Raw genomic sequence first — 64,314 nt, forward strand, 5'->3', positions numbered from 1 at the left:
TAAGGCTGGCCCTTTAAGCTGGCCCCTTAAGGCTGGCCCTTTAAGCTGGCCCTTTAAGGCTGGCCCTTTAAGGCTGGCCCTTTAATGCTGGCCCTTTAAGGCTGGCACTTTAAGGCTGGCCCTTTAAGCTGGCCCCTTAAGGCTGGCCCTCTAAGGCTGGCCCTTTAAGCTGGCCCTTTAAGGCTGGCCCTTTAAGCTGGCCCTTTAAGGCTGGCCCTTTAAGGCTGGCCATTCAAGCTGGCCCTTTAAGGCTGGCCCTTTAAGGCTGGCCCTTTAAGCTGGCCCCTTAAGGCTGGCCCTTTAAGCTGGCCCTCTAAGGCTGGCCCTTTAAGCTGGCCCTCTAAGGCTGGCCCTTAAAGGCTGGCCCTTTAAGGCTGGCCCTTTAAGGCTGGCCCTTTAAGCTGGCCCCTTAAGGCTGGCCCTTTAAGCTGGCCCTCTAAGGCTGGCCCTTTAAGCTGGCCCTCTAAGGCTGGCCCTTTAAGCTGGCCCTTTAAAGCTGGCCCTCTAAGGCTGGCCCTTTAAGACTGGCCCTTTAAGGCTGGCCCTTTAAGGCTGGCCCTTTAAGGCTGGCCCTTTAAGCTGGCCCCTTAAGGCTGGCCATCTAAGGCTGGCCCTTTAAGCTGGCCCTTTAAGCTGGCCCCTTAAGGCTGGCCCTCTAAGGCTGGCCCTTTAAGCTGGCCCTTTAAGGCTGGCCCTTTAAGCTGGCCCTCTAAGGCTGGCCCTTTAAGCTGGCCCTTTAAGGCTGGCCCTTTAAGATGGCCCTCTAAGGCTGGCCCTTTAAGGCTGGCCCTCTAAGGCTGGCCCTTTAAGGCTGGCCCTTTAAGGCTGGCCCTTTAAGGCTGGCCCTTTAAGGCTGGCCCTCTAAGGCTGGCCTTTTAAGCTGGCCCTTTAAGCTGGCCCTTTAAGGCTGGCCATCTAAGGTTGGCCCTTTAAGCTGGCCCTTTAAGGCTGGCCATCTAAGTCTGGCCCTTTAAACTGGCCCTTTAAGGCTGGGCCTCTAAGGCTGGACCTCAAAGGCTGGCCCTTTAAGCTGGCCCTTTAAGGCTGGCCCTCTAAGGCTGGCCCTTTAAGGCTGGCCCTTTAAGGCTGGCCCTTTAAGGCTGGACCTTTAAGGCTGGCCCTTTAAGGCTGGCCCTTTAAGGCTGGCCCTTTAAGCTGGCCCCTTAAGGCTGGCCATCTAAGGCTGGCCCTTTAAGCTGGCCCTTTAAGGCTGGCCCTTTAAGCTGGCCCTTTAAGGCTGGCCCTTTAAGCTGGCCCCTTAAGGCTGGCCCTTTAAGCTGGCCCTTTAAGGCTGGCCCTTTAAGGCTGGCCCTTTAATGCTGGCCCTTTAAGGCTGGCACTTTAAGGCTGGCCCTTTAAGCTGGCCCCTTAAGGCTGGCCCTCTAAGGCTGGCCCTTTAAGCTGGCCCTTTAAGGCTGGCCCTTTAAGCTGGCCCTTTAAGGCTGGCCCTTTAAGGCTGGCCATTCAAGCTGGCCCTTTAAGGCTGGCCCTTTAAGGCTGGCCCTTTAAGCTGGCCCCTTAAGGCTGGCCCTTTAAGCTGGCCCTCTAAGGCTGGCCCTTTAAGCTGGCCCTCTAAGGCTGGCCCTTAAAGGCTGGCCCTTTAAGGCTGGCCCTTTAAGGCTGGCCCTTTAAGCTGGCCCCTTAAGGCTGGCCCTTTAAGCTGGCCCTCTAAGGCTGGCCCTTTAAGCTGGCCCTCTAAGGCTGGCCCTTTAAGCTGGCCCTTTAAAGCTGGCCCTCTAAGGCTGGCCCTTTAAGACTGGCCCTTTAAGGCTGGCCCTTTAAGGCTGGCCCTTTAAGGCTGGCCCTTTAAGCTGGCCCCTTAAGGCTGGCCATCTAAGGCTGGCCCTTTAAGCTGGCCCTTTAAGCTGGCCCCTTAAGGCTGGCCCTCTAAGGCTGGCCCTTTAAGCTGGCCCTTTAAGGCTGGCCCTTTAAGCTGGCCCTCTAAGGCTGGCCCTTTAAGCTGGCCCTTTAAGGCTGGCCCTTTAAGATGGCCCTCTAAGGCTGGCCCTTTAAGGCTGGCCCTCTAAGGCTGGCCCTTTAAGGCTGGCCCTTTAAGGCTGGCCCTTTAAGGCTGGCCCTTTAAGGCTGGCCCTCTAAGGCTGGCCTTTTAAGCTGGCCCTTTAAGCTGGCCCTTTAAGGCTGGCCATCTAAGGTTGGCCCTTTAAGCTGGCCCTTTAAGGCTGGCCATCTAAGTCTGGCCCTTTAAACTGGCCCTTTAAGGCTGGGCCTCTAAGGCTGGACCTCAAAGGCTGGCCCTTTAAGCTGGCCCTTTAAGGCTGGCCCTCTAAGGCTGGCCCTTTAAGGCTGGCCCTTTAAGGCTGGCCCTTTAAGGCTGGACCTTTAAGGCTGGCCCTTTAAGGCTGGCCCTTTAAGGCTGGCCCTTTAAGCTGGCCCCTTAAGGCTGGCCATCTAAGGCTGGCCCTTTAAGCTGGCCCTTTAAGGCTGGCCCTTTAAGCTGGCCCTTTAAGGCTGGCCCTTTAAGCTGGCCCCTTAAGGCTGGCCCTTTAAGCTGGCCCTTTAAGGCTGGCCCTTTAAGGCTGGCCCTTTAATGCTGGCCCTTTAAGGCTGGCACTTTAAGGCTGGCCCTTTAAGCTGGCCCCTTAAGGCTGGCCATCTAAGGCTGGCCCTTTAAGCTTGCCCTTTAAGGCTGGCCCTTTAAGCTGGCCCTTTAAGGCTGGCCCTTTAATCTGGCCCTTTAAGGCTGGTCCTCTAAGGCTGGCCCTTTAAGACTGGCCCTTTAAGGCTGGCCCTTTAAGCTGGCCCTCTAAGGCTGGCCCTTTAAGGCTGGCCCTTTAAGGCTGGCCCTTTAAGCTGGCCCCTTAAGGCTGGCCCTCTAAGGCTGGCCCTTTAAGCTGGCCCTTTAAGGCTTGCCCTTTAAGCTGGCCCTTTAAGGCTGGCCCTTTAAGGCTGGCCATTCAAGCTGGCCCTTTAAGGCTGGCCCTTTAAGGCTGGCCCTTTAAGCTGGCCCTTTAAGACTGGCCCTTTAAGCTGGCCCTTTAAGGCTGGCCCTTTAAGGCTGGCCCTTTAAGGCTGGCCCTTTAAGCTGGCCCCTTAAGGCTGGCCATCTAAGGCTGGCCCTTTAAGCTGGCCCTTTAAGGCTGGCCCTTTAAGCTGGCCCTTTAAGGCTGGCCCTTTAAGGCCGGCCCTTTAAGCTGGCCCCTTAAGGCTGGCCCTTTAAGCTGGCCCTCTAAGGCTGGCCCTTTAAGCTGGCCCTCTAAGGCTGGCCCTTTAAGGCTGGCCCTTTAAGGCTTGCCATCTAAGGCTGGCCCTTTAAGCTGGCCTTTTAAGGCTGGCCCTTTAAGCTGGCCCTTTAAGGCTGGCCCTTTAAGGCCGGCCCTTTAAGCTGGCCCCTGTAGGCTGGCCCTTTAAGCTGGCCCTCTAAGGCTGGCCCTTTAAGCTGGCCCTCTAAGGCTGGCCCTTTAAGGCTGGCCCTTTAAGGCTTGCCCTTTAAGGCTGGCCCTTTAAGCTGGCCCCTTAAGGCTGGCCCTTTAAGCTGGTCCTCTAAGGCTGGCCCTTTAAGCTGGCCCTTTAAGGCTGGCCCTTTAAGGCTGGCCCTTTAAGCTGGCCCCTTAAGGCTGGCCCTTTATGCTGGTCCTCTAAGGCTGGCCCTTTAAGCTGGCCCTTTAAGCCTGGCCCTTTAAGATGGCCCTTTAAGTCTGGCCGTCTAAGTCTGGCCCTTTAAGGCTGGCCCTTTAAGCTGGCCCTTTAAGGCTGGCCCTTTAAGGCTGGCCCTTTAAGCTGGCCCTTTAAAGCTGGCCCTTTAAGCTGGCCCTTTAAGGCTGGCCCTCTGAGGCTGGCCCTTTAAGGCTGGCCCTTTAAGGCTGGCCCTTTAAGCTGGCCCCTTAAGGCTGGCCCTTTAAGCTGGCCCTCTAAGGCTGGCCCTTTAAGCTGTGCCTTTAAGGCTGGCCCTTTAAGCTGGCCCTGTAAAGCTGGCCCTTTAAGACTGGCCCTTTAAGCTGGCCCTCTAAGGCTGGCCCTTTAAGGCTGGCCCTTTAAGGCTGGCCCTTTAAGCTGGCCCCTTAAGGCTGGCCCTCTAAGGCTGGCCCTTTAAGCTGGCCCTTTAAGGCTGGCCCTTTAAGCTGGCCCTCTAAGGCTGGCCCTTTAAGGCTGGCCCTTTAAGGCTGGCCCTTTAAGCTGGCCCCTTAAGGCTGGCCCTCTAAGGCTGGCCCTTTAAGCTGGCCCTTTAAGGCTGGCCATTCAAGCTGGCCCTTTAAGGCTGGCCCTTTAAGGCTGGCCCTTTAAGCTGGCCCCTTAAGGCTGGCCCTTTAAGCTGGCCCTCTAAGGCTGGCCCTTTAAGCTGGCCCTCTAAGGCTGGCCCTTAAAGGCTGGCCCTTTAAGGCTGGCCCTTTAAGGCTGGCCCTTTAAGCTGGCCCCTTAAGGCTGGCCCTTTAAGCTGGCCCTCTAAGGCTGGCCCTTTAAGCTGGCCCTTTAAAGCTGGCCCTCTAAGGCTGGCCCTTTAAGACTGGCCCTTTAAGGCTGGCCCTTTAAGGCTGGCCCTTTAAGGCTGGCCCTTTAAGGCTGGCCCTTTAAGGCTGGCCCTTTAAGCTGGCCCCTTAAGGCTGGCCATCTAAGGCTGGCCCTTTAAGCTGGCCCTTTAAGCTGGCCCCTTAAGGCTGGCCCTCTAAGGCTGGCCCTTTAAGCTGGCCCTTTAAGGCTGGCCCTTTAAGCTGGCCCTCTAAGGCTGGCCCTTTAAGCTGGCCCTTTAAGGCTGGCCCTTTAAGCTGGCCCTCTAAGGCTGGCCCTTTAAGGCTGGCCCTCTAAGGCTGGCTCTTTAAGGCTGGCCCTTTAAGGCTGGCCCTTTAAGGCTGGCCCTCTAAGGCTGGCCTTTTAAGCTGGCCCTTAAAGCTGGCCCTTTAAGCTGGCCCTTTAAGGCTGGCCATCTAAGGTTGGCCCTTTAAGCTGGCCCTTTAAGGCTGGCCAGCTAAGTCTGGCCCTTTAAACTGGCCCTTTAAGGCTGGGCCTCTAAGGCTGGACCTCAAAGGCTGGCCCTTTAAGCTGGCCCTTTAAGGCTGGCCCTCTAAGGCTGGCCCTTTAAGGCTGGCCCTTTAAGGCTGGCCCTTTAAGGCTGGCCCTCTAAGGCTGGCCCTTTAAGGCTGGCCCTTTAAGGCTGGCCCTTTAAGCTGGCCCCTTAAGGCTGGCCATCTAAGGCTGGCCCTTTAAGCTGGCCCTTTAAGGCTGGCCCTTTAAGCTGGCCCTTTAAGGCTGGCCCTTTAAGCTGGTCCTCTAAGGCTGGCCCTTTAAGCTGGCCCTTTAAGGCTGGGCCTCTAAGGCTGGACCTCAAAGGCTGGCCCTTTAAGCTGGTCCTCTAAGGCTGGCCCTTTAAGCTGGCCCTTTAAGGCTGGGCCTCTAAGGCTGGACCTCAAAGGCTGGCCCTTTAAGCTGGCCCTTTAAGGCTGGCCCGCTAAGGCTGGCCCTTTAAGGCTGGCCCTTTAAGGCTGGCCCTTTAAGCTGGCCCTTTAAGGCTGGCCCTTTAAGCTGGCCCTTTAAGGCTGGCCCTTTAAGGCTGGCCCTTTGAGGCTGGCCCTTTAAGCTGGCCCCTTAAGGCTGGCCCTTTAAGCTGGCCCTCTAAGGCTGGCCCTTTAAGCTGGCCCTCTAAGGCTGGCCCTCTAAGGCTGGCCCTTTAAGGCTTGCCCTTTAAGGCTGGCCCTTTAAGCTGGCCCCTTAAGGCTGGCCCTTTAAGCTGGCCCTCTAAGGCTGGCCCTTTAAGCTGGCCCTTTAAGGCTGGCCCTTTAAGCTGGCCCTGTAAAGCTGGCCCTCTAAGGCTGGCCCTTTAAGCTGGCCCTTTAAGGCTGGCCCTTTAAGGCTGGCCCTTTAAGCTGGCCCCTTAAGGCTGGCCATCTAAGGCTGGCCCTTTAAGCTGGCCCTTTAAGCTGGCCCCTTAAGGCTGGCCCTCTAAGGCTGGCCCTTTAAGCTGGCCCTTTAAGGCTGGCCCTTTAAGCTGGCCCTTTAAGCTGGCCCCTTAAGGCTGGCCCTCTAAGGCTGGCCCTTTAAGCTGGCCCTTTAAGGCTGGCCCTTTAAGCTGGCCCTCTAAGGCTGGCCCTTTAAGCTGGCCCTTTAAGGCTGGCCCTTTAAGCTGGCCCTCTAAGGCTGGCCCTTTAAGGCTGGCCCTCTAAGGCTGGCCCTTTAAGGCTGGCCCTTTAAGGCTGGCCCTTTAAGGCTGGCCCTCTAAGGCTGGCCTTTTAAGCTGGCCCTTAAAGCTGGCCCTTTAAGCTGGCCCTTTAAGGCTGGCCATCTAAGGTTGGCCCTTTAAGCTGGCCCTTTAAGGCTGGCCATCTAAGTCTGGCCCTTTAAACTGGCCCTTTAAGGCTGGGCCTCTAAGGCTGGACCTCAAAGGCTGGCCCTTTAAGCTGGCCCTTTAAGGCTGGCCCTCTAAGGCTGGCCCTTTAAGGCTGGCCCTTTAAGGCTGGCCCTTTAAGGCTGGCCCTTTAAGGCTGGCCCTTTAAGGCTGGCCCTTTAAGGCTGGCCCTTTAAGCTGGCCCCTTAAGGCTGGCCATCTAAGGCTGGCCCTTTAAGCTGGCCCTTTAAGGCTGGCCCGTTAAGCTGGCCCTTTAAGGCTGGCCCTTTAAGCTGGCCCCTTAAGGCTGGCCCTTTAAGCTGGCCCTTTAAGGCTGGCCCTTTAAGGCTGGCCCTTTAAGGCTGGCCCTTTAAGGCTGGCCCTTTAAGCTGTCCCCTTAAGGCTGGCCATCTAAGGCTGGCCCTTTAAGCTGGCCCTTTAAGGCTGGCCCTTTAAGCTGGCCCTTTAAGGCTGGCCCTTTAAGCTGGCCCTTTAAGGCTGGTCCTCTAAGGCTGGCCCTTTAAGACTGGCCCTTTAAGGCTGGCCCTTTAAGCTGGCCCTCTAAGGCTGGCCCTTTAAGGCTGGCCCTTTAAGGCTGGCCCTTTAAGCTGGCCCCTTAAGGCTGGCCCTCTAAGGCTGGCCCTTTAAGCTGGCCCTTTAAGGCTTGCCCTTTAAGCTGGCCCTTTAAGGCTGGCCCTTTAAGGCTGGCCATTCAAGCTGGCCCTTTAAGGCTGGCCCTTTAAGCTGGCCCTCTAAGGCTGGCCCTTTAAGCTGGCCCTCTAAGGCTGGCCCTTTAAGGCTGGCCCTTTAAGGCTTGCCATCTAAGGCTGGCCCTTTAAGCTGGCCTTTTAAGGCTGGCCCTTTAAGCTGGCCCTTTAAGGCTGGCCCTTTAAGGCTGGCCCTTTAAGGCCGGCCCTTTAAGCTGGCCCCTTTAGGCTGGCCCTTTAAGCTGGCCCTCTAAGGCTGGCCCTTTAAGCTGGCCCTCTAAGGCTGGCCCTTTAAGGCTGGCCCTTTAAGGCTTGCCCTTTAAGACTGGCCCTTTAAGCTGGCCCCTTAAGGCTGGCCCTTTAAGCTGGCCCCTTAAGGCTGGCCCTTTAAGCTGGCCCTTTAAGGCTGGCCCTTTAAGGCTGGCCCTTTAAGGCTGGCCCTTTAAGGCTGGCCCTTTAAGCTGGCCCCTTAAGGCTGGCCATCTAAGGCTGGCCCTTTAAGCTGGCCCTTTAAGGCTGGCCCTTTAAGCTGGCCCTATAAGGCTGGCTCTTTAAGCTGTCCCTTTAAGGCTGGCCCTCTAAGGCTGGCCCTTTAAGACTGGCCCTTTAAGGCTGGCCCTTTAAGGCTGGCCCTTTAAGCTGGCCCCTTAAGGCTGGCCCTTTAAGCTGGCCCTCTAAGGCTGGCCCTTTAAGCTGGCCCTCTAAGGCTGGCCCTTTAAGGCTGGCCCTTTAAGGCTTGCCCTTTAAGGCTGGCCCTTTAAGCTGGCCCTTTAAGGCTGGCCCTTTAAGCTGGCCCTTTAAGGCTGGCCCTTTAAGGCTGGCCCTTTAAGCTGGCCCTTTAAGGCTGGCCCTTTAAGCTGGCCCTTTAAGGCTGGCCCTTTAAGGCTGGCCCTTTGAGGCTGGCCCTTTAAGCTGGCCCCTTAAGGCTGGCCCTTTAAGCTGGCCCTCTAAGGCTGGCCCTTTAAGCTGGCCCTCTAAGGCTGGCCCTCTAAGGCTGGCCCTTTAAGGCTTGCCCTTTAAGGCTGGCCCTTTAAGCTGGCCCCTTAAGGCTGGCCCTTTAAGCTTGCCCTCTAAGGCTGGCCCTTTAAGCTGGCCCTTTAAGGCTGGCCCTTTAAGCTGGCCCTGTAAAGCTGGCCCTCTAAGGCTGGCCCTTTAAGCTGGCCCTTTAAGGCTGGCCCTTTAAGCTGGCCCTCTAAGGCTGGCCCTTTAAGGCTGGCCCTTTAAGCTGGCCCCTGAAGGCTGGCCCTCTAAGGCTGGCCCTTTAAGCTGGCCCTTTAAGGCTGGCCCTTTAAGCTGGCCCTTTAAGGCTGGCCCTTTAAGGCCGGCCCTTTAAGCTGGCCCTTTCAGGCTGGCCCTTTTAGCTGGCCCTTTAAGGCTGGCCCTTTAAGCTGGCCCTTTAAGGCTGGCCCTTTAAGGCTGGCCCTTTAAGGCTGGCTCTTTAAGCTGGCCCCTTAAGGCTGGCCCTTTAAGCAGGCCCTCTAAGGCTGGCCCTTTAAGCTGGCCCTCTAAGGCTGGCCCTTTAAGGCTTGCCCTTTAAGGCTGGCCCTTTAAGCTGGCCCCTTAAGGCTGGCCCTTTAAGCTGGCCCTTTAAGGCTGGCCCTTTAAGCTGGCCCTTTAAAGCTGGCCCTTTAAGGCTGGCCCTTTAAGCTGGCCCCTTAAGGCTGGCCCTTTAAGCTGGCCCTCTAAGGCTGGCCCTTTAAGCTGGCCCTCTAAGGCTGGCCCTTTAAGGCTTGCCCTTTAAGGCTGGCCCTTTAAGCTGGCCCTTTAAGGCTGGCCCTTTAAGCTGGCCCTTTAAGGCTGGCCCTTTAAGGCTGGCCCTTTAAGCTGGCCCTTTAAGGCTGGCCCTTTAAGCTGGCCCTTTAAGGCTGGCCCTTTGAGGCTGGCCCTTTAAGCTGGCCCCTTAAGGCTGGCCCTTTAAGCTGGCCCTCTAAGGCTGGCCCTTTAAGCTGGCCCTCTAAGGCTGGCCCTTTAAGGCTTGCCCTTTAAGGCTGGCCCTTTAAGCTGGCCCCTTAAGGCTGGCCCTTTAAGCAGGTCCTCTACGGCTGGCCCTTTAAGCTGGCCCTCTAAGGCTGGCCCTTTAAGGCTTGCCCTTTAAGGCTGGCCCTTTAAGGCTGGCCCTTTAAGCTGGCCCTTTAAGGCTGGCCCTTTAAGCTGGCCCTTTAAGGCTGGCCCTCTAAGGCTGGCCCTTTAAGACTGGCCCTTTAAGGCTGGCCCTTTAAGGCTGGCCCTTTAAGCTGGCCCCTTAAGGCTGGCCCTTTAAGCTGGCCCTCTAAGGCTGGCCCTTTAAGCTGGCCCTCTAAGGCTGGCCCTTTAAGGCTGGCCCTTTAAGCTGGCCCTTTAAGGCTGGCCCTTTAAGCTGGCCCTTTAAGGCTGGCCCTTTAAGGCTGGCCCTTTAAGGCTTGCCCTTTAAGGCTGGCCCTTTAAGCTGGCCCTTTAAGGCTGGCCCTTTAAGCTGGCCCTTTAAGGCTGGCCCTTTAAGGCTGGCCCTTTAAGCTGGCCCTTTAAGGCTGGCCCTTTAAGCTGGCCCTTTAAGGCTGGCCCTTTAAGGCTGGCCCTTTGAGGCTGGCCCTTTAAGGCTGGCCTTTTAAGCTGGCCCTTTAAGGCTGGCCCTTTAAGCTGGCCCTTTAAGGCTGGCCCTTTAAGCTGGCCCTTTAAGCTGGCCCTTTAAGCTGGCCCTTTAAAGCTGGCCCTCTAAGGCTGGCCTTTTAAGCTGGCCCTTTAAGGTTGGCCCTTTAAGCTGGCCCTCTAAGGCTGGCCCTTTAAGGCTGGCCCTTTAAGGCTGGCCCTTTAAGCTGGCCCCTTAGGGCTGGCCCTCTAAGACTGGCCCTTTAAGCTGGCCCTTTAAGGCTGGCCCTGTAAGCTGGCCCTTTAAGGCTGGCCCTTTAAGGCTGGCCCTTTAAGCTGGCCCTTTAAGGCTGGCCCTTTAAGGCTGGCCCTTTAAGGCTGGCCCTTTAAGCTGGCCCTTTAAGGCTGGCCCTTTAAGCTGGCCCTTTAAAGCTGGCCCTTTAAGGCTGGCCCTTTAAGGCTGGCCCTTTAAGCTGGCCCCTTAAGGCTGGCCATCTAAGGCTGGCCCTTTAAGCTGGCCCTTTAAGGCTGGCCCTTTAAGCTGGCCCTTTAAGGCTGGCCCTCTAAGGCTGGCCCTTTAAGACTGGCCCTTTAAGGCTGGCCCTTTAAGCTGGCCCCTTAAGGCTGGCCCTTTAAGCTGGCCCTCTAAGGCTGGCCCTTTAAGCTGGCCCTCTAAGGCTGGCCCTTTAAGCTGGCCATCTAAGGCTGGCCCTTTAAGGCTGGCCCTTTAAGGCTGGCCCTTTAAGGCTGGCCCTTTAAGCTGGCCCCTTAAGGCTGGCCCTCTAAGGCTGGCCCTTTAAGGCTGGCCCTTTAAGGCTGGCCCTTTAAGCTGGCCCCTTAAGGCTGGCCCTTTAAGCTGGCCTTCTAAGGCTGGCCCTTTAAGCTGGCCCTCTAAGGCTGGCCCTTTAAGGCTTGCCCTTTAAGGCTGGCCCTTTAAGCTGGCCCCTTAAGGCTGGCCCTTTAAGCTGGCCCTTTAAGGCTGGCCCTTTAAGGCTGGCCCTTTAAGGCTGGCCCTTTAAGGCTGGCCCTTTAAGGCTGGCCCTTTAAGCTGGCCCCTTAAGGCTGGCCCTTTAAGCTGGCCCCTTAAGGCTGGCCATCTAAGGCTGGCCCTTTAAGCTGGCCCTTTAAGGCTGGCCCTTTAAGCTGGCCCTTTAAGGCTGGCCCTTTAAGCTGGCCCTTTAAGGCTGGCCCTCTAAGGCTGGCCCTTTAAGCTGGCCCTTTAAGGCTGGCCCTTTAAGCTGGCCCTTTAAGGCTGGCCCTTTAAGGCTGGCCCTTTGAGGCTGGCCCTTTAAGCTGGCCCATTAAGGCTGGCCCTTTAAGCTGGCCCTCTAAGGCTGGCCCTTTAAGCTGGCCCTCTAAGGCTGGCCCTCTAAGGCTGGCCCTTTAAGGCTTGCCCTTTAAGGCTGGCCCTTTAAGCTGGCCCCTTAAGGCTGGCCCTTTAAGCTGGCCCTTTAAGCTGGCCCTTTAAGGCTGGCCCTTTAAGGCTGGCCCTTTAAGGCTGGCCCTATAAGCTGGCCCTTTAAGGCTGGCCCTTTAAGGCCGGCCCTTTAAGCTGGCCCTTTAAGGCTGGCCCTTTAAGCTGGCCCTTTAAGGCTGGCCCTTTAAGGCTGGCCCTTTAAGCTGGCCCCTTAAGGCTGGCCCTTTAAGCAGGCCCTCTAAGGCTGGCCCTTTAAGCTGGCCCTCTAAGGCTGGCCCTTTAAGGCTGGCCCTTTAAGGCTGGCCCTTTAAGCTGGCCCCTTAAGGCTGGCCCTTTAAGCTGGCCCTTTAAGGCTGGCCCTTTAAGGCTGGCCCTTTAAGCTGGCCCTTTAAAGCTGGCCCTTTAAGGCTGGCCCTTTAATGCTGGCCCTTTAAGCTGGCCCCTTAAGGCTGGCCCTTTAAGCTGGCCCTCTAAGGCTGGCCCTTTAAGCTGGCCCTCTAAGGCTGGCCCTTTAAGGCTTGCCCTTTAAGGCTGGCCCTTTAAGCTGGCCCCTTAAGGCTGGCCCTTTAAGCTGGCCCTTTAAGGCTGGCCCTTTAAGGCTGGCCCTTTAAGGCTGGCCCTTTAAGGCTGGCCCTTTAAGGCTGGCCCTTTAAGCTGGCCCCTTAAGGCTGGCCATCTAAGGCTGGCCCTTTAAGCTGGCCCCTTAAGGCTGGCCCTTTAAGCTGGCCCTCTAAGGCTGGCCCTTTAAGCTGGCCCTCTAAGGCTGGCCCTTTAAGGCTTGCCCTTTAAGGCTGGCCCTTTAAGCTGGCCCTTTAAGGCTGGCCCTTTAAGCTGGCCCTTTAAGGCTGGCCCTTTAAGGCTGGCCCTTTAAGCTGGCCCTTTAAGGCTGGCCCTTTAAGCTGGCCCTTTAAGGCTGGCCCTTTGAGGCTGGCCCTTTAAGCTGGCCCCTTAAGGCTGGCCCTTTAAGCTGGCCCTCTAAGGCTGGCCCTTTAAGCTGGCCCTCTAAGGCTGGCCCTTTAAGGCTTGCCCTTTAAGGCTGGCCCTTTAAGCTGGCCCCTTAAGGCTGGCCCTTTAAGCAGGTCCTCTACGGCTGGCCCTTTAAGCTGGCCCTCTAAGGCTGGCCCTTTAAGGCTTGCCCTTTAAGGCTGGCCCTTTAAGGCTGGCCCTTTAAGCTGGCCCTTTAAGGCTGGCCCTTTAAGCTGGCCCTTTAAGGCTGGCCCTCTAAGGCTGGCCCTTTAAGACTGGCCCTTTAAGGCTGGCCCTTTAAGGCTGGCCCTTTAAGCTGGCCCCTTAAGGCTGGCCCTTTAAGCTGGCCCTCTAAGGCTGGCCCTTTAAGCTGGCCCTCTAAGGCTGGCCCTTTAAGGCTGGCCCTTTAAGCTGGCCCTTTAAGGCTGGCCCTTTAAGCTGGCCCTTTAAGGCTGGCCCTTTAAGGCTGGCCCTTTAAGGCTTGCCCTTTAAGGCTGGCCCTTTAAGCTGGCCCTTTGAGGCTGGCCCTTTAAGCTGGCCCTTTAAGGCTGGCCCTTTAAGGCTGGCCCTTTAAGCTGGCCCTTTAAGGCTGGCCCTTTAAGCTGGCCCTTTAAGGCTGGCCCTTTAAGGCTGGCCCTTTGAGGCTGGCCCTTTAAGGCTGGCCCTTTAAGCTGGCCCCTTAAGGCTGGCCCTTTAAGCTGGCCCTCTAAGGCTGGCCCTTTAAGCTGGCCCTCTAAGGCTGGCCCTTTAAGCTGGCCCTTTAAGCTGGCCCTTTAAGGCTGGCCCTTTAAGGCTGGCCCTTTAAGGCTGGCCCTTTAAGGCTGGCCCTTTAAGCTGGCCCCTTAAGGCTGGCCATCTAAGGCTGGCCCTTTAAGCTGGCCCTTTAAGGCTGGCCTTTTAAGCTGGCCCTTTAAGGCTGGCCCTTTAAGCTGGCCCTTTAAGGCTGGCCCTTTAAGCTGGCCCTTTAAGGCTGGCCCTTTAAGGCTGGCCCTTTGAGGCTGGCCCTTTAAGCTGGCCCCTTAAGGCTGGCCCTTTAAGCTGGCCCTCTAAGGCTGGCCCTTTAAGCTGGCCCTCTAAGGCTGGCCCTCTAAGGCTGGCCCTTTAAGGCTTGCCCTTTAAGGCTGGACCTTTAAGCTGTCCCCTTAAGGCTGGCCCTTTAAGCTGGCCCTCTAAGGCTGGCCCTTTAAGCTGGCCCTTTAAGGCTGGCCCTTTAAGCTGGCCCTGTAAAGCTGGCCCTCTAAGGCTGGCCCTTTAAGCTGGCCCTTTAAGGCTGGCCCTTTAAGCTGGCCCTCTAAGGCTGGCCCTTTAAGGCTGGCCCTTTAAGCTGGCCCCTTAAGGCTTGCCCTCTAAGGCTGGCCCTTTAAGATGGCCCTTTAAGGCTGGCCCTTTAAGCTGGCCCTTTAAGGCTGGCCCTTTAAGGCCGGCCCTTTAAGCTGGCCCTTTAAGGCTGGCCCTTTAAGCTGGCCCTTTAAGGCTGGCCCTTTAAGCTGGCCCTTTAAGGCTGGCCCTTTAAGGCTGGCCCTTTAAGCTGGCCCCTTAAGGCTGGCCCTTTAAGCAGGTCCTCTACGGCTGGCCCTTTAAGCTGGCCCTCTAAGGCTGGCCCTTTAAGGCTTGCCCTTTAAGGCTGGCCCTTTAAGCTGGCCCCTTAAGGCTGGCCCTTTAAGCTGGCCCTTTAAGGCTGGCCCTTTAAGCTGGCCCTTTAAAGCTGGCCCTCTAAGGCTGGCCCTTTAAGACTGGCCCTTTAAGGCTGGCCCTTTAAGGCTGGCCCTTTAAGCTGGCCCCTTAAGGCTTGCCCTTTAAGCTGGCCCTCTAAGGCTGGCCCTTTAAGCTGGCCATCTAAGGCTGGCCCTTTAAGGCTGGCCCTTTAAGCTGGCCCCTTAAGGCTGGCCCTCTAAGGCTGGCCCTTTAAGCTGGCCCTCTAAGGCTGGCCCTTTAAGGCTGGCCCTTTAAGCTGGCCCCTTAAGGCTGGCCCTCTAAGGCTGGCCCTTTAAGCTGGCCCTTTAAGGCTGGCCCTTTAAGCTGGCCCTTTAAGGCTGGCCCTTTAAGGCCGGCCCTTTAAGCTGGCCCTTTAAGGCTGGCCCTTTAAGCTGGCCCTTTAAGGCTGGCCCTCTAAGGCTGGCCCTTTAAAGCTGGCCCTTTAAGGCTGGCCCTCTAAGGCTGGCCCTTTAAGGCTGGCCCTTTAAGGCTGGCCCTTTAAGGCTGGCCCTCTAAGGCTGGCCCTTTAAGACTGGCCCTTTAAGGCTGGCCCTTTAAGGCTGGCCCTTTAAGCTGGCCCCTTAAGGCTGGCCCTTTAAGCTGGCCCTCTAAGGCTGGCCCTTTAAGCTGGCCCTCTAATGCTGGCCCTTTAAGGCTGGCCCTTTAAGGCTTGCCCTTTAAGGCTGGCCCTTTAAGCTGGCCCTTTAAGGCTGGCCCTTTAAGCTGGCCCTTTAAGGCTGGCCCTTTAAGGCTGGCCCTTTAAGCTGGCCCTTTAAGGCTGGCCCTTTAAGGCTGGCCCTTTAAGCTGGCCCTTTAAGGCTGGCCCTTTAAGCTGGCCCTTTAAGGCTGGCCCTTTAAGGCTGGCCCTTTGAGGCTGGCCCTTTAAGCTGGCCCTCTAAGGCTGGCCCTTTAAGCTGGCCCTCTAAGGCTGGCCCTTTAAGCTGGCCCTCTAAGGCTGGCCCTCTAAGGCTGGCCCTTTAAGGCTTGCCCTTTAAGGCTGGCCCTTTAAGCTGGCCCTTTAAGGCTGGCCCTCTAAGGCTGGCCCTTTAAGGCTGGCCCTTTAAGCTGGCCCTTTAAGGCTGGCCCTTTAAGCTGGCCCTTTAAGGCTGGCCCTTTAAGGCTGGCCCTTTAAGCTGGCCCTTTAAGGCTGGCCCTTTAAGCTGGCCCTTTAAGGCTGGCCCTTTAAGGCTGGCCCTTTGAGGCTGGCCCTTTAAGCTGGCCCCTTAAGGCTGGCCCTTTAAGCTGGCCCTCTAAGGCTGGCCCTTTAAGCTGGCCCTCTAAGGCTGGCATTCTAAGGCTGGCCCTTTAAGGCTTGCCCTTTAAGGCTGGACCTTTAAGCTGGCCCCTTAAGGCTGGCCCTTTAAGCTGGCCCTTTAAGGCTGGCCCTTTAAGCTGGCCCTTTAAGGCTGGCCCTCTAAGGCTGGCCCTTTAAGACTGGCCCTTTAAGGCTGGCCCTTTAAGCTGGTCCCTTAAGGCTGGCCCTTTAAGCTGGCCCTCTAAGGCTGGCCCTTTAAGCTGGCCCTCTAAGGCTGGCCCTTTAAGGCTGGCCCTTTAAGCTGGCCCTTTAAGGCTGGCCCTTTAAGCTGGCCCTTTAAGGCTGGCCCTATAAGGCTGGCCCTTTAAGCTGGCCCCTTAAGGCTTGCCCTCTAAGGCTGGCCCTTTAACCTGGCCCTTTAAGGCTGGCCCTTTAAGGCTGGCCCTTTAAGCTGGCCCCTTAAGGCTGGCCCTCTAAGGCTGGCCCTTTAAGCTGGCCCTTTAAGGCTGGCCCTTTAAGCTGGCCCTTTAAGGCTGGCCCTTTAAGGCCGGCCCTTTAAGCTGGCCCTTTAAGGCTGGCCCTTTAAGCTGGCCCTTTAAGGCTGGCCCTTTAAGGCTGGCCCTTTAAGACTGGCCCTTTAAAGCTGGCCATCTAAGGCTGGCCCTTTAAGGCTGGCCCTTTAAGCTGGCCCCTTAAGGCTGGCCCTCTAAGGCTGGCCCTTTAAGCTGGCCCTCTAAGGCTGGCCCTTTAAGGCTGGCCCTTTAAGCTGGCCCCTTAAGGCTGGCCCTCTAAGGCTGGCCCTTTAAGCTGGCCCTTTAAGGCTGGCCCTTTAAGCTGGCCCTTTAAGGCTGGCCCTTTAAGGCCGGCCCTTTAAGCTGGCCCTTTAAGGCTGGCCCTTTAAGCTGGCCCTTTAAGGCTGGCCCTCTAAGGCTGGCCCTTTAAGACTGGCCCTTTAAAGCTGGCCCTTTAAGGCTGGCCCTCTAAGGCTGGCCCTTTAAGGCTGGCCCTTTAAGGCTGGCCCTTTAAGGCTGGCCCTCTAAGGCTGGCCCTTTAAGACTGGCCCTTTAAGGCTGGCCCTTTAAGGCTGGCCCTTTAAGCTGCCCCCTTAAGGCTGGCCCTTTAAGCTGGCCCTCTAAGGCTGGCCCTTTAAGCTGGCCCTCTAAGGCTGGCCCTTTAAGGCTGGCCCTTTAAGGCTTGCCCTTTAAGGCTGGCCCTTTAAGCTGGCCCTTTAAAGCTGGCCCTTTAAGCTGGCCCTTTAAGGCTGGCCCTTCAAGGCTGGCCCTTTAAGCTGGCCCTTTAAGGCTGGCCCTTTAAGCTGGCCCTTTAAGGCTGGCCCTTTGAGGCTGGCCCTTTAAGCTGGCCCCTTAAGGCTGGCCCTTTAAGCTGGCCCTCTAAGGCTGGCCCTTTAAGCTGGCCCTCTAAGGCTGGCCCTTTAAGGCTTGCCCTTTAAGGCTGGCCCTTTAAGCTGGCCCCTTAAGGCTGGCCCTTTAAGCTGGCCCTCTAAGGCTGGCCCTTTAAGCTGGCCCTTTAAGCTGGCCCCTTAAGGCTGGCCCTTTAAGGCCGGCCCTTTAAGCTGGCCCTTTAAGGCTGGCCCTTTAAGCTGGCCCTTTAAGGCTGGCCCTTTAAGCTGGCCCTTTAAGGCTGGCCCTTTAAGGCTGGCCCTTTAAGCTGGCCCCTTAAGGCTGGCCCTTTAAGCAGGCCCTCTAAGGCTGGCCCTTTAAGCTGGCCCTCTAAGGCTGGCCCTTTAAGGCTTGCCCTTTAAGGCTGGCCCTTTAAGCTGGCCCCTTAAGGCTGGCCCTTTAAGCTGGCCCTTTAAGGCTGGCCCTTTAAGGCTGGCCCTTTAAGCTGGCCCTTTAAAGCTGGCCCTTTAAGGCAGGCCCTTTAAGGCTGGCCCTTTAAGCCCTCCCCCTTAAGGCTGGCCCTTTAAGCTGGCCCTTTAAGCTGGCCCTTTAAGGCTGGTCCTCTAAGGCTGGCCCTTTAAGACTGGCCCTTTAAGGCTGGCCCTTTAAGGCTGGCCCTTTAAGCTGGCCCCTTAAGGCTGGCTGTTTAAGCTGGCCCTCTAAGGCTGGCCCTTTAAGCTGGCCCTCTAAGGCTGGCCCTTTAAGGCTGTCCCTTTAAGGCTTGCCATTTAAGGCTGGCCCTTTAAGCTGGCCCTTTAAGGCTGGCCCTTTAAGCTGGCCCTTTAAGGCTGGCCCTTTAAGGCTGGCCCTTTAAGCTGGCCCTTTAAGGCTGGCCCTTTAAGCTGGCCCCTTAAGGCTGGCCCTTTAAGCTGGCCCTCTAAGGCTGGCCCTTTAAGCTGGCCCTTTAAGGCTGGCCCTCTAAGGCTGGCCCTTTAAGACTGGCCCTTTAAGGCTGGCCCTTTAAGGCTGGCCCTTTAAGCTGGCCCCTTAAGGCTGGCCCTTTAAGCTGGCCCTCTAAGGCTGGCCCTTTAAGCTGGCCCTTTAAGGCTGGCCCTTTAAGCTGGCCCTTTAAGGCTGGCCCTTTAAGGCTGGCCCTTTAAGCTGGCCCTTTAAGGCTGGCCCTTTAAGGCTGGCCCTTTAAGGCTTGCCCTTTAAGGCTGGCCCTTTAAGATGGCCCTTTAAGGCTGGCCCTTTAAGGCTGGCCCTTTAAGCTGGCCCTTTAAGGCTGGCCCTTTAAGCTGGCCCTTTAAGGCTGGCCCTTTGAGGCTGGCCCTTTAAGCTGGCCCCTTAAGGCTGGCCCTTTAAGCTGGCCCTCTAAGGCTGGCCCTTTAAGCTGGCCCTCTAAGGCTGGCCCTCTAAGGCTGGCCCTTTAAGGCTTGCCCTTTAAGGCTGGCCCTTTAAGCTGGCCCCTTAAGGCTGGCCCTTTAAGCTGGCCCTCTAAGGCTGGCCCTTTAAGCTGGCCCTTTAAGCTGGCCCTTTAAGGCTGGCCCTTTAAGGCTGGCCCTTTAAGGCTGGCCCTTTAAGGCTGGCCCTTTAAGGCTGGCCCTTTAAGCTGGCCCTTTAAGTTGGCCCCTTAAGGCTGGCCATCTAAGGCTGGCCCTTTAAGCTGGCCCTTTAAGGCTGGCCTTTTAAGCTGGCCCTTTAAGGCTGGCCCTTTAAGCTGGCCCTTTAAGGCTGGCCCTTTAAGACTGGCCCTTTAAGGCTGGCCCTTTAAGCTGGTCCCTTAAGGCTGGCCCTTTAAGGCTGGCCCTTTAAGGCTGGCCCCTTAAGGCTGGCCCTTTAAGCTGGCCCTCTAAGGCTGGCCCTTTAAGCTGGCCCTCTAAGGCTGGCCCTTTAAGGCTTGCCCTTTAAGGCTGGCCCTTTAAGCTGGCCCTTTAAGCTGGCCCTCTAAGGCTGGCCCTTTAAGCTGGCCCTTTAAGCTGGCCCCTTAAGGCTGGCCCTTTAAGCTGGCCCTCTAAGGCTGGCCCTTTAAGGCTGGCCCTTTAAGGCTGGCCCTTTAAGGCTGGCCCTTTAAGCTGGCCCTTTAAAGCTGGCCCTTTAAGCTGGCCCTTTAAGGCTGGCCCTTTAAGGCTGGCCCTTTAAGCTGGCCCTTTAAGGCTGGCCCTTTAAGCTGGCCCTTTAAGGCTGGCCCTTTGAGGCTGGCCCTTTAAGCTGGCCCTTTAAGGCTGGCCCTTTGAGGCTGGCCCTTTAAGCTGGCCCCTTAAGGCTGGCCCTTTAAGCTGGCCCTCTAAGGCTGGCCCTTTAAGCTGGCCCTCTAAGGCTGGCCCTTTAAGGCTTGCCCTTTAAGGCTGGCCCTTTAAGCTGGCCCCTTAAGGCTGGCCCTTTAAGCTGGCCCTCTAAGGCTGGCCCTTTAAGCTGGCCCTTTAAGCTGGCCCCTTAAGGCTGGCCCTTTAAGGCCGGCCCTTTAAGCTGGCCCTTTAAGGCTGGCCCTTTAAGCTGGCCCTTTAAGGCTGGCCCTTTAAGCTGGCCCTTTAAGGCTGGCCCTTTAAGGCTGGCCCTTTAAGCTGGCCCCTTAAGGCTGGCCCTTTAAGGCTGGCCCTTTAAGCTGGCCCCTTAAGGCTGGCCCTTTAAGCTGGCCCTCTAAGGCTGGCCCTTTAAGCTGGCCCTCTAAGGCTGGCCCTTTAAGGCTGGCCCTTTAAGCTGGCCCTTTAAGGCTGGCCCTCTAAGGCTGGCCCTTTAAGACTGGCCCTTTAAGGCTGGCCCTTTAAGGCTGGCCCTTTAAGCTGGCCCCTTAAGGCTGGCCCTTTAAGCTGGCCCTCTAAGGCTGGCCCTTTAAGCTGGCCCTTTAAGGCTGGCCCTTTAAGCTGGCCCTTTAAGGCTGACCCTTTAAGCTGGCCCTTTAAGGCTGGCCCTTTAAGGCTGGCCCTTTAAGGCTTGCCCTTTAAGGCTGGCCCTTTAAGCTGGCCCTTTAAGGCTGGCCCTTTAAGCTGGCCCTTTAAGGCTGGCCCTTTAAGGCTGGCCCTTTAAGCTGGCCCTTTAAGGCTGGCCCTTTAAGCTGGCCCTTTAAGGCTGGCCCTTTAAGGCTGGCCCTTTGAGGCTGGCCCTTTAAGCTGGCCCTCTAAGGCTGGCCCTTTAAGCTGGCCCTCTAAGGCTGGCCCTTTAAGCTGGCCCTCTAAGGCTGGCCCTCTAAGGCTGGCCCTTTAAGGCTTGCCCTTTAAGGCTGGCCCTTTAAGCTGGCCCTTTAAGGCTGGCCCTTTAAGCTGGCCCTCTAAGGCTGGCCCTTTAAGCTGGCCCTTTAAGCTGGCCCTTTAAGGCTGGCCCTTTAAGGCTGGCCCTTTAAGCTGGTCCCTTAAGGCTGGCCCTTTAAGCTGGCCCTCTAAGGCTGGCCCTTTAAGCTGGCCCTTTAAGCTGGCCCTCTAAGGCTGGCCCTTTAAGGCTTGCCCTTTAAGGCTGGCCCTTTAAGCTGGCCCCTTAAGGCTGGCCCTTTAAGCTGGCCCTTTAAGGCTGGCCCTTTAAGGCTGGCCCTTTAAGCTGGCCCTTTAAAGCTGGCCCTTTAAGGCAGGCCCTTTAAGGCTGGCCCTTTAAGCCCTCCCCCTTAAGGCTGGCCCTTTAAGCTGGCCCTTTAAGCTGGCCCTTTAAGGCTGGTCCTCTAAGGCTGGCCCTTTAAGACTGGCCCTTTAAGGCTGGCCCTTTAAGGCTGGCCCTTTAAGCTGGCCCCTTAAGGCTGGCTGTTTAAGCTGGCCCTCTAAGGCTGGCCCTTTAAGCTGGCCCTCTAAGGCTGGCCCTTTAAGGCTGGCCCTTTAAGGCTTGCCCTTTAAGGCTGGCCCTTTAAGCTGGCCCTTTAAGGCTGGCCCTTTAAGCTGGCCCTTTAAGGCTGGCCCTTTAAGGCTGGCCCTTTAAGCTGGCCCTTTAAGGCTGGCCCTTTAAGCTGGCCCCTTAAGGCTGGCCCTTTAAGCTGGCCCTCTAAGGCTGGCCCTTTAAGCTGGCCCTTTAAGGCTGGCCCTCTAAGGCTGGCCCTTTAAGACTGGCCCTTTAAGGCTGGCCCTTTAAGGCTGGCCCTTTAAGCTGGCCCCTTAAGGCTGGCCCTTTAAGCTGGCCCTCTAAGGCTGGCCCTTTAAGCTGGCCCTTTAAGGCTGGCCCTTTAAGCTGGCCCTTTAAGGCTGGCCCTTTAAGGCTGGCCCTTTAAGCTGGCCCTTTAAGGCTGGCCCTTTAAGGCTGGCCCTTTAAGGCTTGCCCTTTAAGGCTGGCCCTTTAAGCTGGCCCTTTAAGGCTGGCCCTTTAAGGCTGGCCCTTTAAGCTGGCCCTTTAAGGCTGGCCCTTTAAGCTGGCCCTTTAAGGCTGGCCCTTTGAGGCTGGCCCTTTAAGCTGGCCCCTTAAGGCTGGCCCTTTAAGCTGGCCCTCTAAGGCTGGCCCTTTAAGCTGGCCCTCTAAGGCTGGCCCTCTAAGGCTGGCCCTTTAAGGCTTGCCCTTTAAGGCTGGCCCTTTAAGCTGGCCCCTTAAGGCTGGCCCTTTAAGCTGGCCCTCTAAGGCTGGCCCTTTAAGCTGGCCCTTTAAGCTGGCCCTTTAAGGCTGGCCCTTTAAGGCTGGCCCTTTAAGGCTGGCCCTTTAAGGCTGGCCCTTTAAGGCTGGCCCTTTAAGGCTGGCCCTTTAAGGCTGGCCGTTTAAGTTGGCCCCTTAAGGCTGGCCATCTAAGGCTGGCCCTTTAAGCTGGCCCTTTAAGGCTGGCCTTTTAAGCTGGCCCTTTAAGGCTGGCCCTTTAAGCTGGCCCTTTAAGGCTGGCCCTCTAAGGCTGGCCCTTTAAGACTGGCCCTTTAAGGCTGGCCCTTTAAGCTGGTCCCTTAAGGCTGGCCCTTTAAGGCTGGCCCTTTAAGGCTGGCCCCTTAAGGCTGGCCCTTTAAGCTGGCCCTCTAAGGCTGGCCCTTTAAGGCTTGCCCTTTAAGGCTGGCCCTTTAAGCTGGCCCCTTTAGGCTGGCCCTTTAAGCTGGCCCTCTAAGGCTGGCCTTTTAAGCTGGCCCTTTAAGCTGGCCCCTTAAGGCTGGCCCTTTAAGCTGGCCCTCTAAGGCTGGCCCTTTAAGGCTGGCCCTTTAAGGCTGGCCCTTTAAGGCTGGCCCTTTAAGCTGGCCCTTTAAAGCTGGCCCTTTAAGCTGGCCCTTTAAGGCTGGCCCTTTAAGGCTGGCCCTTTAAGCTGGCCCTTTAAGGCTGGCCCTTTAAGCTGGCCCTTTAAGGCTGGCCCTTTGAGGCTGGCCCTTTAAGCTGGCCCTTTAAGGCTGGCCCTTTGAGGCTGGCCCTTTAAGCTGGCCCCTTAAGGCTGGCCCTTTAAGCTGGCCCTCTAAGGCTGGCCCTTTAAGCTGGCCCTCTAAGGCTGGCCCTTTAAGGCTTGCCCTTTAAGGCTGGCCCTTTAAGCTGGCCCCTTAAGGCTGGCCCTTTAAGCTGGCCCTCTAAGGCTGGCCCTTTAAGCTGGCCCTTTAAGCTGGCCCCTTAAGGCTGGCCCTTTAAGGCCGGCCCTTTAAGCTGGCCCTTTAAGGCTGGCCCTTTAAGCTGGCCCTTTAAGGCTGGCCCTTTAAGCTGGCCCTTTAAGGCTGGCCCTTTAAGGCTGGCCCTTTAAGCCTGCCCCTTAAGGCTGGCCCTTTAAGCAGGCCCTCTAAGGCTGGCCCTTTAAGCTGGCCCTCTAAGGCTGGCCCTTTAAGGCTTGCCCTTTAAGGCTGGCCCTTTAAGCTGGCCCCTTAAGGCTGGCCCTTTAAGCTGGCCCTTTAAGGCTGGCCCTTTAAGGCTGGCCCTTTAAGCTGGCCCTTTAAAGCTGGCCCTTTAAGGCAGGCCCTTTAAGGCTGGCCCTTTAAGCCCTCCCCCTTAAGGCTGGCCCTTTAAGCTGGCCCTTTAAGCTGGCCCTTTAAGGCTGGTCCTCTAAGGCTGGCCCTTTAAGACTGGCCCTTTAAGGCTGGCCCTTTAAGGCTGGCCCTTTAAGCTGGCCCCTTAAGGCTGGCTGTTTAAGCTGGCCCTCTAAGGCTGGCCCTTTAAGCTGGCCCTCTAAGGCTGGCCCTTTAAGGCTGGCCCTTTAAGGCTTGCCCTTTAAGGCTGGCCCTTTAAGCTGGCCCTTTAAGGCTGGCCCTTTAAGCTGGCCCTTTAAGGCTGGCCCTTTAAGCTGGCCCTTTAACGCTGGCCCTTTAAGCTGGCCCCTTAAGGCTGGCCCTTTAAGCTGGCCCTCTAAGGCTGGCCCTTTAAGCTGGCCCTTTAAGGCTGGCCCTCTAAGGCTGGCCCTTTAAGACTGGCCTTTAAGGCTGGCCCTTTAAGGCTGGCCCTTTAAGCTGGCCCCTTAAGGCTGGCCCTTTAAGCTGGCCCTCTAAGGCTGGCCCTTTAGGCTGGCCCTTTAAGCTGGCCCTTTAAGGCTGGCCCTTTAAGGCTGGCCCTTTAAGCTGGCCCTTTAAGGCTGGCCCTTTAAGGCTGGCCCTTTAAGCTGGCCCTTTAAGGCTGGCCCTTTAAGCTGGCCCTTTAAGGCTGGCCCTTTAAGCTGGCCCCTTAAGGCTGGCCCTTTAAGCTGGCCCTGTAAAGCTGGCCCTCTAAGGCTGGCCCTTTAAGCTGGCCCCTTAAGGCTGGCCCTTTAAGCTGGCCCTCTAAGGCTGGCCCTTTAAGCTGGCCCTCTAAGGCTGGCCCTTTAAGGCTGGCCCTTTAAGGCTGGCCCTTTAAGGCTGGCCCTTTAAGCTGGCCCTTTATGGCTGGCCCTTTAAAGCTGGCCCTTTAAGGCTGGCCCTTTAAGGCTGGCCCTTTAAGCTGGCCCTCTAAGGCTGGCCCTCTAAGGCTGGCCCTTTAAGGCTGGCCCTTTAAGCTGGCGCTCTAAGGCTGGCCCTTTAAGGCTGGCCCTCTAAGGCTGGCCCTTTAAGGCTGGCCCTTTAAGGCTGGCCCTTTAAGGCTGGCCCTTTAAGCTGGCCCCTTAAGGCTGGCCCTTTAAGCTGGCCCTCTAAGGCTGGCCCTTTAAGCTGGCCATCTAAGGCTGGCCCTTTAAGCTGGCCCTTTAAGCTGGCCCCTTAAGGCTGGCCCTCTAAGGCTGGCCCTTTAAGCTGGCCCTTTAAGGCTGGCCCTTTAAGGCTGGCCCTTTAAGCTGGCCCCTTAAGGCTGGCCCTTTAAGCTGGCCCTCTAAGGCTGGCCCTTTAAGCTGGCCATCTAAGGCTGGCCCTTTAAGCTGGCCCTTTAAGCTGGCCCCTTAAGGCTGGCCCTCTAAGGCTGGCCCTTTAAGCTGGCCCTTTAAGGCTGGCCCTTTAAGCTGGCCCTCTAAGGCTGGCCCTTTAAGCTGGCCCTTTAAGGCTGGCCCTTTAAGCTGGCCCTCTAAGGCTGGCCCTTTAAGCTGGCCCTTTAAGGCTGGCCCTTTAAGCTGGCCCTCTAAGGCTGGCCCTTTAAGGCTGGCCCTTTAAGCTGGCCCTTTAAGGCTGGCCCTTTAAGCTGGCCCTTTAAGGCTGGCCCTTTAAGGCTGGCCCTTTAAGGCTGGCCCTTTAAGCTGGCCCTTTAAGACTGGCCCTCTAAGGCTGGCCCTTTAGGACTGGCCCTTTAAGGCTGGCCCTTTAAGGCGGCCCCTTAAGGCTGGCCCTTTAAGCTGGCCCTCTAAGGCTGGCCCTTTAAGCTGGCCCTCTAAGGCTGGCCCTTTAAGGCTGGCCCTTTAAGGCTTGCCCTTTAAGGCTGGCCCTTTAAGCTGGCCCTTTAAGGCTGGCCCTTTAAGCTGGCCCTTTAAGGCTGGCCCTTTAAGGCTTGCCCTTTAAGGCTGGCCCTTTAAGGCTGGCCCTTTAAGGCTGGCCCTTTAAGCTGGCCCTTTAAGGCTGGCCCTTTAAGGCTGGCCCTTTAAGCTGGCCCTTTAAGGCTGGCCCTTTAAGCTGGCCCTTTAAGGCTGGCCCTTTAAGGCTGGCCCTTTAAGCTGGCCCCTTAAGGCTGGCCCTTTAAGCTGGCCCTCTAAGGCTGGCCCTTTAAGCTGGCCCTCTAAGGCTGGCCCTCTAAGGCTGGCCCTTTAAGGCTTGCCCTTTAAGGCTGGCCCTCTAAGGCTGGCCCTTTAAGCTGGCCCTATAAGGCTGGCCCTTTAAGCTGGCCCTTTAAAGCTGACCCTCTAAGGCTGGCCCTTTAAGCTGGGCCTTTAAGGCTGGCCCTTTAAGGCTGGCCCTTTAAGGCTGGCCCTCTAAGGCTGGCCCTTTCAGGCCAGAAACATGTAGCAACATGTCAGTCCACTTTACAAAATTTACCGGTAAATAATCCAACACTTATACATCCAATTCAAGATGGCCATCCTTCATAGTTGCAGTAAAAGTTCACTATTGGCATTCATCCCACTCTACTGTCTAGCAATGTGTTTAGCAGTTGAAATATGCATGTGCTGGAAATGGTGTGTTCCTAACGTCCGAGTGTACTCGGAAGATGAAAACTTGAGCTTCGTTGTCCTTCACATTGTCCCGGAACACATTGGGAGCGTTGTCTCCGTCAAAGGCAATATTAGCGACATCTGGTGGAAGAAGGAAGGCAAAGCAATCTCGCTACAACGAGTGAAAGACAGATCGCCATTACAAACAAAAATGCTTTAATTAGTTCATGTCATTAACAGTTCAATTGCTTGGTGGTCATTATATGCACAAGTTAGCGCCAAAATAACCAGTCCGTTTCAATGCGCGCTGTGACATAAGATGCTCATGACGTCAGCGGTCACGTGATGAAATGGTCACCATTTGGAAGCAGTGTGACTCAGGAAGACTTGACACACTTCGAGGCTTCGGGCTCATTTCACCATCTCTACTAAAAACAAATAGTTGATGGAAAAGCAGAAATCATGAAAATAATGCGTGTAACATCTATTCGCCTTCTTACAGTGTGCATGTTCATCGTTTCGTCGCATGCTTGAGCTTCATGGCCAATTTTTACACGGATTTACGCACCACATTTCCCAAAACGGTGGAAACTTTGGGTCTTGGGAGTTAACTCGGAGTTATGAGGGTGTTAGCGGAGCAATGCTGTCACCTAGTGGCGTTATGGCAGTACTGCAGTGATTTCAAATTGTCACTTTGTTCCAACGATTGAGGGAAGGTTGTCATGTAGCTATGATACCTATTAAGTATCCTCCCTGCTGCGTTAGGAACCTTGGGGGCTGGTCTACAATTGGGTGTGGAGGGGGTGAGGGGTTTCCTTGGGGCTACTCCTTTGCCCTCGGCATGGTTCTGGCTCGGTCACCCTTCTATTTTAACCGCACTAGATACAGGCACGGGACCCACCATAGCCCAGCTGTCCTCCACCTTGAACTACTTGACCAACCCATATATTCATACCGTATATAAACCACATAGAGGCCAGCCCTTTGGAGTGGGTCTCTTTAGTTGACTTATTTTTTATTGCATAATATACACAATGCCATTTCATCACACACATGGGTGAGGCGGGCTTGGCTGGGGTTCCAAGCAGCAATTGAAGACAAGGACAATCCTCCATGTCCAAAGCAGGGATGTCAGAGAGCGGGCGGCAGCAAAGATACGTCCAACAGTTGAGAGTCAGTGAAAGGGCTGCTGGAGTACACGACATCCTCGTCTGAGTTTGCAGCAGAGTCGTACAGCATGGGGTCCACGTCGAGATCCAAATGAGTCTCTAGGATGTCATCGCTCAGTCCTGAACCAACCACAAGAAAGACAGAGGAAGCAAAGTGCACAGTACGGGTCAAAGGTCACAACAACTAACCTTACATGAGACGTCAACACACGTTTGTCTCCATGAAGGTACAGTGCATCCGGAAAGTATTCACAGCGCTTCACTTTTTCTACATTTTGTCATGTTACATTCATGTTTTGAATATATTAAAAATAGAAAACCAAAAAAATCACATTTACATAAGTATTCACAGATCTTTCTACAGCTCAATTGGAGTCCACCTGCAGTAAATTCAGTTGATTGGACATGATTTGGAAATACAATAACTGTCTATATAAGGTCCCACAGTTGACTGTGCATGTCAGAGCACAAACGCCAAGCATGAAGTCAAAAGAACTGTCTGTAGACCTGCGAGACAGGATTGTCTTGAGGCACAAATCTGGGGAAGGATACAGAAACATTTCTGCTGCTTTGAAGGTCCCAATGAGCACAGTGGCCCCCATTATTCGACTAGTCAGGATAGAAGGAAAAATGAATGCAGCAATATATAGAGATATCCTGGATGAAAATATTGTGGGACCTTATATAGACAGTTATTATATTTTCCAAATCATGTCCAATCAACTGAATTTACTGCAGGTGGACTCCAATTACGCTGTAGAAAGATCTCAAGGATGATCAGTGGAAAAAAGATGCACCTGAGCTCAATTTTGAGCTTCATGGCAAAGGCTGTGACTACTTATGTAAATGTGATTTTTTGTTTTCTATTTTTAATAAATTCAAAAAAGTAAAAAAAATACTTTTTCACATTGTCATAATGGAGTATTTTGAGGTAAGAGATTAAATTAATACAATTGGGAATGAGGCTGTAACATGACAAAATGTGGAAAAAGTGAAGCGCTGTGAATACTTTCCGGATGTACTGTATGTGCCCTGGGATTGGCTGGCCACCGGTCCAGGGTGTACCCCGCCTCTCGCCCCAAATCAGGCTCCAGCATACCCCCACCCTAGTGAGGATAAGAGACATAGAAAATGAATGAATAACTAAACCATGTTGGTGTCATTCAACAGCTGTACTGTAATCTTACCTTGTCTAAGCTGTTGGGACCAAATTCTTGAGCGTCAACATCCTTCAGTATTCTGTTAAATGGATGGTCAAATTTATATCTGGCCCTAACGAGCCCTAGCCAGCCCTAAAGAGCCCTGGCCCCAACTCGCCCTAGCCAGCCCTGGCCCCAACTCGCCCTAGCCAGCCCTGGCCCCAACTCGCCCTAGCCAGCCCTGGCCCCAACTCGCCCTAGCCCCAACTCGCCCTAGCCCCAACTCGCCCTAGCCAGCCCTGGCCCCAACTCGCCCTAACTCGCCCTAGCCAGCCCTAAAGAGCCCTGGCCCCAACTCGCCCTAGCCAGCCCTGGCCCCAACTCTCCCTAGCCAGCCCTGGCCCCAACTCGCCCTAACTCGCCCTAGCCAGCCCTAAAGAGCCCTGGCCCCAACTCGCCCTAGCCAGCCCTAACTCGGCCCTAAAACCCTCCTCCAACCATCGCCCTAAAACCCTAACCCAAACATTCAAACGAGATCTATGTTGACTACTTACCCAACGGCGCAGCGCAGACTACTCATGTTTCCTTCGGTTAGCTGGTCCGTTGATACCACCATTCTCTGCCAGTCTGTCTTCTTCCTCTTTTGTTTCAACGCTCCAAGGCGTATTACTGCCCTCCACAGGTTGGGCACAAGTGTAAGAAGGCTGGGGGGGCTGGGGCGAGGGAGTGGGGGGCTGGGGTGTGGGACGGGGGAGGCTGGGCCTAAATGTAGAAGGCTGGGGGGCTCGGGGACTGGGGTGTGGAAGGCTGGGCCCAAATGAGGAAGGCAGGGGGAGGCTGCTATTTCTACTTGCTATGTACTGCCAACTAGGGGTCACTTTAAAGTAATGCTATTCTACTCGGTAAATACCACCATCTCGTGGTCACTTTAATGGACTGCTGCTTCCAACAATGCAATCTCAATGGGCGACGTTTTTCGCCAGTAACTCCCCAACGAAAGGTCGTATAAACATAGAACCGACTTCTGCCTACACAAATTCAGCTGCAAGCTTTCCGTTGAGACCCCCAAGCCAAACAAACTTGGGTGCCCTCATTCCATCCCAAGACCTGCAAAACATCCTTACCGCCAAAGGACAAAACCCCTGAGACTCCAGCGCTACCCCCTGGGTCAGCACCCAGCGCAAACGCACGAGGAAAGAGAAAAACCTTGACCAAGGTCAGCCACCGGGAGAGGAATCCGGCGATTACGGTGACCAGCTGTCCCTGCTCTTGGATCTGATGGCGCGAGGGGAATCGGTTCCCCCCACTCCCCCACCAACCCGGGCCACAGAGGCCCTTCGGCGTTGGGAGTCAGAATTCGCTTTCTGTTGAGAACCCTAAGAAATTGAAAAATAGAATCCAGGAATCTGAACCTGTAAAACCTGTAAAACCTCATCCCAAGACCTGCAAAACATGCTTACCGCCGAAGGACAAAACCCCTGAGACTCCAGCGCTACCGCACGAGTAAAGAGAAAAACCTCGACCAAGGTCAGCCACCGGGAGAGGAATCCGACCATTACGGTGACCAGCTGTCCCTGCTCTTGGATCTGATGGCGCGAGGGGAATTGGTTCCCCCCACTCCCCCACCAACCCGGGCCACAGAGGCCCTTCGGCGTTGGGAGTCAGAATTCGCTTTCCGTTGAGAACCCTAAGAAAGTGAAACCAGTGAAACCAGTGAAACCAGTGAAACCAGTGAAACCAGTGAAACCAGTAAAACCAGTAAAACCAGTAAAACCAGTAAAACCAGTAAAACCAGTAAAACCAGTAAAACCAGTAAAACCAGTAAAACCAGTAAAACCAGTAAAACCAGTAAAACCAGTAAAACCAGTAAAACCAGTAAAACCAGTAAAACCAGTAAAACCAGTAAAACCAGTAAAACCAGTAAAACCAGTAAAACCAGTAAAACCAGTAAAACCAGTAAAACCAGTAAAACCAGTAAAACCAGTAAAACCAGTAAAACCAGTAAAACCAGTAAAACCAGTAAAACCAGTAAAACCAGTAAAACCTGTAAAACCTGTAAAACCTGTAAAACCTGTAAAACCTGTAAAACCTGTAAAACCTGTAAAACCTGTAAAACCTGTAAAACCTGTAAAACCTGTAAAACCTGTAAAACCTGTAAAACCTGTAAAACCTGTAAAACCTTATCCCAAGACCTGCAAAACATCCTTACCGCCGAAGGACAAAACCCCTGAGACTCCAGCGCTACCGCACGAGTAAAGAGAAAAACCTCGACCAAGGTCAGCCACCGGGAGAGGAATCCGACGATTACGGTGACCAGCTGTCCCTGCTCTTGGATCTGATGGCGCGAGGGGAATCGGTTCCCCCCACTCCCCCACCAACCCAGGCCACAGAGGCCCTTCGGCGTTGGGAGTCAGAATTCGCTTTCCGTTGAGAACCCTAAGAAATTGAAAAATAGAATCCAGGAATATGAACCCTGTGAACCCTGTGAACCCTGTGAACCCTGTAAAACCTGTAAAACCTGTAAATCCTCATCCCAAGACCTGCAAAACATCCTTACCGCCGAAGGACAAAACCCCTGAGACTCCAGCGCTACCGCACGAGGAAAGAAAAACCTCGACCAAGGTCAGCCACCGGGAGAGGAATCCGACGATTACGGTGACCAGCTGTCCCTGCTCTTGGATCTGATGGCGCGAGGGGAATCGGTTCCCCCCACTCCCCCACCAACCCAGGCCACAGAGGCCCTTCGGCATTGGGAGTCAGAATTCGCTTTCCGTTGAGAACCCTAGAGAAATTGAAAAATAGAATCCAGGAATATGAACCTGAATATGAACCGACATTGCTTCAAACAATATTATGTGTGTTAGCCTGTTAAACTATTCAATCTGCAACATTTTACACACACACTGAATGTTGAACCTGAATTTGCCAACAAATAGTTTAACGTCTGTCACCCCCTTGTGACAGCTCTTAGTTTTCCTCAGTTCCTCGTTCATGCCCTTGTTTTGTATTTCCTTCCTGTGTTGCTCTGCTGTGTTTTCAGTTGATGTCCATTATCTCCCGCACCTGTTTCTCATTATTTGTGATGCCTATTTGGTTCAGGTGCGCGCTCCTTTCTTTGTTGGGTCATTGATGTTGTTTTCTCTGTTGAACATGCTAGTGCGTTGGTCTGCTGCATAGTATCAACAATAAATGCCTTTTTACCTGCTATTGGGTCCTCATCTCTGCATCCTGGGGCCGTGCCGTAAAGCTCCCAAGCCGGAACGTGACAACCTCTCTGTGCTAACCACAAAAAAGAAAAATAATTATCTAACCAGATCATTTAACTTTGAGACAGACAACATGTGGTGCTAAAGTTAGCTTTCTGCTTGTTTAAAGCATCGGCAGCTTACCGGAGCAAAGGTAGCTTAACACACAGCCAGTGCAATCCTAGCCTCAAGAGGCTGACACTGCACTTCCTGCAAGCCCTCCAAAATGCACGCCAGGTCCTCAACAACCAACCCCGCTGCAAATTAAAACAACCATGGCTGCGGTCACATGATGCACCGTCACCGGTACACGCCCAGTAATTTTATGCCTACCTTTCACATACGCTGCTGATGGCACGACAGACCAGAGCCCGCCACCGGAGCGCGCCAACACAGCCTCGACAGGTGAACAGCAAGGAACAATGAGCGCCCCGGTGACGCCAAGACCCATCAATAACCCTGGCACCGCCTCGCAATCGAGCCCCAACAGCTGATGCCAATTCAGGTGGAAGCGCAACAACGCTCAACCTACCAAAAATGCTGCACATGTAATTCATGTGGCAGCAAGAATATCTGTATTCATTAGTGCAGTTCATTAGTGGAGTGGAGTATTTTGAGGTAAGAGATTAAATTAATACAATTTGGAATGAGGCTGTAACTTGACAAAATGTGGAAAAAGTGAAGCGCTGTGAATACTTTCCGGATGCACTGTATGTGCCCTGGGATTGGCTGGCCACCGGTCCAGGGTGTACCCCGCCTCTCGCCCCAAATCAGGCTCCAGCATACCCCAACCCTAGTGAGGATAAGACATAGAAAAGAGTTTCTACCGGAGTGTCCACCAAACTTGACCTAAGAACCCAATGTAGCATGAAAACCAAATAAGACCTGAGACTAGTGTGCTTGGATATACGCAGCGCTCACTTTTGCATCACATCTGCCTCCCGTTTCTGCTGCTCAGTCGAGCGGTCGGAGTCTTTGGAAGTGAATTTAGCCTCATGATCACCACGAGGACATTTGCTCGGAATCAGCATCTGCAACAATTGCATGTGAAGTCTGGTGCGAGTTAAGACTAGAATGAGAGATCGCCTACCTTGAGTTCAGCTCGAAGAAGAATCTGACTCTCTGGGGAGGCGCCATCCAGATGGAACCACTGATCCAGGACCAGTTCTGGTTCCGAGAGCAGCTCTCTGATTGGGACGACTAAGGAACCCATGGGCAACGTCCAGCTGTGAGAGAGCTGGAGAAACAAAGTGTAAAGGTAGTAATACAAGTCAAGTTTGTTGATATCACATGGTGGAAATACTAAAAATAATATTGTTAACTTACCTTGACAACAACATTCTCTTCTCTAGGGTCATAAACCAGGAAGCAGAACGCCTCATTCCACTGAGGTGATGTCGTGCGATCACACACCTACAGCAAAGATGGACGTGTTAGTCCCGGATGCCAATACCCTGGTTATTATTTGGCTAGTTGCCACGCTTAGTAGTCTCACAGTAGTTTTGTGGGATGTTTTTCCAAGAAGCATATCCGCTCCCACTTTTGGCTCTTTTCCACTCTTTTCCACCTGTTGACACGCCACATGGGTCATAATAAAACACAGATCATGCCTCCTCAGTACCTCCTCGACTCACTTACTGGTAAACCATCTGCTTGTTCGATGAAGACAAACAAAAGTCCCACAGATGGAACGGCTTTGTTCTGGTAGGACTGCCTGGAGTAGAACTTGAGAATCTGAAGAGAATGGTTCGATATTAGTATTTTTTATAGTTGAATGAAGCATTAGTACGCTTTTTCTTCTTCTGGAAGCACCCCCCTTATCCAGTTGGTCTGCCTCCGAGGCTGTTGGAAGCCATTCCAGGATCAGGTGAACGCGACCTGACTTGACATCACTGAGCGTGTACTGATACACTGATACATAAAACACACACAATCCTTTGAATGCTTGAACAATTCAATGACAATAATATAAGCCGTTTCCATACCTGATCCGTGTACTGAGAATCAATTATGTCCTTCAGTTTGACCTTCAGCCTGCATGTTGAGAAACATGACAATTATTTCAACCACTTGATAATGGAATGGATTTCTTTTCTCTAATTCATGTTTATTTTTATTTATTTACACTGCAATATTTGATATTTATACATATATATTTAATATCATTTGCGTTCTACATGAATGTTCTAAATGATTCCAACCATATCAAATTCTACAACCTGTCTTTAATATACTGTAAGTGTGTGACATAATTTTTCTTGTGAATCGGACAATAAAGTGTAGATAAAGGAGGATGGCGGTGCTCTTCTCAATACTGGCATCGCTGCGCTGGAGGTAGTAAGCAGTATTATCAAGCAGTTGCAGTATGTGACAGTATCGATAATAACAACACTACTAATGTGTACTGGAAGCAGTACCTTCCCATAAAGTCATCCTTCATGTCCATGTCTTTATCAAACACCTCCAGATGTAACCTGATGGAGCAACAAAACTCATCATTTATCATCTGGTACATGTATTCATAATGTGACGAGTTGCTACTTTACTGTGGCCAGCAAGCTTTCTACAAATGGATTAAGGATTAAATATTCTAAAACAAAAGATGCAGATTGGGCATTGATACTTTTATGTTGAAAGAACTCAATTGTACATCAATAACTCCTGTAACCACAAATCTCACTCTCTCAATTTCTGCGGCAGTTTTTCCTTGTGTATGGAAGGCATCAGCTGTCATTCAATATATAAGAACGTAGATCCTTGTCCGTTTCCAATTTCAAACCAATCTTCGACTTGAAAAAAGGTTTTGACACTGTAAAGCATAGAATAACCTAAACCATGTTGGTGTCATTCAACAGCTGTACTGTAATCTTACCTTGTCTAAGCTGTTGGGACCAAATTCTTGAGCGTCAACATCCTTCAGTATTCTGTTAAATGGATGGAGAATGCTGCACATGTAATTCATGTGGCAGCCAGAATATCTGTATTCATTAGTGCAGTCCAAAAAAGGAAAAGCAAGGCGATGGGGGCAGAAGGCATACCATGGAGCAGTCCAGAGACAAAAGAACTCCCAAAATCAGCTGGAGGAGGTCGCGGTCCACTGGGCAGTACACTGAAAAAAAATTTGGAGTGCCATTTACTTGAGCAAAGCTAGGTAACAATTTGCACGCACAATTCCCAAGCAACTTTTCCTTGGGAAATACTCTGGTCAAATTTACTTTTTTTGAATGAAAAAGGTACTCTTTGCTAGTAAATTTGACCCCAAACTACCTTTGAATCTACTTCAAAATCCATATAAATGTACTCGCTTTTCAGGATTGTTTAACTAGTTTTCCCTGACTTTATTTGGAGCAAATTATAAGTAATATTTACATGATTTAAGCTACCACCTACACCACTTTTCTAATATGATTGTGTAGTATTTTTTTTAAGATGGCCTTCTTTGAATGAAATGATCTTAACACATCTTCTACAAAACATTATTTCAAACCAGAACAGCTTCACTGCATTTGTACTAAAGCTGTATTTACTTCCAGATGGCGGTGCACAAAAACACAACACAGCCACAGGTTGAGGCACCTGTGAAATTAATTCAACATTTCATAACTAAACCAAAGACCTGGGATTTATTCCCTTAATTGGGAATCGTATTATTAGAATGATTATTTTTGACTTCCACTTTCCTCATGCAGGTATGGACTTCCCACACTAGTGTGCCAGTCGCCTCCTTCTGGACGTTTGGTGTCTACTATACACTCAGTTGGAGTCCACCTGCAGTAAATTCAGTTGATTGGACATGATTTGGAAATATAATAACTGTCTATATAAGGTCCCACAGTTGACTGTGCATGTCAGAGCACAAACGCCAAGCATGAAGTCAAAAGAACTGTCTGTAGACCAGCGAGACAGGATTGTCTTGAGGCACAAATCTGGGGAAGGATACAGAAACACTTCAGCTGCTTTGAAGGTCCCAATGAGCACAGTGGCCTCCATCCCTACAGTGAAGCATGGTGGTGGCAGCATCATGCAGCAGCAGCAGGAACTGGCAGACTAGTCAGGATAGAAGGAAAAATGAATGCAACAATATATAGAGATATCCTGGATGAAAATATTGCTGCATTCATTTTTCCTTCTATCCTGGCTAGTCGAATAATGGGGGCCACTGTGCTCATTGGGACCTTCAAAGCAGCAGAAATGTTTCTGTATCCTTCCCCAGATTTGTGCCTCAAGACAATCCTGTCTCGCAGGTCTACAGACAGTTCTTTTGACTTCATGCTTGGCGTTTGTGCTCTGACATGCACAGTCAACTGTGGGACCTTATATAGACAGTTATTATCTCAAGGATGATCAGTGGAAAAAAGATGCACCTGAGCTCAATTTTGAGCTTCATGGCAAAGGCTGTGAATACTTATGTAAATGTGATTTTTTTGTTTTCTATTTTTAATAAATTCAAAAAAGTAAAAAAAAAAAACTTTTTCACATTGTCATAATGGAGTATTTTGTGTAGAATTTTGAGGTAAGAGATTAAATTAATACAATTGGGAATGAGGCTGTAACTTGACAAAATGTGGAAAAAGTGAAGCGCTGTGAATACTTTCCGGATGTACTGTATGTGCCCTGGGATTGGCTGGCCACCGGTCCAGGGTGTACCCCGCCTCTCGCCCCAAATCAGGCTCCAGCATACCCCCACCCTAGTGAGGATAAGAGACATAGAAAATGAATGAATAACTAAACCATGTTGGTGTCATTCAACAGCTGTACTGTAATCTTACCTTGTCTAAGCTGTTGGGACCAAATTCTTGAGCGTCAACATCCTTCAGTATTCTGTTAAATGGATGGAGAATGCTGCACATGTAATTCATGTGGCAGCCAGAATATCTGTATTCATTAGTGCAGTCCAAAAAAGGAAAAGCAAGGCGATAGGGGCAGAAGGCATACCATGGAGCAGTCCAGAGACAAAGGAACTCCCAAAAACAGCTGGAGGAGGTCGCGGTCCACTGGGCAGTACACTGAAAAAAAATTTGGAGTGCCATTTACTTGAGAAAAGCTAGGTAACAATTTGCACGCACAATTCCCAAGCAACTTTTCCTTGGGAAATACTCTGGTCAAATTTACTTTTTTTGAATGAAAGAGGTACTCTTTGCTAGTAAATTTGACCCCAAACTACCTTTGAATCTACTTCAAAATCCATATAAATGTACTCGCTTTTCAGGATTGTTTAACTAGTTTTCCCTGACTTTATTTGGAGCAAATTATAAGTAATATTTACATGATTTAAGCTACCACCTACACCACTTTTCTAATATGATTGTGTAGTATTTTTTTAAGATGGCCTTCTTTGAATGAAATGATCTTAACACATCTTCTACAAAACATTATTTCAAACCAGAACAGCTTCACTGCATTTGTAGTAAAGCTGTATTTACTTCCAGATGACTGTGCACAAAAACACAACACAGCCACAGGTTGAGGCACCTGTGAAATGAATTCAACATTTCATAACTAAACCAAAGACCTGGGATTTATTCCCTTAATTGGGAATCGTATTATTAGAATGATTATTTTTTGACTTCCACTTTCCTCATGCAGGTATGGACTTCCCACACTAGTGTGCCAGTCGCCTCCTTCTGGACGTTTGGTGTCTACTATACACTCAATTGGAGTCCACCTGCAGTAAATTCAGTTGACTGGACATGATTTGGAAATACAATAACTGTCTATATAAGGTCCCACAGTTGACTGTGCATGTCAGAGCACAAACGCCAAGCATGAAGTCAAAAGAACTGTCTGTAGACCTGCGAGACAGGATTGTCTTGAGGCACAAATCTGGGGAAGGATACAGAAACATTTCTGCTGCTTTGAAGGTCCCAATGAGCACAGTGGCCCCCATTATTCGACCAGCCAGGATAGAAGGAAAAATGAATGCAGCAATATTTTCATCCAGGATATCTCTATATATTGTTGCATTCATTTTTCCTTCTATCCTGACTAGTCTGCCAGTTCCTGCTGCTGAAAAACATCCCCACAGCATGATGCTGCCACCACCATGCTTCACTGTAGGGATGGAGGCCACTGTGCTCATTGGGACCTTCAAAGCAGCAGAAATGTTTCTGTATCCTTCCCCAGATTTGTGCCTCAAGACAATCCTGTCTCGCAGGTCTACAGACAGTTCTTTTGACTTCATGCTTGGCGTTTGTGCTCTGACATGCACAGTCAACTGTGGGACCTTATATAGACAGTTATTATCTCAAGGATGATCAGTGGAAAAAAGATGCACCTGAGCTCAATTTTGAGCTTCATGGCAAAGGCTGTGAATACTTATGTAAATGTGATTTTTTTGTTTTCTATTTTTAATAAATTCAAAAAAGTAAAAAAAAAACTTTTTCACATTGTCATAATGGAGTATTTTGTGTAGAATTTTGAGGTAAGAGATTAAATTAATACAATTGGGAATGAGGCTGTAACTTGACAAAATGTGGAAAAAGTGAAGCGCTGTGAATACTTTCCGGATGCACTGTATGTGCCCTGGGATTGGCTGGCCACCGGTCCAGGGTGTACCCCGCCTCTCGCCCCAAATCAGGCTCCAGCATACCCCAACCCTAGTGAGGATAAGACATAGAAAAGAGTTTCTACCGGAGTGTCCACCAAACTTGACCTAAGAACCCAATGTAGCATGAAAACCAAATAAGACCTGAGACTAGTGTGCTTGGATATACGCAGCGCTCACTTTTGCATCACATCTGCCTCCCGTTTCTGCTGCTCAGTCGAGCGGTCGGAGTCTTTGGAAGTGAATTTAGCCTCATGATCACCACGAGGACATTTGCTCGGAATCAGCATCTGCAACAATTGCATGTGAAGTCTGGTGCGAGTTAAGACTAGAATGAGAGATCGCCTACCTTGAGTTCAGCTCGAAGAAGAATCTGACTCTCTGGGGAGGCGCCATCCAGATGGAACCACTGATCCAGGACCAGTTCTGGTTCCGAGAGCAGCTCTCTGATTGGGACGACTAAGGAACCCATGGGCAACGTCCAGCTGTGAGAGAGCTGGAGAAACAAAGTGTAAAGGTAGTAATACAAGTCAAGTTTGTTGATATCACATGGTGGAAATACTAAAAATAATATTGTTAACTTACCTTGACAACAACATTCTCTTCTCTAGGGTCATAAACCAGGAAGCAGAACGCCTCATTCCACTGAGGTGATGTCGTGCGATCACACACCTACAGCAAAGATGGACGTGTTAGTCCCGGATGCCAATACCCTGGTTATTATTTGGCTAGTTGCCACGCTTAGTAGTCTCACAGTAGTTTTGTGGGATGTTTTTCCAAGAAGCATATCCGCTCCCACTTTTGGCTCTTTTCCACTCTTTTCCACCTGTTGACACGCCACATGGGTCATAATAAAACACAGATCATGCCTCCTCAGTACCTCCTCGACTCACTTACTGGTAAACCATCTGCTTGTTCGATGAAGACAAACAAAAGTCCCACAGATGGAACGGCTTTGTTCTGGTAGGACTGCCTGGAGTAGAACTTGAGAATCTGAAGAGAATGGTTCGATATTAGTATTTTTTATAGTTGAATGAAGCATTAGTACGCTTTTTCTTCTTCTGGAAGCACCCCCCTTATCCAGTTGGTCTGCCTCCGAGGCTGTTGGAAGCCATTCCAGGATCAGGTGAACGCGACCTGACTTGACATCACTGAGCGTGTACTGATACACTGATACATAAAACACACACAATCCTTTGAATGCTTGAACAATTCAATGACAATAATATAAGCCGTTTCCATACCTGATCCGTGTACTGAGAATCAATTATGTCCTTCAGTTTGACCTTCAGCCTGCATGTTGAGAAACATGACAATTATTTCAACCACTTGATAATGGAATGGATTTCTTTTCTCTAATTCATGTTTATTTTTATTTATTTACACTGCAATATTTGATATTTATACATATATATTTAATATCATTTGCGTTCTACATGAATGTTCTAAATGATTCCAACCATATCAAATTCTACAACCTGTCTTTAATATACTGTAAGTGTGTGACATAATTTTTCTTGTGAATCGGACAATAAAGTGTAGATAAAGGAGGATGGCGGTGCTCTTCTCAATACTGGCATCGCTGCGCTGGAGGTAGTAAGCAGTATTATCAAGCAGTTGCAGTATGTGACAGTATCGATAATAACAACACTACTAATGTGTACTGGAAGCAGTACCTTCCCATAAAGTCATCCTTCATGTCCATGTCTTTATCAAACACCTCCAGATGTAACCTGATGGAGCAACAAAACTCATCATTTATCATCTGGTACATGTATTCATAATGTGACGAGTTGCTACTTTACTGTGGCCAGCAAGCTTTCTACAAATGGATTAAGGATTAAATATTCTAAAACAAAAGATGCAGATTGGGCATTGATACTTTTATGTTGAAAGAACTCAATTGTACATCAATAACTCCTGTAACCACAAATCTCACTCTCTCAATTTCTGCGGCAGTTTTTCCTTGTGTATGGAAGGCATCAGCTGTCATTCAATATATAAGAACGTAGATCCTTGTCCGTTTCCAATTTCAAACCAATCTTCGACTTGAAAAAAGGTTTTGACACTGTAAAGCATAGAATAACCTAAACCATGTTGGTGTCATTCAACAGCTGTACTGTAATCTTACATTGTCTAAGCTGTTGGGACCAAATTCTTGAGCGTCAACATCCTTCAGTATTCTGTTAAATGGATGGAGAATGCTGCACATGTAATTCATGTGGCAGCCAGAATATCTGTATTCATTAGTGCAGTCCAAAAAAGGAAAAGCAAGGCGATGGGGGCAGAAGGCATACCATGGAGCAGTCCAGAGACAAAAGAACTCCCAAAAACAGCTGGAGGAGGTCGCGGTCCACTGGGCAGTACACTGAAAAAAAATTTGGAGTGCCATTTACTTGAGAAAAGCTAGGTAACAATTTGCACGCACAATTCCCAAGCAACTTTTCCTTGGGAAATACTCTGGTCAAATTTACTTTTTTTGAATGAAAGAGGTACTCTTTGCTAGTAAATTTGACCCCAAACTACCTTTGAATCTACTTCAAAATCCATATAAATGTACTCGCTTTTCAGGATTGTTTAACTAGTTTTCCCTGACTTTATTTGGAGCAATTTATAAGTAATATTTACATGATTTAAGCGACCACCTACACCACTTTTCTAATATGATTGTGTAGTATTTTTTTTAAGATGGCCTTCTTTGAATGAAATGATCTTAACACATCTTCTACAAAACATTATTTCAAACCAGAACAGCTTCACTGCATTTGTACTAAAGCTGTATTTACTTCCAGATGGCGGTGCACAAAAACACAACACAGCCACAGGTTGAGGCACCTGTGAAATTAATTCAACATTTCATAACTAAACCAAAGACCTGGGATTTATTCCCTTAATTGGGAATCGTATTATTAGAATGATTATTTTTGACTTCCACTTTCCTCATGCAGGTATGGACTTCCCACACTAGTGTGCCAGTCGCCTCCTTCTGGACGTTTGGTGTCTACTATACACTCAGTTGGAGTCCACCTGCAGTAAATTCAGTTGATTGGACATGATTTGGAAATATAATAACTGTCTATATAAGGTCCCACAGTTGACTGTGCATGTCAGAGCACAAACGCCAAGCATGAAGTCAAAAGAACTGTCTGTAGACCAGCGAGACAGGATTGTCTTGAGGCACAAATCTGGGGAAGGATACAGAAACACTTCAGCTGCTTTGAAGGTCCCAATGAGCACAGTGGCCTCCATCCCTACAGTGAAGCATGGTGGTGGCAGCATCATGCAGCAGCAGCAGGAACTGGCAGACTAGTCAGGATAGAAGGAAAAATGAATGCAACAATATATAGAGATATCCTGGATGAAAATATTGCTGCATTCATTTTTCCTTCTATCCTGGCTAGTCGAATAATGGGGGCCACTGTGCTCATTGGGACCTTCAAAGCAGCAGAAATGTTTCTGTATCCTTCCCCAGATTTGTGCCTCAAGACAATCCTGTCTCGCAGGTCTACAGACAGTTCTTTTGACTTCATGCTTGGCGTTTGTGCTCTGACATGCACAGTCAACTGTGGGACCTTATATAGACAGTTATTATCTCAAGGATGATCAGTGGAAAAAAGATGCACCTGAGCTCAATTTTGAGCTTCATGGCAAAGGCTGTGAATACTTATGTAAATGTGATTTTTTTGTTTTCTATTTTTAATAAATTCAAAAAAGTAAAAAAAAAAAACTTTTTCACATTGTCATAATGGAGTATTTTGTGTAGAATTTTGAGGTAAGAGATTAAATTAATACAATTGGGAATGAGGCTGTAACTTGACAAAATGTGGAAAAAGTGAAGCGCTGTGAATACTTTCCGGATGTACTGTATGTGCCCTGGGATTGGCTGGCCACCGGTCCAGGGTGTACCCCGCCTCTCGCCCCAAATCAGGCTCCAGCATACCCCCACCCTAGTGAGGATAAGAGACATAGAAAATGAATGAATAACTAAACCATGTTGGTGTCATTCAACAGCTGTACTGTAATCTTACCTTGTCTAAGCTGTTGGGACCAAATTCTTGAGCGTCAACATCCTTCAGTATTCTGTTAAATGGATGGAGAATGCTGCACATGTAATTCATGTGGCAGCCAGAATATCTGTATTCATTAGTGCAGTCCAAAAAAGGAAAAGCAAGGCGATAGGGGCAGAAGGCATACCATGGAGCAGTCCAGAGACAAAGGAACTCCCAAAAACAGCTGGAGGAGGTCGCGGTCCACTGGGCAGTACACTGAAAAAAAATTTGGAGTGCCATTTACTTGAGAAAAGCTAGGTAACAATTTGCACGCACAATTCCCAAGCAACTTTTCCTTGGGAAATACTCTGGTCAAATTTACTTTTTTTGAATGAAAGAGGTACTCTTTGCTAGTAAATTTGACCCCAAACTACCTTTGAATCTACTTCAAAATCCATATAAATGTACTCGCTTTTCAGGATTGTTTAACTAGTTTTCCCTGACTTTATTTGGAGCAAATTATAAGTAATATTTACATGATTTAAGCTACCACCTACACCACTTTTCTAATATGATTGTGTAGTATTTTTTTAAGATGGCCTTCTTTGAATGAAATGATCTTAACACATCTTCTACAAAACATTATTTCAAACCAGAACAGCTTCACTGCATTTGTAGTAAAGCTGTATTTACTTCCAGATGACTGTGCACAAAAACACAACACAGCCACAGGTTGAGGCACCTGTGAAATGAATTCAACATTTCATAACTAAACCAAAGACCTGGGATTTATTCCCTTAATTGGGAATCGTATTATTAGAATGATTATTTTTTGACTTCCACTTTCCTCATGCAGGTATGGACTTCCCACACTAGTGTGCCAGTCGCCTCCTTCTGGACGTTTGGTGTCTACTATACACTCAATTGGAGTCCACCTGCAGTAAATTCAGTTGACTGGACATGATTTGGAAATACAATAACTGTCTATATAAGGTCCCACAGTTGACTGTGCATGTCAGAGCACAAACGCCAAGCATGAAGTCAAAAGAACTGTCTGTAGACCTGCGAGACAGGATTGTCTTGAGGCACAAATCTGGGGAAGGATACAGAAACATTTCTGCTGCTTTGAAGGTCCCAATGAGCACAGTGGCCCCCATTATTCGACCAGCCAGGATAGAAGGAAAAATGAATGCAGCAATATTTTCATCCAGGATATCTCTATATATTGTTGCATTCATTTTTCCTTCTATCCTGACTAGTCTGCCAGTTCCTGCTGCTGAAAAACATCCCCACAGCATGATGCTGCCACCACCATGCTTCACTGTAGGGATGGAGGCCACTGTGCTCATTGGGACCTTCAAAGCAGCAGAAATGTTTCTGTATCCTTCCCCAGATTTGTGCCTCAAGACAATCCTGTCTCGCAGGTCTACAGACAGTTCTTTTGACTTCATGCTTGGCGTTTGTGCTCTGACATGCACAGTCAACTGTGGGACCTTATATAGACAGTTATTATCTCAAGGATGATCAGTGGAAAAAAGATGCACCTGAGCTCAATTTTGAGCTTCATGGCAAAGGCTGTGAATACTTATGTAAATGTGATTTTTTTGTTTTCTATTTTTAATAAATTCAAAAAAGTAAAAAAAAAACTTTTTCACATTGTCATAATGGAGTATTTTGTGTAGAATTTTGAGGTAAGAGATTAAATTAATACAATTGGGAATGAGGCTGTAACTTGACAAAATGTGGAAAAAGTGAAGCGCTGTGAATACTTTCCGGATGCACTGTATGTGCCCTGGGATTGGCTGGCCACCGGTCCAGGGTGTACCCCGCCTCTCGCCCCAAATCAGGCTCCAGCATACCCCAACCCTAGTGAGGATAAGACATAGAAAAGAGTTTCTACCGGAGTGTCCACCAAACTTGACCTAAGAACCCAATGTAGCATGAAAACCAAATAAGACCTGAGACTAGTGTGCTTGGATATACGCAGCGCTCACTTTTGCATCACATCTGCCTCCCGTTTCTGCTGCTCAGTCGAGCGGTCGGAGTCTTTGGAAGTGAATTTAGCCTCATGATCACCACGAGGACATTTGCTCGGAATCAGCATCTGCAACAATTGCATGTGAAGTCTGGTGCGAGTTAAGACTAGAATGAGAGATCGCCTACCTTGAGTTCAGCTCGAAGAAGAATCTGACTCTCTGGGGAGGCGCCATCCAGATGGAACCACTGATCCAGGACCAGTTCTGGTTCCGAGAGCAGCTCTCTGATTGGGACGACTAAGGAACCCATGGGCAACGTCCAGCTGTGAGAGAGCTGGAGAAACAAAGTGTAAAGGTAGTAATACAAGTCAAGTTTGTTGATATCACATGGTGGAAATACTAAAAATAATATTGTTAACTTACCTTGACAACAACATTCTCTTCTCTAGGGTCATAAACCAGGAAGCAGAACGCCTCATTCCACTGAGGTGATGTCGTGCGATCACACACCTACAGCAAAGATGGACGTGTTAGTCCCGGATGCCAATACCCTGGTTATTATTTGGCTAGTTGCCACGCTTAGTAGTCTCACAGTAGTTTTGTGGGATGTTTTTCCAAGAAGCATATCCGCTCCCACTTTTGGCTCTTTTCCACTCTTTTCCACCTGTTGACACGCCACATGGGTCATAATAAAACACAGATCATGCCTCCTCAGTACCTCCTCGACTCACTTACTGGTAAACCATCTGCTTGTTCGATGAAGACAAACAAAAGTCCCACAGATGGAACGGCTTTGTTCTGGTAGGACTGCCTGGAGTAGAACTTGAGAATCTGAAGAGAATGGTTCGATATTAGTATTTTTTATAGTTGAATGAAGCATTAGTACGCTTTTTCTTCTTCTGGAAGCACCCCCCTTATCCAGTTGGTCTGCCTCCGAGGCTGTTGGAAGCCATTCCAGGATCAGGTGAACGCGACCTGACTTGACATCACTGAGCGTGTACTGATACACTGATACATAAAACACACACAATCCTTTGAATGCTTGAACAATTCAATGACAATAATATAAGCCGTTTCCATACCTGATCCGTGTACTGAGAATCAATTATGTCCTTCAGTTTGACCTTCAGCCTGCATGTTGAGAAACATGACAATTATTTCAACCACTTGATAATGGAATGGATTTCTTTTCTCTAATTCATGTTTATTTTTATTTATTTACACTGCAATATTTGATATTTATACATATATATTTAATATCATTTGCGTTCTACATGAATGTTCTAAATGATTCCAACCATATCAAATTCTACAACCTGTCTTTAATATACTGTAAGTGTGTGACATAATTTTTCTTGTGAATCGGACAATAAAGTGTAGATAAAGGAGGATGGCGGTGCTCTTCTCAATACTGGCATCGCTGCGCTGGAGGTAGTAAGCAGTATTATCAAGCAGTTGCAGTATGTGACAGTATCGATAATAACAACACTACTAATGTGTACTGGAAGCAGTACCTTCCCATAAAGTCATCCTTCATGTCCATGTCTTTATCAAACACCTCCAGATGTAACCTGATGGAGCAACAAAACTCATCATTTATCATCTGGTACATGTATTCATAATGTGACGAGTTGCTACTTTACTGTGGCCAGCAAGCTTTCTACAAATGGATTAAGGATTAAATATTCTAAAACAAAAGATGCAGATTGGGCATTGATACTTTTATGTTGAAAGAACTCAATTGTACATCAATAACTCCTGTAACCACAAATCTCACTCTCTCAATTTCTGCGGCAGTTTTTCCTTGTGTATGGAAGGCATCAGCTGTCATTCAATATATAAGAACGTAGATCCTTGTCCGTTTCCAATTTCAAACCAATCTTCGACTTGAAAAAAGGTTTTGACACTGTAAAGCATAGAATAACCTAAACCATGTTGGTGTCATTCAACAGCTGTACTGTAATCTTACCTTGTCTAAGCTGTTGGGACCAAATTCTTGAGCGTCAACATCCTTCAGTATTCTGTTAAATGGATGGAGAATGCTGCACATGTAATTCATGTGGCAGCCAGAATATCTGTATTCATTAGTGCAGTCCAAAAAAGGAAAAGCAAGGCGATGGGGGCAGAAGGCATACCATGGAGCAGTCCAGAGACAAAAGAACTCCCAAAATCAGCTGGAGGAGGTCGCGGTCCACTGGGCAGTACACTGAAAAAAAATTTGGAGTGCCATTTACTTGAGCAAAGCTAGGTAACAATTTGCACGCACAATTCCCAAGCAACTTTTCCTTGGGAAATACTCTGGTCAAATTTACTTTTTTTGAATGAAAAAGGTACTCTTTGCTAGTAAATTTGACCCCAAACTACCTTTGAATCTACTTCAAAATCCATATAAATGTACTCGCTTTTCAGGATTGTTTAACTAGTTTTCCCTGACTTTATTTGGAGCAAATTATAAGTAATATTTACATGATTTAAGCTACCACCTACACCACTTTTCTAATATGATTGTGTAGTATTTTTTTTAAGATGGCCTTCTTTGAATGAAATGATCTTAACACATCTTCTACAAAACATTATTTCAAACCAGAACAGCTTCACTGCATTTGTACTAAAGCTGTATTTACTTCCAGATGGCGGTGCACAAAAACACAACACAGCCACAGGTTGAGGCACCTGTGAAATTAATTCAACATTTCATAACTAAACCAAAGACCTGGGATTTATTCCCTTAATTGGGAATCGTATTATTAGAATGATTATTTTTGACTTCCACTTTCCTCATGCAGGTATGGACTTCCCACACTAGTGTGCCAGTCGCCTCCTTCTGGACGTTTGGTGTCTACTATACACTCAGTTGGAGTCCACCTGCAGTAAATTCAGTTGATTGGACATGATTTGGAAATATAATAACTGTCTATATAAGGTCCCACAGTTGACTGTGCATGTCAGAGCACAAACGCCAAGCATGAAGTCAAAAGAACTGTCTGTAGACCAGCGAGACAGGATTGTCTTGAGGCACAAATCTGGGGAAGGATACAGAAACACTTCAGCTGCTTTGAAGGTCCCAATGAGCACAGTGGCCTCCATCCCTACAGTGAAGCATGGTGGTGGCAGCATCATGCAGCAGCAGCAGGAACTGGCAGACTAGTCAGGATAGAAGGAAAAATGAATGCAACAATATATAGAGATATCCTGGATGAAAATATTGCTGCATTCATTTTTCCTTCTATCCTGGCTAGTCGAATAATGGGGGCCACTGTGCTCATTGGGACCTTCAAAGCAGCAGAAATGTTTCTGTATCCTTCCCCAGATTTGTGCCTCAAGACAATCCTGTCTCGCAGGTCTACAGACAGTTCTTTTGACTTCATGCTTGGCGTTTGTGCTCTGACATGCACAGTCAACTGTGGGACCTTATATAGACAGTTATTATCTCAAGGATGATCAGTGGAAAAAAGATGCACCTGAGCTCAATTTTGAGCTTCATGGCAAAGGCTGTGAATACTTATGTAAATGTGATTTTTTTGTTTTCTATTTTTAATAAATTCAAAAAAGTAAAAAAAAAAAACTTTTTCACATTGTCATAATGGAGTATTTTGTGTAGAATTTTGAGGTAAGAGATTAAATTAATACAATTGGGAATGAGGCTGTAACTTGACAAAATGTGGAAAAAGTGAAGCGCTGTGAATACTTTCCGGATGTACTGTATGTGCCCTGGGATTGGCTGGCCACCGGTCCAGGGTGTACCCCGCCTCTCGCCCCAAATCAGGCTCCAGCATACCCCCACCCTAGTGAGGATAAGAGACATAGAAAATGAATGAATAACTAAACCATGTTGGTGTCATTCAACAGCTGTACTGTAATCTTACCTTGTCTAAGCTGTTGGGACCAAATTCTTGAGCGTCAACATCCTTCAGTATTCTGTTAAATGGATGGAGAATGCTGCACATGTAATTCATGTGGCAGCCAGAATATCTGTATTCATTAGTGCAGTCCAAAAAAGGAAAAGCAAGGCGATAGGGGCAGAAGGCATACCATGGAGCAGTCCAGAGACAAAGGAACTCCCAAAAACAGCTGGAGGAGGTCGCGGTCCACTGGGCAGTACACTGAAAAAAAATTTGGAGTGCCATTTACTTGAGAAAAGCTAGGTAACAATTTGCACGCACAATTCCCAAGCAACTTTTCCTTGGGAAATACTCTGGTCAAATTTACTTTTTTTGAATGAAAGAGGTACTCTTTGCTAGTAAATTTGACCCCAAACTACCTTTGAATCTACTTCAAAATCCATATAAATGTACTCGCTTTTCAGGATTGTTTCACTAGTTTTCCCTGACTTTATTTGGAGCAAATTATAAGTAATATTTACATGATTTAAGCTACCACCTACACCACTTTTCTAATATGATTGTGTAGTATTTTTTTAAGATGGCCTTCTTTGAATGAAATGATCTTAACACATCTTCTACAAAACATTATTTCAAACCAGAACAGCTTCACTGCATTTGTAGTAAAGCTGTATTTACTTCCAGATGACTGTGCACAAAAACACAACACAGCCACAGGTTGAGGCACCTGTGAAATGAATTCAACATTTCATAACTAAACCAAAGACCTGGGATTTATTCCCTTAATTGGGAATCGTATTATTAGAATGATTATTTTTTGACTTCCACTTTCCTCATGCAGGTATGGACTTCCCACACTAGTGTGCCAGTCGCCTCCTTCTGGACGTTTGGTGTCTACTATACACTCAATTGGAGTCCACCTGCAGTAAATTCAGTTGACTGGACATGATTTGGAAATACAATAACTGTCTATATAAGGTCCCACAGTTGACTGTGCATGTCAGAGCACAAACGCCAAGCATGAAGTCAAAAGAACTGTCTGTAGACCTGCGAGACAGGATTGTCTTGAGGCACAAATCTGGGGAAGGATACAGAAACATTTCTGCTGCTTTGAAGGTCCCAATGAGCACAGTGGCCCCCATTATTCGACCAGCCAGGATAGAAGGAAAAATGAATGCAGCAATATTTTCATCCAGGATATCTCTATATATTGTTGCATTCATTTTTCCTTCTATCCTGACTAGTCTGCCAGTTCCTGCTGCTGAAAAACATCCCCACAGCATGATGCTGCCACCACCATGCTTCACTGTAGGGATGGAGGCCACTGTGCTCATTGGGACCTTCAAAGCAGCAGAAATGTTTCTGTATCCTTCCCCAGATTTGTGCCTCAAGACAATCCTGTCTCGCAGGTCTACAGACAGTTCTTTTGACTTCATGCTTGGCGTTTGTGCTCTGACATGCACAGTCAACTGTGGGACCTTATATAGACAGTTATTATCTCAAGGATGATCAGTGGAAAAAAGATGCACCTGAGCTCAATTTTGAGCTTCATGGCAAAGGCTGTGAATACTTATGTAAATGTGATTTTTTTGTTTTCTATTTTTAATAAATTCAAAAAAGTAAAAAAAAAACTTTTTCACATTGTCATAATGGAGTATTTTGTGTAGAATTTTGAGGTAAGAGATTAAATTAATACAATTGGGAATGAGGCTGTAACTTGACAAAATGTGGAAAAAGTGAAGCGCTGTGAATACTTTCCGGATGCACTGTATGTGCCCTGGGATTGGCTGGCCACCGGTCCAGGGTGTACCCCGCCTCTCGCCCCAAATCAGGCTCCAGCATACCCCAACCCTAGTGAGGATAAGACATAGAAAAGAGTTTCTACCGGAGTGTCCACCAAAAATGACCTAAGAACCCAATGTAGCATGAAAACCAAATAAGACCTGAGACTAGTGTGCTTGGATATACGCAGCGCTCACTTTTGCATCACATCTGCCTCCCGTTTCTGCTGCTCAGTCGAGCGGTCGGAGTCTTTGGAAGTGAATTTAGCCTCATGATCACCACGAGGACATTTGCTCGGAATCAGCATCTGCAACAATTGCATGTGAAGTCTGGTGCGAGTTAAGACTAGAATGAGAGATCGCCTACCTTGAGTTCAGCTCGAAGAAGAATCTGACTCTCTGGGGAGGCGCCATCCAGATGGAACCACTGATCCAGGACCAGTTCTGGTTCCGAGAGCAGCTCTCTGATTGGGACGACTAAGGAACCCATGGGCAACGTCCAGCTGTGAGAGAGCTGGAGAAACAAAGTGTAAAGGTAGTAATACAAGTCAAGTTTGTTGATATCACATGGTGGAAATACTAAAAATAATATTGTTAACTTACCTTGACAACAACATTCTCTTCTCTAGGGTCATAAACCAGGAAGCAGAACGCCTCATTCCACTGAGGTGATGTCGTGCGATCACACACCTACAGCAAAGATGGACGTGTTAGTCCCGGATGCCAATACCCTGGTTATTATTTGGCTAGTTGCCACGCTTAGTAGTCTCACAGTAGTTTTGTGGGATGTTTTTCCAAGAAGCATATCCGCTCCCACTTTTGGCTCTTTTCCACTCTTTTCCACCTGTTGACACGCCACATGGGTCATAATAAAACACAGATCATGCCTCCTCAGTACCTCCTCGACTCACTTACTGGTAAACCATCTGCTTGTTCGATGAAGACAAACAAAAGTCCCACAGATGGAACGGCTTTGTTCTGGTAGGACTGCCTGGAGTAGAACTTGAGAATCTGAAGAGAATGGTTCGATATTAGTATTTTTTATAGTTGAATGAAGCATTAGTACGCTTTTTCTTCTTCTGGAAGCACCCCCCTTATCCAGTTGGTCTGCCTCCGAGGCTGTTGGAAGCCATTCCAGGATCAGGTGAACGCGACCTGACTTGACATCACTGAGCGTGTACTGATACACTGATACATAAAACACACACAATCCTTTGAATGCTTGAACAATTCAATGACAATAATATAAGCCGTTTCCATACCTGATCCGTGTACTGAGAATCAATTATGTCCTTCAGTTTGACCTTCAGCCTGCATGTTGAGAAACATGACAATTATTTCAACCACTTGATAATGGAATGGATTTCTTTTCTCTAATTCATGTTTATTTTTATTTATTTACACTGCAATATTTGATATTTATACATATATATTTAATATCATTTGCGTTCTACATGAATGTTCTAAATGATTCCAACCATATCAAATTCTACAACCTGTCTTTAATATACTGTAAGTGTGTGACATAATTTTTCTTGTGAATCGGACAATAAAGTGTAGATAAAGGAGGATGGCGGTGCTCTTCTCAATACTGGCATCGCTGCGCTGGAGGTAGTAAGCAGTATTATCAAGCAGTTGCAGTATGTGACAGTATCGATAATAACAACACTACTAATGTGTACTGGAAGCAGTACCTTCCCATAAAGTCATCCTTCATGTCCATGTCTTTATCAAACACCTCCAGATGTAACCTGATGGAGCAACAAAACTCATCATTTATCATCTGGTACATGTATTCATAATGTGACGAGTTGCTACTTTACTGTGGCCAGCAAGCTTTCTACAAATGGATTAAGGATTAAATATTCTAAAACAAAAGATGCAGATTGGGCATTGATACTTTTATGTTGAAAGAACTCAATTGTACATCAATAACTCCTGTAACCACAAATCTCACTCTCTCAATTTCTGCGGCAGTTTTTCCTTGTGTATGGAAGGCATCAGCTGTCATTCAATATATAAGAACGTAGATCCTTGTCCGTTTCCAATTTCAAACCAATCTTCGACTTGAAAAAAGGTTTTGACACTGTAAAGCATAGAATAACCTAAACCATGTTGGTGTCATTCAACAGCTGTACTGTAATCTTACCTTGTCTAAGCTGTTGGGACCAAATTCTTGAGCGTCAACATCCTTCAGTATTCTGTTAAATGGATGGAGAATGCTGCACATGTAATTCATGTGGCAGCCAGAATATCTGTATTCATTAGTGCAGTCCAAAAAAGGAAAAGCAAGGCGATGGGGGCAGAAGGCATACCATGGAGCAGTCCAGAGACAAAAGAACTCCCAAAATCAGCTGGAGGAGGTCGCGGTCCACTGGGCAGTACACTGAAAAAAAATTTGGAGTGCCATTTACTTGAGCAAAGCTAGGTAACAATTTGCACGCACAATTCCCAAGCAACTTTTCCTTGGGAAATACTCTGGTCAAATTTACTTTTTTTGAATGAAAAAGGTACTCTTTGCTAGTAAATTTGACCCCAAACTACCTTTGAATCTACTTCAAAATCCATATAAATGTACTCGCTTTTCAGGATTGTTTAACTAGTTTTCCCTGACTTTATTTGGAGCAAATTATAAGTAATATTTACATGATTTAAGCTACCACCTACACCACTTTTCTAATATGATTGTGTAGTATTTTTTTTAAGATGGCCTTCTTTGAATGAAATGATCTTAACACATCTTCTACAAAACATTATTTCAAACCAGAACAGCTTCACTGCATTTGTACTAAAGCTGTATTTACTTCCAGATGGCGGTGCACAAAAACACAACACAGCCACAGGTTGAGGCACCTGTGAAATTAATTCAACATTTCATAACTAAACCAAAGACCTGGGATTTATTCCCTTAATTGGGAATCGTATTATTAGAATGATTATTTTTGACTTCCACTTTCCTCATGCAGGTATGGACTTCCCACACTAGTGTGCCAGTCGCCTCCTTCTGGACGTTTGGTGTCTACTATACACTCAGTTGGAGTCCACCTGCAGTAAATTCAGTTGATTGGACATGATTTGGAAATATAATAACTGTCTATATAAGGTCCCACAGTTGACTGTGCATGTCAGAGCACAAACGCCAAGCATGAAGTCAAAAGAACTGTCTGTAGACCAGCGAGACAGGATTGTCTTGAGGCACAAATCTGGGGAAGGATACAGAAACACTTCAGCTGCTTTGAAGGTCCCAATGAGCACAGTGGCCTCCATCCCTACAGTGAAGCATGGTGGTGGCAGCATCATGCAGCAGCAGCAGGAACTGGCAGACTAGTCAGGATAGAAGGAAAAATGAATGCAACAATATATAGAGATATCCTGGATGAAAATATTGCTGCATTCATTTTTCCTTCTATCCTGGCTAGTCGAATAATGGGGGCCACTGTGCTCATTGGGACCTTCAAAGCAGCAGAAATGTTTCTGTATCCTTCCCCAGATTTGTGCCTCAAGACAATCCTGTCTCGCAGGTCTACAGACAGTTCTTTTGACTTCATGCTTGGCGTTTGTGCTCTGACATGCACAGTCAACTGTGGGACCTTATATAGACAGTTATTATCTCAAGGATGATCAGTGGAAAAAAGATGCACCTGAGCTCAATTTTGAGCTTCATGGCAAAGGCTGTGAATACTTATGTAAATGTGATTTTTTTGTTTTCTATTTTTAATAAATTCAAAAAAGTAAAAAAAAAAAACTTTTTCACATTGTCATAATGGAGTATTTTGTGTAGAATTTTGAGGTAAGAGATTAAATTAATACAATTGGGAATGAGGCTGTAACTTGACAAAATGTGGAAAAAGTGAAGCGCTGTGAATACTTTCCGGATGTACTGTATGTGCCCTGGGATTGGCTGGCCACCGGTCCAGGGTGTACCCCGCCTCTCGCCCCAAATCAGGCTCCAGCATACCCCCACCCTAGTGAGGATAAGAGACATAGAAAATGAATGAATAACTAAACCATGTTGGTGTCATTCAACAGCTGTACTGTAATCTTACCTTGTCTAAGCTGTTGGGACCAAATTCTTGAGCGTCAACATCCTTCAGTATTCTGTTAAATGGATGGAGAATGCTGCACATGTAATTCATGTGGCAGCCAGAATATCTGTATTCATTAGTGCAGTCCAAAAAAGGAAAAGCAAGGCGATAGGGGCAGAAGGCATACCATGGAGCAGTCCAGAGACAAAGGAACTCCCAAAAACAGCTGGAGGAGGTCGCGGTCCACTGGGCAGTACACTGAAAAAAAATTTGGAGTGCCATTTACTTGAGAAAAGCTAGGTAACAATTTGCACGCACAATTCCCAAGCAACTTTTCCTTGGGAAATACTCTGGTCAAATTTACTTTTTTTGAATGAAAGAGGTACTCTTTGCTAGTAAATTTGACCCCAAACTACCTTTGAATCTACTTCAAAATCCATATAAATGTACTCGCTTTTCAGGATTGTTTCACTAGTTTTCCCTGACTTTATTTGGAGCAAATTATAAGTAATATTTACATGATTTAAGCTACCACCTACACCACTTTTCTAATATGATTGTGTAGTATTTTTTTAAGATGGCCTTCTTTGAATGAAATGATCTTAACACATCTTCTACAAAACATTATTTCAAACCAGAACAGCTTCACTGCATTTGTAGTAAAGCTGTATTTACTTCCAGATGACTGTGCACAAAAACACAACACAGCCACAGGTTGAGGCACCTGTGAAATGAATTCAACATTTCATAACTAAACCAAAGACCTGGGATTTATTCCCTTAATTGGGAATCGTATTATTAGAATGATTATTTTTTGACTTCCACTTTCCTCATGCAGGTATGGACTTCCCACACTAGTGTGCCAGTCGCCTCCTTCTGGACGTTTGGTGTCTACTATACACTCAATTGGAGTCCACCTGCAGTAAATTCAGTTGACTGGACATGATTTGGAAATACAATAACTGTCTATATAAGGTCCCACAGTTGACTGTGCATGTCAGAGCACAAACGCCAAGCATGAAGTCAAAAGAACTGTCTGTAGACCTGCGAGACAGGATTGTCTTGAGGCACAAATCTGGGGAAGGATACAGAAACATTTCTGCTGCTTTGAAGGTCCCAATGAGCACAGTGGCCCCCATTATTCGACCAGCCAGGATAGAAGGAAAAATGAATGCAGCAATATTTTCATCCAGGATATCTCTATATATTGTTGCATTCATTTTTCCTTCTATCCTGACTAGTCTGCCAGTTCCTGCTGCTGAAAAACATCCCCACAGCATGATGCTGCCACCACCATGCTTCACTGTAGGGATGGAGGCCACTGTGCTCATTGGGACCTTCAAAGCAGCAGAAATGTTTCTGTATCCTTCCCCAGATTTGTGCCTCAAGACAATCCTGTCTCGCAGGTCTACAGACAGTTCTTTTGACTTCATGCTTGGCGTTTGTGCTCTGACATGCACAGTCAACTGTGGGACCTTATATAGACAGTTATTATCTCAAGGATGATCAGTGGAAAAAAGATGCACCTGAGCTCAATTTTGAGCTTCATGGCAAAGGCTGTGAATACTTATGTAAATGTGATTTTTTTGTTTTCTATTTTTAATAAATTCAAAAAAGTAAAAAAAAAAACTTTTTCACATTGTCATAATGGAGTATTTTGTGTAGAATTTTGAGGTAAGAGATTAAATTAATACAATTGGGAATGAGGCTGTAACTTGACAAAATGTGGAAAAAGTGAAGCGCTGTGAATACTTTCCGGATGTACTGTATGTGCCCTGGGATTGGCTGGCCACCGGTCCAGGGTGTACCCCGCCTCTCGCCCCAAATCAGGCTCCAGCATACCCCCACCCTAGTGAGGATAAGAGACATAGAAAATGAATGAATAACTAAACCATGTTGGTGTCATTCAACAGCTGTACTGTAATCTTACCTTGTCTAAGCTGTTGGGACCAAATTCTTGAGCGTCAACATCCTTCAGTATTCTGTTAAATGGATGGAGAATGCTGCACATGTAATTCATGTGGCAGCCAGAATATCTGTATTCATTAGTGCAGTCCAAAAAAGGAAAAGCAAGGCGATAGGGGCAGAAGGCATACCATGGAGCAGTCCAGAGACAAAAGAACTCCCAAAAACAGCTGGAGGAGGTCGCGGTCCACTGGGCAGTACACTGAAAAAAAATTTGGAGTGCCATTTACTTGAGAAAAGCTAGGTAACAATTTGCACGCACAATTCCCAAGCAACTTTTCCTTGGGAAATACTCTGGTCAAATTTACTTTTTTTGAATGAAAGAGGTACTCTTTGCTAGTAAATTTGACCCCAAACTACCTTTGAATCTACTTCAAAATCCATATAAATGTACTCGCTTTTCAGGATTGTTTAACTAGTTTTCCCTGACTTTATTTGGAGCAAATTATAAGTAATATTTACATGATTTAAGCTACCACCTACACCACTTTTCCAATATGATTGTGTAGTATTTTTTTAAGATGGCCTTCTTTGAATGAAATGATCTTAACACATCTTCTACAAAACATTATTTCAAACCAGAACAGCTTCACTGCATTTGTAGTAAAGCTGTATTTACTTCCAGATGACTGTGCACAAAAACACAACACAGCCACAGGTTGAGGCACCTGTGAAATGAATTCAACATTTCATAACTAAACCAAAGACCTGGGATTTATTCCCTTAATTGGGAATCGTATTATTAGAATGATTATTTTTTGACTTCCACTTTCCTCATGCAGGTATGGACTTCCCACACTAGTGTGCCAGTCGCCTCCTTCTGGACGTTTGGTGTCTACTATACACTCAGTTGGAGTCCACCTGCAGTAAATTCAGTTGACTGGACATGATTTGGAAATACAATAACTGTCTATATAAGGTCCCACAGTTGACTGTGCATGTCAGAGCACAAACGCCAAGCATGAAGTCAAAAGAACTGTCTGTAGACCTGCGAGACAGGATTGTCTTGAGGCACAAATCTGGGGAAGGATACAGAAACATTTCTGCTGCTTTGAAGGTCCCAATGAGCACAGTGGCCCCCATTATTCGACCAGCCAGGATAGAAGGAAAAATGAATGCAGCAATATTTTCATCCAGGATATCTCTATATATTGTTGCATTCATTTTTCCTTCTATCCTGACTAGTCTGCCAGTTCCTGCTGCTGAAAAACATCCCCACAGCATGATGCTGCCACCACCATGCTTCACTGTAGGGATGGAGGCCACTGTGCTCATTGGGACCTTCAAAGCAGCAGAAATGTTTCTGTATCCTTCCCCAGATTTGTGCCTCAAGACAATCCTGTCTCGCAGGTCTACAGACAGTTCTTTTGACTTCATGCTTGGCGTTTGTGCTCTGACATGCACAGTCAACTGTGGGACCTTATATAGACAGTTATTATCTCAAGGATGATCAGTGGAAAAAAGATGCACCTGAGCTCAATTTTGAGCTTCATGGCAAAGGCTGTGAATACTTATGTAAATGTGATTTTTTTGTTTTCTATTTTTAATAAATTCAAAAAAGTAAAAAAAAAACTTTTTCACATTGTCATAATGGAGTATTTTGTGTAGAATTTTGAGGTAAGAGATTAAATTAATACAATTGGGAATGAGGCTGTAACTTGACAAAATGTGGAAAAAGTGAAGCGCTGTGAATACTTTCCGGATGCACTGTATGTGCCCTGGGATTGGCTGGCCACCGGTCCAGGGTGTACCCCGCCTCTCGCCCCAAATCAGGCTCCAGCATACCCCCACCCTAGTGAGGATAAGAGACATAGAAAATGAATGAATAACTAAACCATGTTGGTGTCATTCAACAGCTGTACTGTAATCTTACCTTGTCTAAGCTGTTGGGACCAAATTCTTGAGCGTCAACATCCTTCAGCATTCTGTTAAATGGATGGAGAAATCATTTCAATTATGGCAACTACAAAATCTAAAATCATCACAATGGTTAGTAGTCCAAACGACAAAGCTGCTTGACAATATTTGTTGGGTTTTTTTTTTGTTTTTTTTTTTTTAAACAAAACACTCAAAATCAACTTAGTTCTTAACCCTAAGATGCATGAGTGACTGGACCCTACACTCTTCCATAAGAGTCCATATTTCTTGAAATGTATAAAAGCTAAGTTAAAAATTTGAATGGTATTATATTGAAAACATGTTTTTTTCGGAATAACTGGAATATGAAATGATAAAAAAAAAAAATTCATTATGAAGATATTTCAAGAAAACAACCTGACTGGGTCATTTTTGACCCACTTATGCATCTATGGGTTAATACACATTTTTCATCTGTGTCTTGAAACCTAACCTAAACAAAACTCTTTTTTCCTCACAACGGGATATCGTTGAGGAACTCCATTATCCAACTCTTTAAATCAATAAAACTTAAAAGGCTAAACTGCCATTTCCAGATTCAAATAACCATATACATATTGTAATGTTACCTTCTGTAGGGGTTGGCCACCTTGACCCCGGCGGCGGCCTCTCTGTGGCGCGTCCTTCACCCCAGGTGTCTAGAGATGGTGTATGTGTATAGGTGAAATTAAAGTTCCAAAATTCACTTCCATGGAATACTTGTCACAAACAAAAACTCCCGCTCCCCGACGGTATCCACAAGACTCAGGTCGCTAGCATACTTCAACAAATGTTTGCGCTACACGCGGTTCCCATGGCTTAGAGGACACTGCTGCTGCCAAAATAATCACATAACATATATAAAAGGGACGAATCCTTACACATTTAATAAACATAAAAATCTCCTGTTCTGCAACCGAAAACAGCTCGCAGTTGATAGCGAGCTAGCTCGCTAGCTAGCTAGCTGGCTGGCAGGCTAAAGGTAAGCTAATGCTAACGTCGCGTATGTCACATTATGACACTGACGTAAACATTGAACAGGAACAGGAAAGGTGACAGAAAACAAGTCAGATAAGCATATGACCTACCCATATGGCTCCACATCGATGAATTTCCTTGTTAAACGACTGTCCACGTAGTCTTCCGTCGTCTTCCATTGTCTTCCCGTGAAAACATGGCGCCCTCGAACTTCGCCTTGGGAAGTCTGAGCTCAAACGATCCTCTGACGCATGCGCAGAATGGCATGGCACAAGGTGGCCATGTTCACTGTGAGTAGCTGCTGCAATCAATTACAGGTGTGACCGGTGGACCAGCCTCCTGCCATAGAAGGGAGTTCTGTAAAACAAAAAAAGGAGGGAAAGCGCAGTCAATATGCTTTCAAACTATATAGAATTCAGCCTGCTGTCTGCTTTAGTTTTTTGAATATGAGCCTCTGAAGTTGAAGGCCGTGTGCTACTTAAGCTAGCTCAATGTATGCCGTTTAAAGGTCACTTAAAGCCATTTAACAATTATAATGTTTTAATAGCGTGTACAAAGAGTACAGAGAGTTTGCGTACTTACTACTCACACTTGTTCAATTTTCTTCAAAGTGCGTAAGAAGCAGGTTGCCCTCAGGCCGTCCCTCTTTTATTTGAAACCGCTCTATAGCGTGCCGGGCGGGGCTTCCGGCCGTCCGTGCTTCATCTGAATGTTGCGACCATCGTTTCCGGAAAGTGCGTCATGGCCCTTTAAGAAAAATGGCATTGTGGGAAGTCTGTGTGCTGTAGTTCTGCGTTTTTGGCACTAGGTGTCTCTGTTCTGCTTGTACACAGTGTGAACGCACTTAAGTGCAAGTATGCAAGTGTATGTTAAAAGTTGGCTTCTGCATGCATGTGCTTCTACCATATAAGACCATTCACTCGGGAAAGAGACGCCCACAGGAGGACTGAGGCTTCCAAAAGAAGACTTTGACTTTGTACCGCCCATAAGCGAGATAGGTCAGAGTCATCCAAGCTCTCGTCCACCTGTTATTTTTGGAGAAAAGGTCTCTGATTTGCTGTGCTAACCCACTGTTCTTTTAAGGAGAAGGACCTTTGGTCAAGCAACTTTTTCCTACGGAGCGACAAATTCTTGGAACTCCACACCAAGTGCCTGATCTACCCACTATTGCTTCATTTTCCAAGCATCTTCAACTTTGGAAAATCAAACCCGTTGCCACTGATTGTGATCATTTTTAACTTGTCCACTGCTGCTGATTTGTTGTGTGTTATTATCTATTGTATGTTATAATGTTGCATTTTTACATAGTTGGGTAGCCACAAATTATAACTGCTAATTCATTATTGTAGTATGTCATAAGTCTGTAATTCTGTCATCATTTATCTTTTATTCTTAGGCAGGAGAGCAACGTGCAATTCAACAAGCACTTTATATTTCTGTTCTATACACTCTAAAAAAAAATATAGTGGCTCAGCTTAATTCAATGAAGGTAACAATTTGCGTCAATCTTTTTAAGAAATTCCAACTAAAACCTTTCAGTAAATCCAACAAGTCTTTTAATGTTATTAACTAAGTTATTTAAGGACAACCGACATGATTTACTTCATCCTGCAAACAGTTAATTAAGGTGAACCAACTTCATTTTAATAAAATGGTTCAAGTTCAATTCAGGTGAACCAACTCAATTTTAATAAAATGGTTAAAGTTCAATGAAGTTGTCAATATAATTAATTTAAGCTATTCCAGCTCATTTGTTTTTCATTCCTCATCACAAATATTTCAAATTGTTTTCTCAATTGTTTTTTTTATCAATAACATTAATTTTATGAACATAAATACAGTTCAGTCAGTTTAATGGTCAAACTTGTTTATTACATATAATCAGTGGTGGAAAGTAACGGAGTAAATTTACTTGAGTACAGATTTTAAGGATTTGTACTTTACTCGAGTAGAAAATTGATTTCATACTCTTACTCGAGTAACATTTTGACAGAGCTACTTTTACTTGTAGTGGAGTAAATTTGACAAGGAGGATTTGTACTCTTACTCAAGTACTGAAGTCGTGTACTCACTCCACCACTGCATATAATGGCCAACTTGTCCAACTGTTTACCATCAAATAAACATGGAGGAGCTCCAAATGAAGACATGAAATCAAATATTACATATTATACATATTTCTTCCTGACGAATATTGAAACATATTTTACATAGCAGTCATACTTCTTCCAAAAAAGAACACAGAATATATCAAATGTGTACGTATGTATGTAGGTCTAAATATTGACAGCTAACAGCTCAAAAGTAAAAAAAAAAAATGACAAACTAGTCTTCAAAATGATCCTTCAAAGAAATGACTTGTATTAAACTGCATTAAACATAACAGTGAAATTAGAATGCAGCCTAATTTTCAGTGCAGCAGTTTAGCTTTTAGAGACATTACCTTGGGACTTGCTCTCAGAGCATCCAGCTCAAGGAATATCTTTTGAAATACCTCAAAAGTGCTTTTCAGGTAACTCTTTTGGGTAACTCAGGTTGAGTGCATACATTAGTCCCATGAGCAAGGCACATGCTCTTGGGACAGTCAGGCCATCCAGGACTTCTGCTCCCTCAATCACCACTGTTGCGTTGGCTGGTTCAGATGCCCCTCTGCTCACAACAATCTTCATCACTTCATCACCATTCTGGCATAAGTAGATCAGAGTCAACATCAGTGTTTTTTGTCTTATGTAAAAACAAGAATAATGTACAGTGAATCTGCACTTGGGTTAACTTCAGGATTTAACGTGGGCTTTGGGGACGGCTGTTTAGTAGCAAAACAAACATTTTTAATGACATACTTTTGACAAACAAACGCTGCCCATAAAGTTCTGATAAAACGTAGAAAACTTTCACTTTTCACCAAACTTCCTGAATATATCACTGATGGTCCTGATTTTGGTTCCTATCATTCAGTTGCACCCAGTCATTCAGTCTGCCACCCCTAAATACTGCCCAGGTTAAATCCTTGAAGTTGAAGTGTTGGATTACTTAGCAGCTGTTCTTTAAAGAGATCCTCCTCCTGTTCTCTCAGGTACACGATTAGGCTACGGATTGCAGCTTCTCTCCTACTTTCTACCGACTGGTCCTGTAAATAAAATAATACAAGAAAATGAAACAATCTTTAAAAAGATGAATTTATGATTTATTGATTGAAATATTTATTTAACTAACCCATCAACACCTCCTAAAAATAAAGTGATTTTTCTTTCTATTTGAAATGAACCTTGTTACATTTATTTATACCTCTAGCAGCATGTTCTTTATGTGCTGAATCTCCTCCTCTTGAGGACACCAGTGCCATTATTTTTGGGGTATACTGGTCCAGTTTTGCCATGAATGTTCTCTCAAGGCAACCAGCGGTGATCCTTCTGAATTCTTCATTTATCTGTATAAAATACAAATAAAAAGGTGCAATTTGTTCATGTAGTAAATTGACTGACATAGCACATACTGCAAACCATTTTATAAAACAAGATTAACCTGAGTTGCATCGAAAAGAGCCGGCCATCGGTCTCTTATGTCACAGATTTGTGGTGCTTGTGGTGCAACTTCCTGCCTGCGAATGGAGAAAGTCTTTGCCATTTTCTCACTGATGACCTGGCAGTTGTTCCTCTTCTTTACTTCATCAAGGAGCTCCAAAGTTCCTTCTGTTTCTCCTTGTGGGTGAGGAGGTAAATAGTTCACCTCTGCCTGCCCTTCTTGGCTTTTTTTTTGGATATTCTTTGCAGGGGCTTTCTCATGCTCTATGCTCGCTTCTTTCTGAGAGAGTTCACATCAAGCTCAGGGCATCCTAGCCCTCTCCATTTAGATCTATAGCTGGCCATTTTATGTTTTAGTCTTTGTTGCCATGCGTAGCATCCATTATATGACCCTGGTTCTTTAAGGCAAGGATGCTTCTGAATCAGTGCCTCAGCAACATGGTTAAACTGCGCACTAGTGGGGTAAGATGCTTTCAGCCAGCTTCTCAAGGATGTCTGGAGGCAAAGGATTGTGGCAAAGTTGAGCTGAATTCCATCCTTCTTGAAAACTTCATTTCCTGAGGCCAGCACAAGCTCTGTGTCGTAAGCAAAATTAGGTACAGGAAATGTAGTGGGCCAACACTGTGTACGGTGAGTAACCTGTTCAGGTGATGAAAGTGTGATCAGTGTGTCCTGCGATCCAGAGGAACAGCTGCTGCTAGCAGGATGGACAGAGGTCTCAGAATTAGGGAGCGAGGCTACTGATGCACTTTCAAAGGAACTGTCAGTACCCATCAGTAAAGGTCAGAGTAACTGTAGGAGGTTCAACAATGTGAACCACCTTAATGGTATCCTTGTCCTTGGTGTCACTTGTTGAGGTAAGAGAAAAATATTCCTCTCCAAAGTCAGCATCCTTATAATGCAAGGTAAAGTTCCCATCAAGCCCAAATTTCTCCCTCACAATAGACTCAAGTTCATCAGGGATTCCATCCGGTAAGTCCAGTTTGCCAATTTCACGGTCCTGAAGAATGATCCCAAGTTTGGCTTGAGGAGACATCAGGGTATCTATTAGAGAAAACATGACATCAGTTTGGGTTCTAGAATACATGCAGACACATCATATAATCATCATCATTCAGTATGGGAGAAGAATATGACCACTAAAAATGACTCTAGATAAATAAAAGCTTTGGACCTTGAATTTTCATCACATTTATCATATAGTAAACTAGTATGCTGACAAGTACTGGTTGATTCAGTCTCCAAGAAATTTGACATCACACATCCGTGACATTTCCTCATCATCAAACTTCACACCAAGTCTTAGATTTGTGTCCATAAGTATACTTCTACAAAAGCCAATGCAAAGAATCCTATATGCCTGCTTATACTATGATTAAATGTTGAAGACTTTTATTTCTGTGGCAAAGACAAGGATAGGAACAAAGCTTTGTTCACTTGAACATTTCCCCCTGAAGAATAATGTCATAAAAGTCAAACTACAAAGATCTTGTACCATCTTGTTGTCCATCTCGTGTCAGTATTATGGAGCTCATATTTACAACTACTACTAATCATAATTTCAGATCTCCATATTGGCATAGTCATCAAGAGCCTAACATCCTCTCCTCAGCGAGAATCAGTGTGGTCTGGGTTTAAAAGTCTTACCATGCTTCTGGCAAATTGACAAACTAATATTGTCTCATGTTTGATTATAGGTTGAACATTATCACACTTCATCACAAAAATATGATTGGAATACACACATTCAAGGAGTTGTATATTCTCACTACACCTGCAAGTGAAAATGATCATTTGTGCTCAAGTGTGGGGCAAGCACGTTCATTGAAAAAAAACAACAACTTTGTTTTTGTAATGAGACAGTAACCCCATATACAGAGAGGATGATGCCATTTTTGAGGTCTCTCCTATAAACTCAAACAAATGATGAGTTATACTGACCCCTTTGCAATCTATGGTACATTCATGTAGCACTTCTGGGTCACCATACGCTTCCCTGCAACACCGTATGCTGCCATGGGGAAGATGTCAAACAACTCACGAGGCTCAATGAGCTTGAAAACACTTGTTGTGTTTCTAAGATGCTCAATATACCATGAATTGAAACATTTGACAATGAAGCCAACCTTGCCATTTATGACAACAAGCTGCATCAATTCTACAAAATCTGGCAGACCACCTGTTGAACCATGTGCCAAGATCATGCCAGTGGAATAACTGGTGCCACTGTAGCACACTGTGTTTGCCATGTGGACAAATGATTCACCAGGGAATTTTCATTCCACTGCTTTCTTAATGTCTTCCCTCAGCACAGTCAAATCCACTGTTGACACTTTTGCTACTTGTAGAGACTGAACAATTTTACTGCCATGTAGATGGTATGCAATCATTAACTGATGCTTCACTGCAAGAGACAACAGAATGTTTCGGAAGCTATGCGTATGTCTGACCACACGCTTCAAAAAGCTGTGCTTAGCTTCAAAGCGCATAGTCCACAAAGTGAACCAAATGAACCAAGTGGACCAAAAGCTTTCATCTGGCTGGTGTGGGTAGTGTTCAAGAAAATGATGCTTTCCTGAGGGAAAACCTCCAGGAATCTGTGCCGATGCTCAGAAATCTTGCTTTCAAGGAAACAAACAGTGAGGTCTGTGTGAACAGGAGAAAGGACAAGTTCAACTATGTCCTTAAGGTTCAGAAGGATCAGCCATGCTGGTTCATTCTCAGGGATTCTTTCTCCAACTATCAGGGGAAGGAGGCGAAGCAAAGCCCAGTTTTCATGGGCATTTCCACCAACAGTTTTTCTTGCAGCAAAAGTCAGTGGAACTGGTTGCGGTGCATCCGTTCTATCTGTCCATCTGTATGGGAACTCTTTGATTCATTGATTTCATTCCTCGAGTGTGAAATATTTCTCTTTGATGAACACATTTAGGCATAGTGCTAACTCTAAAGGCACAACGCCTTCAAAGAGATCATGTAGCAAATCAGGTGGATAGCCAGATAAAACATTGAAATATTTGAGTTTGTCAGTCAGTGGGCACTGTCTATTTACTCCATAACAATGAGAAGAATGCACTTGTATCTCTCTGTGCTGTCTGAACATGCAACCTGTGCTCTTGTGTTGTTCCTGTTTTAACTTCACTCACCTGGAATTGAGATCTTTCTCCAAGACAGAACCTGCAGGTGTGTGTACTTGTGAGACGTGAGAAGCTCTCCACAAACCCTCCAATAGAGTGGGCACCAAGGTTATCTGCAACGACACAATACACAGTACCTTTGACTCGTAGACCTATTGAAGGAATGTAAAGTCCTTCTTCTTCTAGGCTGGCAAGGAAGGTCCTTAAGCAGTGGTTCTAACACAGCACTATAGCCAAACTTTTGAACATCATCAGCCTTGCAGAGAATGGCAAGGTAGATTGATGTGAGCGAGGATCTGAGCAATGGTGGCACATTGGCTAAAACCCAATACACAGCAGTCATTTTGTGTTTTTTTCTTGATGTGCCAAGTGGATTACACACTTCAAAATCATCCACATACAGAATGAGAGAAATGGCTGGATTCTTTTCTCATAGCAATTTATTGTTTTTCAAATGTATGCCATCATGAAATGAATTGTAGTGAGTGTCAGAGCTGCTGTCTGCTTCAGAGCTATGTTTGAGCAAATCCTGGATCTCTTTTTTTCTTCAAAACCTCAT

General features: G+C 47.5%; 4 protein-coding genes and 1 long non-coding RNA gene across 5 annotated transcripts; all 5 read right to left on the bottom strand.

Moving 5' to 3' along the window:
* Nucleotides 1-24,750: 24,750 nt before the first annotated feature.
* On the bottom strand, nt 24,751-27,607 carry LOC144898491 (uncharacterized). The gene is made up of 4 exons (XR_013627358.1): nt 27,414-27,607; nt 26,908-26,959; nt 25,910-26,826; nt 24,751-25,840 (listed from the first exon to the last, which is right to left on the bottom strand). It is a non-coding gene; the product is annotated as an uncharacterized LOC144898491 (long non-coding RNA).
* Nucleotides 27,608-30,757: 3,150 nt separating this feature from the next.
* Nucleotides 30,758-33,982, bottom strand: LOC144898452 (extended synaptotagmin-1-like). Its single transcript, XM_078790438.1, has 10 exons — nt 33,143-33,982; nt 32,977-33,049; nt 32,522-32,578; nt 32,090-32,138; nt 31,743-31,838; nt 31,600-31,671; nt 31,431-31,517; nt 31,195-31,341; nt 30,990-31,135; nt 30,758-30,897 (listed from the first exon to the last, which is right to left on the bottom strand). Exons 3-9 carry the CDS (start codon nt 32,548-32,550, stop codon nt 31,022-31,024), a joined length of 594 nt encoding a protein of 197 aa, XP_078646564.1. The 5' UTR covers nt 32,551-32,578; nt 32,977-33,049; nt 33,143-33,982; the 3' UTR covers nt 30,758-30,897; nt 30,990-31,021.
* Nucleotides 33,983-36,538: 2,556 nt separating this feature from the next.
* On the bottom strand, nt 36,539-40,750 carry LOC144898481 (extended synaptotagmin-1-like). Its single transcript, XM_078790488.1, has 10 exons — nt 40,677-40,750; nt 38,325-38,381; nt 37,893-37,941; nt 37,546-37,641; nt 37,403-37,474; nt 37,234-37,320; nt 36,998-37,144; nt 36,829-36,938; nt 36,604-36,700; nt 36,539-36,559 (listed from the first exon to the last, which is right to left on the bottom strand). Exons 2-10 carry the CDS (start codon nt 38,351-38,353, stop codon nt 36,539-36,541), a joined length of 708 nt encoding a protein of 235 aa, XP_078646614.1. The 5' UTR covers nt 38,354-38,381; nt 40,677-40,750.
* A 1,613-nt stretch (nt 40,751-42,363) lies between these two features.
* LOC144898453 (extended synaptotagmin-1-like) lies at nt 42,364-45,588 on the bottom strand. The gene is made up of 10 exons (XM_078790439.1): nt 44,749-45,588; nt 44,583-44,655; nt 44,128-44,184; nt 43,696-43,744; nt 43,349-43,444; nt 43,206-43,277; nt 43,037-43,123; nt 42,801-42,947; nt 42,596-42,741; nt 42,364-42,503 (listed from the first exon to the last, which is right to left on the bottom strand). The coding sequence occupies exons 3-9, from the start codon at nt 44,154-44,156 to the stop codon at nt 42,628-42,630; spliced, it is 594 nt and encodes a 197-aa protein (XP_078646565.1). The 5' UTR covers nt 44,157-44,184; nt 44,583-44,655; nt 44,749-45,588; the 3' UTR covers nt 42,364-42,503; nt 42,596-42,627.
* A 2,578-nt stretch (nt 45,589-48,166) lies between these two features.
* On the bottom strand, nt 48,167-51,391 carry LOC144898454 (extended synaptotagmin-1-like). The gene is made up of 10 exons (XM_078790440.1): nt 50,552-51,391; nt 50,386-50,458; nt 49,931-49,987; nt 49,499-49,547; nt 49,152-49,247; nt 49,009-49,080; nt 48,840-48,926; nt 48,604-48,750; nt 48,399-48,544; nt 48,167-48,306 (listed from the first exon to the last, which is right to left on the bottom strand). Exons 3-9 carry the CDS (start codon nt 49,957-49,959, stop codon nt 48,431-48,433), a joined length of 594 nt encoding a protein of 197 aa, XP_078646566.1. The 5' UTR covers nt 49,960-49,987; nt 50,386-50,458; nt 50,552-51,391; the 3' UTR covers nt 48,167-48,306; nt 48,399-48,430.
* Between the last annotated feature and the right edge of the window lie 12,923 nt (nt 51,392-64,314).

Source organism: Doryrhamphus excisus, linkage group LG5 (genome assembly GCF_037039965.1).
Source record: "Doryrhamphus excisus strain RoL-2023G ecotype Guam linkage group LG5, RoL_Dexc_Guam_v1.1, whole genome shotgun sequence".
Taxonomy (NCBI): Eukaryota; Metazoa; Chordata; class Actinopteri; order Syngnathiformes; family Syngnathidae; genus Doryrhamphus; species Doryrhamphus excisus.

Coding starts and splice junctions, on each gene's coding strand:
- LOC144898452 (XM_078790438.1), bottom strand. CDS start 32,550: ATGGACATGAAGGATGACTTTATGGGAAG. Junction 31,839..32,089: donor ATTCTCAGTACACGGATCAG/GTATGGAAACGG, acceptor CATTCTCTTCAG/ATTCTCAAGTTCTACTCCAG. Junction 31,518..31,599: donor AAACATCCCACAAAACTACT/GTGAGACTACTA, acceptor TCTTTGCTGTAG/GTGTGTGATCGCACGACATC.
- LOC144898481 (XM_078790488.1), bottom strand. CDS start 38,353: ATGGACATGAAGGATGACTTTATGGGAAG. Junction 37,321..37,402: donor AAACATCCCACAAAACTACT/GTGAGACTACTA, acceptor TCTTTGCTGTAG/GTGTGTGATCGCACGACATC. Junction 36,939..36,997: donor TTCTTCGAGCTGAACTCAAG/GTAGGCGATCTC, acceptor CAATTGTTGCAG/ATGCTGATTCCGAGCAAATG.
- LOC144898453 (XM_078790439.1), bottom strand. CDS start 44,156: ATGGACATGAAGGATGACTTTATGGGAAG. Junction 43,445..43,695: donor ATTCTCAGTACACGGATCAG/GTATGGAAACGG, acceptor CATTCTCTTCAG/ATTCTCAAGTTCTACTCCAG. Junction 42,742..42,800: donor TTCTTCGAGCTGAACTCAAG/GTAGGCGATCTC, acceptor CAATTGTTGCAG/ATGCTGATTCCGAGCAAATG.
- LOC144898454 (XM_078790440.1), bottom strand. CDS start 49,959: ATGGACATGAAGGATGACTTTATGGGAAG. Junction 48,927..49,008: donor AAACATCCCACAAAACTACT/GTGAGACTACTA, acceptor TCTTTGCTGTAG/GTGTGTGATCGCACGACATC. Junction 48,545..48,603: donor TTCTTCGAGCTGAACTCAAG/GTAGGCGATCTC, acceptor CAATTGTTGCAG/ATGCTGATTCCGAGCAAATG.